This window comes from Saccostrea echinata, unplaced genomic scaffold (assembly GCF_033153115.1).
Source record: "Saccostrea echinata isolate AGI-Se365-2 ecotype Australia unplaced genomic scaffold, CSIRO_AGI_Sech_v1 ptg000002l, whole genome shotgun sequence".
NCBI classification, from domain to species: domain Eukaryota; kingdom Metazoa; phylum Mollusca; class Bivalvia; order Ostreida; family Ostreidae; genus Saccostrea; species Saccostrea echinata.
In genome coordinates this window covers 27,142,501-27,200,000 of record NW_026889751.1, presented here as the reverse complement: position 1 = coordinate 27,200,000, position 57,500 = coordinate 27,142,501, and the positions used below count along the sequence as shown (strand labels likewise).

The following is a 57,500-nucleotide window of genomic DNA, read 5'->3' as shown; positions in this document are numbered from 1 at the left end:
TTTCATCTAGAAAATTGGCTCAATGTCACCGCAAACCCTCTACCTGAGAGGACTCTAAGTATAAAGTATGAGCTCAAAAGAGCCAAGCGGGGAGAAAATATGCTCTGAACAAGGATTTTACACAAGGAGGTTTTCTTTACCTTGACATTTATCTGAACAAAGTTTTCTTATGCAAAGCTATTTTCTGACGTTGATCTTTCATCTAAAAAATTGATACAAGGTCACTGCATACCCTCTACCCAAGGACGATCTATTGTTTGAAAGAGTTAAATATCAGCAATTATCAACCTTGCCTTTGAATAGTGCATTCAACCAAGACTGAGGCAAAATAGGGCTATCGTTTCCCACTGTCACATTTGGGTTGTAGGGGTGCCATTAAGTAGTGTTAAGGTTTGGGACCAAATTGTTAGCAATTTTCTCTTTGTCATCTTTGGACAACATTTAAAATAGCACTGCTATGGGTAAGTATTCTCATTTAGTATATCTTGTCAACTTTTTGAGGGATCTCCGGCTCTCTGGACCTGGAAGGGACCAGTAGACTAAACCAAACTTTTCTTTACATTGCATTGTGAGATGAAGTTAAAGAAAGACTACTACCTCCCTTACCTTTGAAGTGTAAAAACAACAAAGTTCAGGTTAGCTTACTGGCCCTTTTCCTTCAACAGGACACTTCCAAAACCTGGCAAGTGGTTTTCCCTAAGGTCCTTAACCTTTCACTAGTGTTACTTTGTTCTAGTAGCCAAAGATGCTTTCAAAAAGAATGCTTGAAATACGTACCCCACCCATGGCACCACTTGGTGGTACCACTACAGCAACATTCTGATAGCAGGAAATGATAGTCCTAGGGGCCCTCTACATTGCCCCAGTAATGATTTGAAGCACACTTCAAAGATAAAGGGTATATTAACTGACCTTTAACCCGTATATTAAAACACAAAGTGAAAAACAACAAAGTTCAGGTTAGCTAACTGGCCCTTTTTCTTCAACAGGACCCTTCGAAAATCTGGCAAATGGTTCTCCCTAAGGTCTTCAACCTTTCATTAGTGTTACTTTGTTCTAGTAGCCAAAGATGCTTTCAAAATGAATGCTTGAAATACGTACCCCACCCATGGCACCACTTGGTAGTACCACTACAGCAACAATCTGATAGCGGGAAATGATAGTCCTAGGGGCCCTCTACCTTGCCCCAATAATGATTTGAAGCACACTTCAAAGATAAAGGGTATATTAACTGACCTTTAACCCGTATATTAAAACACAAAGTGAAAAACAACAAAGTTCAGGTTAGCTAACTGGCCCCTTCTTTTCCCAGGGACACTTCCAAAACCTGGCAAGTGGTTCTCCCTAAGGTCCTTAACCTTTCATTAGTGTTACTTTGTTCTAGTAACCAAAGATGCTTTCAAAATGAATGCTTGAAATACGTACCCCACCCATGGCACCACTTGGTGGTACCACTACAGCAACATTCTGATAGCAGGAAATGATAGTCCTAGGGGCCCTCTACCTTGCCCCAGTAATGATTTGAAGCACACTTCAAAGATAAAGGGTATATTAACTGACCTTTAACCCGTATATTAAAACACAAAGTGAAAAACAACAAAGTTCAGGTTAGCTAACTGGCCCTTTTTCTTCAACAGGACCCTTCGAAAACCTGGCAAATGGTTCTCCCTAAGGTCCTCAACCTTTCACTCGTGTTACTTTGTTCTAGTAGCCAAAGATGCTTTCAAAATGAATGCTTGAAATACGTACCCCACCCATGGCACCACTTGGTGGTACCACTACAGCAACATTCTGATAGTGGGAAATGATAGTCCTAGGGGCCCTCTACATTGCCCCAGTAATGATTTGAAGCACACTTCAAAGATAAAGGGTATATTAACTGACCTTTAACCAGTATATTAAAACACAAAGTGAAAAACAACAAAGTTCAGGTTAGCTTACTGGCCCTTTTTCTTCAACAGGACCCTTCGAAAACCTGGCAAGTGGTTCTCCCTAAGGTCTTTAACCCTTCACTAGTGTTACTTTGTTCTAGAAGCCAAAGATGCTTTCAAAATGAATGCATGAAATACATGCCCCACCCATGGCACCACTTGGTGGTACCACTACAGCAACATTCTGATAGTGGGAAATGATAGTCGTAGGGGCCTTCTACCTTGCCCTAGTAATGATTTGAAGCACACTTCAAAGATAAGGGGTGTAATTACTGTCCCTTAACCCGTATATCAAAATACAAAGTGAAAAACAACAAAGTTCTGGTTAGCTTACTGGCCCTTTTTCTTCAACAGGACCCTTCGAAAACCTGGCAAGTGGTTCTCCCTAAGGTCCTCAACCTTTCACTAGTGTTACTTTGTTCTAGTAGTCAAAGATGCTTTCAAAATGAATGCTTGAAATACATGCCCCACCCATGGCACCACTTGGTGGTACCACTACAGCAACAATCTGATTGCGGGAAATGATAGTCCTAGGGGCCCTCTACCTTGCCCCAATAATGATTTGAAGCACACTTCAAAGATAAAGGGTATATTAACTGACCTTTAACCCGTATATTAAAACACAAAGTGAAAAACAACAAAGTTCAGGTTAGCTAACTGGCCCCTTCTTTTCCTAGGGACCCTTCCAAAACCTGGCAAGTGGTTCTCCCTAAGGTCCTTCACCTTTCACTAGTGTTACTTTGTTCTAGTAGTCAAAGATGCATTCAAAATGAATACTTGAAATAGGTCCCCCACTCATGGCACCACTTGGTGGTACCACTACAGCAACATTTTAATAGCAAGAAATGATAGTCCTAGGGGCCCTCTACCTTGCCCCAATAATGATTTGAAGCACACTTCAAAGATAAAGGGTATATTAACTGACCTTTAACCCGTATATTAAAACACAAACGAAAAACAACAAATTTCAGGTTAGCTTACTGGCCCTTTTTCTTTGTCGGGACCCTTCAGAAACCTGGGAAGTTGTTCTCTCTAAGGTCCTCAACCTTTCACTCGTGTTACTTTGTTCTAGTAGCCAAAGATGCTTTCAAAATGAATGCTTGAAATACGTGCCCCACCCATGGCACCACATGGTGGTACCACTACAGCAACATTCTGATAGTGGGAAATGATAGTCCTAGGGGCCCTCTACCTTGCCCCAGTAATGATTTGAAGCACACTTCAAAGTTAAGGGGGTATAATAGCTGACCTTTAACCCGTATATTAAAACACAAAGTGAAAAACAACAAAGTTCAGGTTAGCTTACTGGCCCTTTTTCTTCAACACGACCCTTCGAAAACCTGGCAAGTGGTTCTCCCTAAGGTCCTTAACCTTTCACTAGTGTTACTTTGTTCTGGTAGCCAAAGATGCTTTCAATATGAATGCTTGAAATACGTGCCCCACCCATGGCACCACTTGGTGGTACCACTACAGCAACATTCTGATAGCGGGAAATGATAGTCCAAGGGACCCTCTACCTTGCCCCAATAATGATTTGAAGCACACTTCAAAGATAAGAGGTATAATAGCTGACCTTTAACCCGTATATTAAAACACAAAGTGAAAACCAACAAATTTCAGGTTAGCTTACTGGCCCCTTCCTTTCCTAGGGACACTTCCAAAACCTGGCAAGTGGTTCTCCCTAAGGTCCTTAACCTTTCACTAGTGTTACTTTGTTCTAGTAGTCAAAGATGCTTTCAATATGAATGCTTGAAATACGTACCCCACCCATGGCACCACTTGGTGGTACCACTACAGCAACATTCTGATAGCGGGAAATGATAGTCCTAGGGGCCCTCTACCTTGCCCCAGTAATGATTTGAAGCACACTTCAAAGATAAGGGGTATAACATCTGACTTTTAATCTGTATATCAATAGACAATGTGAAAAACAACAAAGTTCAGGTTACCTAACTGGCCTTTTCTAGTCATTGGAACCTGTCAAAAAGTTGACAAAGGATACTCCCTAAGGCCCTTAACTTTTTTCCAGTTTAGTGTTAGTTTGTTCTAGTGGTCATTGATGGTTGAAAAATGAAAGCATGAAAGATGTTCCCCACCGTTGGCACCACTTGGTGGTGCCGTTACAGCCTCAAACCGATTGCGGGAAAGATAGTCCTAGAAATCTTCTATCTTGCACAGTAATGATTTAAAGCACACTTATAAGATAAGAGGTATAATAGCTGCTTGAAATACGTAACCCGCCCTTGGCACCACTTGGTGGTACCACTTCAGCCTTAATTTTATGGCCGTATATAATAGCCCTGTGGACCCTTTTACCTTGAGCCAGTAATTGTTCGAAGCACACTTCAAGGATCATAACTTAAAATAGATTAAATTACCTTCAAACCCTTATCAATGTAAATTTTAGGAGTAAGCAAATTTCATCATGTTCCTGAGACCCGTAAAAGAGCCTAAAAGGGATTCTCCCGGAAGTACTTAACCTATCCAATGCTGTTTTATTCTTAAGCGGTCAAAGATGGTGACATTTTCTTCTTTTTGTTTGTTTGTTTGTTTGTTGTGAAACCGCATAATTTTCCTTATGCAGGTGAGCTTAACTGCCTCCAAGTGTTTGAATTATTAATTAATAATTAAGTGTTGCATTAATTATCTAATTATTAATTATAAATTGTCGAAAATGAGGCATTAAACAGTATTGCGTCAGAGTACTCTCAGTCCTTTGATGAATTTCCTTAGTGGCTGCTAGCTTCTACGGGCTTAATGGCTGCTGTTATTGGCTGCTAGCTTCAGTCTAGTGGAAAACATGCACAAAATTGTAAATGAAAATGAACATTTCTAACCGTTCCAACAATAAGATGAAGGTACAAATAAAGCATAATACCGTGTAAGTTTACCAATCTTTTACAATATTAATGATTAGGTGCCTGAAAAAAGATATCGTTCCCCGTTCCCTCTTTTCACTCGACACTGGCTTATATCCGAAGTATAAATCATAATGAAAATCATGACATATTCCCTGTTTCAATTTTTAAGCAAAAGTTGTTTATAGTACAATGTATCTATTTAAGTTAAGCTTCTATCTGTATCTGATAGATAGGTGACTGCAGTTTGTTGGCAGTCTAAGGCATAGGTAATCCCTTCTATACACTGAAGTTGAACTTTTAGATATTTGAAATTCAAAAATAAGACCAGGAAGCATTGTCAATCTAATAAATCCTATAAAAAATACCAATCGTGAACAGGGCAGAAACATGGATCCCATGACACATCAGAGGTGGGATCGGGTGCCTAGGAGGAGAAGTAATCCTCTGTCGATCTGACGTACCCGACGAACGCCCTCTATATTGGTCAGATCAATGGAGTTATCCGCAGTCAGAATTAGCAGAAAAACAATGATCTAACAATTAAAATAAAAGATATCCGTCAAATTCGACCACACAATAGGTTAATATAAAGACTGAGAATTCTGCAAAAATGGTAAATGCCCTCTAACATTAACTTTTTGTCAGAAGCCTGGCTTGGTTTACTCAGAACATGTCCTTACTTACCTCATCAGTTGTGATAAATAAACACAAAATGCAGGTGATCGTGGAATATTACTGTAGGAATACTACAAGTAGCAGATGATGGAAAGGCTGCTCACTGTTTGCCATGAAGTTTAGCTGTTAGTTTGTTAGCCTTCAATAAACGTCGACAGTCAGTTATCATTATCTCCAGTCACAAAAAGTGGAAATGTCGGTAGACAGAGGATTTTTAATACAATCTTCCAAAAGAAAAAAATAATAATCAAAATTCTTTAACTTTGCATGCTTATGTTGAATGTTTACTTTTACGCGGTTTAAAAATAAATCACGTGACGATATATAACACCGGTAGATAGAACCTTCGTTTTCTGTGTTTTTTGCTTGATCTACCTTGCAGTCATCGTCGCAAACCACGGCCAAAATGTACGATTCTCTCCCATTCTGGAGAGCTACGTGAGGACTCCGAACCGTGGCTTGAGACGATGCCTTGCAGTCGAGTTTTTCAAAACTTTGCTATACTATGCTTTGCTTTGCTATCATTTTTTTTTTTTGTCCCCCGCTTTCGCGAAAGCGAGGGGACATTAAATTTCATTCGTCTGTCTATCAGTCTGTCAGTCACAAAAACTTTAACCTTGGTCATAACTTTTGAATGAGAAGAGATAGGGCTTTCATATTTCATATGTACATTACCTGTGACAATACCTTTCCAAATATACTATGATTTCTGACCCCGTGACCTTAACCTTGAAGTTTGACCTACTTTTCAAAAATGTTAAGATTACTTTAAATTGGTCATGAGAATAGATAGGGCTTTCATATTAAATATTTATTTTACCTGTGACAACAACTTTCCAAATATACTATGATTTTTTACCCCATTACCTTGACCTTGAAGTTTGGCCTACTTTTCAAAAAGTGTATCTTTGCTTATAACTTTTGATTGAGAAGAGATGGGGCTTTCATATTTGACATGTGCAATACCTGTGACAAGACATTTCCAAGTATACTATGGTTTTTGACCCAGTGACCTTGAAGTTTGACCTACTCTTCGAAATTTTTATGTCTGCTTATAACGTTTGATTGCGAATAGATGGGGCTTTCATAATTGACATGTGCATTACCAATGAGAAGGTGTTTCTGAGCATGCTTTTTGACTCCTTGACCTTGACCTTCATGTTTGACCTAATTTTCAAAAATTTTAACTTTTGTGATTACTTTTGAATGACATATGATAGGGCTTTCATATTTGACAAGTGCATTACCTGTGTCAAAGTGTTTCTGAATATGCTATGACATTTGACCCCATGACTTCGACCTTAAAGTTTGACATATTTTTCAAACATTTAATCAGTGTTGTTAACTTCTGAAGAAGTGAAGATAGGGCTATCATATTTGACATGTGCATTACCTGTTTCAAAATGTACTATGATTTTTAATCCCATGGCCTTGACCTTGAAGTTTGACCTACTTTTCAAAAATTTTCATTGCTAATAACTTTTGATTGAGAGAAGATATGGCATTTACATTTGACATGTGCATTACCTGTTTCAAAACCTTTCCGATTGTATACTCTGGTTTTTGATTTTTTTTTTTCACATGTGCTTTTATACTTGTGACAAGACCTTTCGGATTTTATTATGATATTTGACCTCATGACCTTGAAGTTTCATATAGTTTTGAGAAGCTATAATCTTTGCCATAACTGTTATTAATTCAATAATTTATCTTTTTGTATAATGCACAGACAAGAGAGGACACACAAATAAGACAGTTACAATAAGCAATAAATAATGGCATCCCATCCACTAAAACACAGAAAGCGGGGGACCACAATTCTTTGAATTTGCTTGTTTGATTTACATACAAAGGAAATTTATGATGTCTCTTTAAATATCATTTGACTGATTAATTTAAATCCACTAAATCGTTTTTTTTTTCAGTATATAATAAAAAAAAATTATTTGTTATTGATTTGGTGTTTTTATTGATGTTTCACATCCATTAATTTTGTTAACATAATATGACAATAAATTACAAAACATTAGATGCAATACATATAACTTGTTCAACATTAACAAGATCCGATATTAATTATACTCATGTATCCACCCTTACATCAGGTACCACAACATGTGTCTCGCTTTCAGGTCATTTGTGGTATAACAGAAAATATACAAAAGTTTGATTGAACAGTATTTTCTGAAGCAGAATATCGGTGAAAAAAAAAAAGAAACCTGGGGGACAGTGAATACAAATATATCATTTGAGATGTACCTTTACAAGTTCTATACTCACTTTGAATTTAATAACATTACGCCAGTTTTCATTGACACTGTCAAATTATGGTTCAATACACACATATTGTACAAACATGTAGAATAGATTATTGAAGCAGCTCTAGTGAAAAAAAAGCAATGAAAAACCAATTAACGATCAAATATAATTTTTTAGCAAGCAACATAATATAAACTTGACATATCAGACATCAATTTGTCTTTTAAGTGGCATAAAAAAAACCTGACCTTATAGCAAAATCACACAGGCTTTGAAGTGCCGAAATTTTAATCCAATACACACACTACAAAGTTGTTACCCATATACTTATAGCCACAGGAATGGAAATAGGTGGACGGACATTTTGGAAATGTGATTCTCTGACATGGTTTGATGTGACAGAAAAACCAAAAAAAAAAATCTACCTTGAAGCAACAGAAAAACTGTTAAATACAGAAAATTTAACTCTGGGACCAGAAGGAAGGAACACAGAGTGACTGGATTTCATTAAAACTGAGCATTGCCTGAAAATGGCATTCGGTGAACACAGACTTAAAACGTCTAAAAGAAATAATGTCTGATTTACTAAAATTTCTAAAACACCTTGCTGTGATATCAGGCTAGTCTATAAAAATACTCAGCATTGAGAAACAAGTGAAGAAGGCAAAACATGTAGACCAGTACATTTTAAAGTTTGAAAAATGTACAGAGAACATGCTCAATTAGATCATCTAAGTAATTAAACTGAATATATTCAAAATTACCCTTGTCCATGAACATGGTTTAGCATATGGTATTCATATTGACGCAATTTTTTATTAACCAAGCACTGAAGAGAGCTAAAAATGATTACTAAATGCACAAGTAAACATACACTCATTTAGATTTCATCATATATAAACATGGTGGCCAAAATTCTGTAGGATATTCACAAACATAAAAACTCGGTTAATTTTGTATAAAACATCCCTCATTAACTACTGAGCAGGCAATTAAAGATAATTAACTACGATAATGTCTATGTTCTAAATGCTTTGTGTTTATTTTATCACAGTCTGAATTCAACATAAAATACACATATATATATATATACAAATGTATATAGCACCTGACATGATATACAACTGAGAAAACTTTGGTATTTACATTCCTAGAGCCTGCTAACATTTGTCACAGTCGCAGATCTCCATACAACATACAGGTCCAACAGAAACATGTAACTATAAAACTATTTCAATACTTACAACATTCATTTTTCTTTCAAAACAGGAATTGGGTTAAAATGTCTATATTTGATTGAGATATAGTGAAACACAGTCAAATGATATGCACTGAATAAAAAAAATCTGAGAAGATGTGGTTATAGCAGTGTGGTGTAAATATATATTACTATGGAATGATGCGTCGTGAATGTTGACGAAAAAATTGGTCAGTGCAGTACATCCAAGATTTGGTCAGCTCCCATACGAAGTAATCTCATGTAATTAATAAGACATCAAACTTCTGCCCCCAAATCTAGGACTCCCTGTTCTGAGATTGGCACATATTTATCCGAGATCTGTACGAGATATATGACTTTGTCTATGTGGGAACGTTTGAGCGTCTCTCTGTGACATGGCACCCACTTGTGGACCACAGTCCCCTCCATACCTTTTGTCGGCATCCAGCCATTCCAGCCATTTTTACCCCCACTCTGCTTCCACTCCTCATTTGGCCACTGAACATCGATTCTCCTCCCAAGGTTAATGTTCTCAAACACATAATTTGTGTCCATTATCTATAAAAAAAATGTGCATGTACAATATTTGTAATGTATATTTCTTTGAGCTTATAAATTCTATATTAATTGATGCTCTTTATATTTTACAGGAATTTGAAAATATCGCTATTATTTTTTTAAGTAATTTTCTATATAAATCCTTAGTACATGTATCTGTCATATTTTGTAGAACTTCATTAAAAAGAAAAATTTGGAAATTTTGATCTGCCCCCTCTAGAAACCTGATGGGAGTATTTTACATTTCTTAAATACCAGTATAATGCACAATACAGTACATACATGTATTACTCATCACATATTATAATTGGAGCAAAAAGAAAAAAAATGCCTTGAAGTGTGAAAAAAGCATTTCCCAATACATCTATAAGCCTATAGTATATGCAAATGCATTTTGAGATCATCATTAAATATACCCAGATGGTAGATTTTCCTGAAACCTTGCATGTACACTATACACTGAAGTCAGTGTAGGCCCCACACTGGTATTTAAGAATTTCCCTCCTGTAGTTTTTACACAGAAAAAACAGTAAGCTCCCTTTTAGTACATAAAGATTGATGTAGGTTCCATACTCTGACTTTGTGTGTGAGGGTTTCCTTGTTTGTGGTTGTCTCGGTGATGAACCCTGCCAGGGTCACCAAAGCATTTGGTTTGCTGGCAGAGCTGGCTGTGGATACCAAGCTTCCTCGGTTACCCAGAGTCTGGAGTCCAATTTCCTGTTGATTAGTAGGTGTGGACAAAACAGACCTGGTTCCTGAAGGTATAAGAATAAGCACAATAAAATCATATATATTTCAAATCAAATATTTGTCCGGCTACTTTAAGTACACACTAATACATTTATATGATTAAAACTGTCAGTGCTAATTCATGATTTTGCATATCAATCGATAAGGAATGTTTTGCTAAATATTTATGCATGTTTACATTAATTATTATTATTTTTTTTCCAGTTGCTTGCTTTACCTAGAGTCATGGCTGCCCCTGTGTGTGAACAGGCCACTGTGTAAGGAAGATCATCAGGACAGCTAGCACTGCCGCCCGTACAAGTCGCCCCACACCGACGACGCATCCTACAAACAGTGACATACAATTTAATAATTACATGTATTAGTAATAAACCCATCAACAATCTTGAAATTATCTATAAACATTTACCACATTCTATGTCCATACATATTGTAAAGTAATCCTGCAAACAACTTGAAATATCTTGACAGGAAAATTGATAGCTGAATTTTCCAGTTAATAAGTAATGCTCATTTGTAATAAATATTACCCCAATCAGTCTATTTTTTTTAAAAAGCTTGTGTTCAGAAAGTACTCATTTATCAAAATTCTTGCACTGAAAAAAAAAAGATATCAAAGTACAATGTAAATATTTTGAGACAAGTGTACCTGACCCAGGTGTTTTTAAAGAATTTTTTGACATTGGCCAGAATAAATTCCCCGCCGATGATTGAGGAGAGCTGATTGTGTGTGGACGAGTACGACGTTGTCAGGGGTGACACGTAGATCGGATATCCAATAGGCTGATCACAGGATGAGTTGATCATGTTGCGAAGAGCCTGTTTTGCATTTTGGATGCTGCCTCTTTCTGGGTTACGATTGCGTAGATAAATAAGTTCTTGCTGCTGCCCGGCCCATAATCCTCTTACACACTCACGATTTACCTATAATAAATCAATCGGATCTGTTCATAAAAATCTATAACTTTAAATTTATTGCTCTCTTTATACTTATCCATATTTGAAAATTGGTTTAACAAATATCTGAAATAGATGACTCTACCCTCAAGACAATATGTTATTTCAAACTTATTATGAATATAGCATATATTCACTAATTATGACAGTGAAAGACAGTTACCTTGACAACTCTGAAGGAGAGGAATTTTTTGTTGAGCATGATGATTTTGTATTTGTCTGAGATCTCAGTGTCTGCAAACACGTGCCTAAAATAAAAATTATTAAATCCATACTTGTATTGATCTCAGAGTACACTCACACAAAAAGACAACCAGGTACTCTACTCTGTATACTTCAGTGCCAACATTATCATATGCATAAGAATTGCATCAAATGCAAAAGTGATGAAATCAGTAATTTTGTGTTTATTTTCTTTTCTTAAAATTACTTTGCTCATAAATGTATTTTTCCCTCTTATACATGTAGCTGCAAATGTTAAGATCCTGAGAATCATAAAATTTAAAACCTAAAATTTTAAGGGAAAAAAGAAATGTAGTTTGAGTGATAAATTAATTTTGTGTTTAAGAGAATGTGTACCTGAGTGCCAGTAGGGAGGGCGTGTTGGAAAGCACGGCATTCCTCCACTGTGGATCGGCTTCGTGTGAGATGACTAGAGTTTGTTCGTAATTACTGATGGCATTATACAGCGTCTCATGGTCCTCATATTCATCAGTAAACAAATAATAATCCTAGACAAGTAAAGAACAGAATTAATAAAGACTATCATATGTATACAGTAGCTTGGGGAAATTTTCATATTAAATGAAATATAAATGCAGTGTATGACATTCTACCCAGCCTACCGGCCAGAGCCAAATAATATTTCAAAACTTAGTAATGAATTTAAACATCTTCTGTTACCTGATGAAGTTTGAGGGCCATTCTGATAGCAGGGGCAACAACTCTCCTGAGAAGCTCCATATCTGCAAACACCCACTCATCATGAGGGGAGGTAATCCTGAAATCTCCCTTGAACAGGGCATGTAATCCATACAGGAAAAACTCCGCTCTGAAACCCAGAAAGAGACACTATAAATAGAGAACTAGACAAACAATGGCAATGTGATTTCACAGGAGTTCTTTATATCTTGTTTATCTTACCCTGCAGCTGTTGTATTGTTATGGGCCGCCGTTCCTAAAGCTCTCCGACCCAGAAGTCCCAAACACAGGGACAAAGACACCAGAGGAGAGTTCTTACCACTGTCAATCGACTGAAGAAAAAGTTATGTTATTATATTAACACAGTCAATCGACTGAAAGAAAGATCTTAATTACGTTACCACTGTCAATCTACCACAAAAATCTTAAAATTTTAAGCCATATTTAACTTCATTATTTCTAAATCTAAGACCATGATATGTTGAAATCTTCAACAAAATGTGAAATACCGTATAAGCGGAATTTTTAGCAAGATGCAAATTTCGCAATTTGTCCTTAAAAATCATTGTTTAATTTTCGCAAGAAGTAATTTTAGCAATTTTATGGTGCATAGAAAAACAAAGGTAACCTCTTATGAAGATTAAATTGTTAGCGATATATAATTTTAGCGATCTCAACACTCTAGCTAAAAATGCCAGAATCGCATCCTCGCTAAAATTTCTGCTTATACAGTATGTTTAAATGAACTTAAAATTGTTTTTATGATTATAGTAAAATAACCTTATCTCTCCTTGAGGCACAGTACTGGATCCAGTCCAGGAAAACACTACAGAACTTGTTCCGTGACACGCCCTTCAGTTTGGGGTCGTAGTCATCATCTGTGGGTTGGGTAAAAATAGGATCCACGTCTACAAAATCCTCTCCCTCTGTAGCCTGTAGGGTCTCCAGGATAGCCTCGTTTGTGAGCCACGTATCAAGACGGGGGGATCTCACGGTGTAGTATATAATACTCTACAACACAGGTAATGAAAACAGATGTTAGTCACAGCCATCAGGACAAAACAACTAACCATAGGTACACTATATACCAACTATTATTCATAACTGGCGAAACTTTCTATAGAAATAAACAACTAAATAATGGTTTGCAACTGGGAATATTCACAAGTAAAACGAAGTTGCTAAACTAGCAGATATTTATCACATGAAGATACATGTAGAAGTTGGTTTACAATATAATTACAGTACATGTACATATAATTATCTTAACTTCTTAAGGTTGCTCTTTCCTTTCACTTCTCAAAGTAGCAAAAGTGATTACCATGATATAATAATTGAGTAGAATTCTCCGAGCATCAAATCCCTGCACCATGGTAGCAGCACTGTTGTCTGATATACTGTACCCCTCCAGTATGTACTTAGTGACCACCACCTCCCACGCTAGCCACCGCTGATTGAACGCCGCATTGAGGGAGAGAAAATGAGGCAGATGACCAGGCTCACAGCAGCAAAAGCCTAAAAAAGGAAAATTAGTCTCCATTGCAAGATCTTAAAAATATCTCAATCACAAGGCACAAGGAAGGTACAATTTCATATGAGTGAAATATTAAACAGAATTACAGGTATATCATTGCATATGCAACCTGAATTTTTTTTTCCTTATCTAAGTTTAGAACAACTTAAAGATAAAATTTACATTTATCACAAAAACAAATCATCAACATAATCACTAAATCTGACCTTCATTATCTTTGACTCCCTCTGTGATGGCTTCTACTTCTCGTTGTTGACAGTATGTTCCTGTAAGCAATTTATAAAAATAATTCTTAAATTTCAGGTCTTCTTTATTGGTAATTTAATGTTTACTTAACATTTATAAATTTGATTCACAGTGGGAAATTTCAAATTATTGTTTTCAGGAATATGCTTCATACAATTCTGATTCTGCTGATGATTATTGGTATAGTTTTCAACTAGCAATAACCACATCTGCTGTGGTACTGCCACTGCACAAAGATGGTTTTTTTTTTTTGCTTATTAAACAAAATTTGTTTTTGACAGATTGAATTCCCTGGATATCCCTGCTTTACACACCTCTGAACTCTAGCCCCCTGAGCTGGAATGTGACAAGACCGTTCCCCATTTCTGTAATGTGGACCAGAGCGTTGAGGTAGTCTGAGGCCATGATGAAGCAGTCCCCCTGCTCTACGTTCCCCCACCGTCCCAGCATCAAGTCTCCACACAGACTGTGCTGTAAGGACCGTGTCAAGTGCTCATAGAATATAGAGTTCAGGTTGTTATCATCAGCACCTGTAAACAGATAGGAAAAAATTAAAGAATTCCTACTGCAAAAAAAAGTATACTGTAAGATTCATGTAAATTCAATCTTTGGGTCAAGAAACACATGCTAATACATGTACCTGGGTTACAGTCTAGCTGAGATGATAATCTGGTATTGGAATGATCCACTCTCTTTGTACTGCAAGAGTAAAGGGGCAATTTTATATAAAAGACTCTCAACAGTGCTGTTTATTTAAGGTTTAAACTTTGAAACTAATTACTGTAGATTCCTTATTTTTCGTGAGTACTTAATATGGCGAACAACAGAAATATGTCTTGTATACATACTTTATTCAAGAACAATAATTCGCGAGTGGATGGTTGATCAAGAGGTTTTATATGGATTTCAGTACCATAAAAATAAAAGCGAGTAAATTTATTTCACGTGTGGTGCTTCTCCCAAAATTACATATTAATTAATTCCTAGCTTATATTTAGGAATCTACAGTATTTTAATTCAATTGAACCAGAAAATTGTTATTTTTTAACATTCCCTTTACTGTTACTAATTTATGAGCAATCTGCAAGGGTCACACTTACTTGTAATCTTTTTCCCAGAATTTGATTGGACGAACATACGATGTGATGAAGATGGCACTCCCGAGGAATGGATTGAGTGGTGTAGAGAAAAACGACGAGACTGCTGCTTGTACAAATAACATTGCAGAATCTGATGAAAAAGTCAATGGAAATTCTTACAAATGTTTCATGGTTTGATTTACAATAAAATTGTGAGAATCTTGATAAATTCAATTTTTCAGCATTGGTCATAAGACAAAGTAAGCACTAAAAAGATTGTGTTCATCAAAGAAGGATACGAGGAACACTGAATGGTTGAGCAAAGGCATGGAAGGCGGAGCCCCATGTGATCTGCCACGGAGCAATGTACGTGATAATAAACTTCATCTTCAGCATCAAATCACAGAACTGTAACAATAGAATAAATTACAACAATCATATTCATCATGGATCAAGTTCTTTTACTTTCATACTACATGTGTATCTATCCTTTTAAAATCTGTAGCCAGTACTTTTAACACAAAAGTCTGGATATTTTCTACCAAAAGCAAAAAACCTGTGTGGTACATATACATTGACTTTCAATTCTTAAATGTGTGTATTAATTCGTCTTACTATGAAAATTTCTTGAATAATCCACCAGATTTTAAACATTTCCTATATCTTTCCAATTTCTTACCTTTGAGAGAAGAATGGAGACAATGAAGTAATCAATGAGGAATGTTTCTGATGCCTTGCGGTAGTCATATTTGAAGAAGAGAACGGTGAATGTGATGATGAGGTATTGTTTTGATGTGTTACAAAACGCAAATCGCAGCAGCTTCATGGCACATACGACAAGGATCACTGGACCTACACTGTAAAAAAAAAAAAAAGGGACATCAATTATTGACCCACACTGTAAAACAAAAGGGACATCAATTGACCCATGCTGTAAAAAAGGGGACATCAATTATTGACCTCCCCCCTTTTAAAATATTATTGCCCACAATTTAAAACAAAATGCAAATCGATTACCGACCCACACTGTAAAAAAAAGCTCATCAATAATTTTCTTGGCTTATGTTCAGCTTAAAAAATATACATGTATTTAGTCAGGGAAGGTTTAAAAGGATGATTCTAAATCTAAAAAAATTATTTATAAATTACATGTATTTTCAAATCCGACTTACTAGATCCCAAATTTACAGATGATGTTAGCAGTAGATTGTGTCAAGGCACAAAGAATCACTGCGGGGTACATGACATTCCGCTCGAAGAAACGCAACCAGACGTACATCTTCTCAAACCACATGATCTCAGGGGCCACTGAAGGGACAAAAATTTAACATTCTGTAAATCCCTTTTTATTTGCAAAAACTTTAATTTTGCATAATTATGTGAGAATGTTTTGGAAAAAAAATCATTCTCAGATGTACATGTTCATGTATATTTATTTAGTATTATTAAAGAATAACAAACATTTGTGGAAATTTTGTCTTGCTTATGAATATCAAATACAGGCATCTCTCTTGGGAAAATTAGGTGTCATGAAAATTTAATGATCTACAGCATTAGATTTATAATGGTTAAATAATAATGATTATACATGTAGCTCTACACAATCACTATTATTCTATTTCAATTAAAAAAATACTGTCAAAAGATATATTTATTGATCCAAGAGATTTTGGCTAAAAAGAATGGTAGGTATTTAATTTACCTGTGACTTCAAACATGTTTCTTTCCCGATTAGAAAGCAGGGGATGAGAACAGCAGAGCCAGGGCATTTCTTTCCTTAACATTGGGATCAGATAGTGGACTAGAAACCCAAAACCCGCCGCAATGTAGTACAGAATATCACTCAATACTGGCTGTAGAAGAAAACCAATGCAATGTTATGTCATTAATCTATGGCAATGCAGAATTTTTTTCTGGACCATTGCATAGGACTGAACAAAATGTACGATGGTTACAAAATACATACATCTTTTTCTTGTTTATAATACATAGATTTTGAATTCTTTAATCTCATGGAGGACTTTCATGTTGCTAAACAGATAAATATTTCAGTACATGTATGGTTGTCCCTTACCTGTAACACAGGGCTACTGAAGACAGTGCTGACGTGGACAGCAAACACAATAATGAGGATGAATACACTGACCAGTAAATCGGACTGTAGACGCTCACTCTGAAATCACAAAACCTGGGTTATCACAGACCATGAAGCTTGAAAATCACAACTCAGTACAATGTATTAAATATTATAAACCTCACTGTCTGTCCTTTCTTAACACACAATGAATGAACTTCTCCAGAGGTGGATCAAAGTTTTGTTCTTTACTTACCACACACTGTTTGAGTTTCTCCGGGAGTGGATCAATAAGTTCTTCCTCAGCAGACTCTGGGGCCTCCTTGTCCCAGATTGAATCTCTTATCAGCATCCTGTAAAATATTTCACATTTAAACCAGAATATATACTGTATACAGGGAAATTTTTGCACCCCCCCTTTTATTTTCGCCCCTTTCGCCCTACTCACAGGTGGGCGAATTGAAAACGGGGCAAATTCAAAGAACATGGTATAATTCTTAAACAGAACTGTGACTGGTCGAATTTAAAATGGGGCAAAATTGCTTGCAAGTGTGAATGGGCGAAAATAACACAGGGTGAAAATAACCCTGTATACAGTATACTGAATACAAGGAAATTATTGCCCCCATTTTATCCCTGGCCCTTTCCCCCTTATCATCACAGGGCAAATTAAATGGATCCAGTTATCTCTTTTTTCACTCAAATGTGGCTGGGCTAATATCAAACAAAGTGAAATCATTTTTAAATGTGATATGGTGAAAAATAATATGCCATGAAAACAACCATGTTTACATTATTTTGGGGGAAAATTTCAAAATAAATCTTTATGATATACATATGTACATGTATCTCTAAATGACATAAAGTAAACTTTACCACAGAACACTGGGATCACTGGCTGAGCGACTGAGGTGATAGGAGACGGCCACCAAGATGGCAGAGAACACAGAAAACACCACATTCTGAGAGAGGTCTCTGTTATCACATACTGCTGGGCCACCAGCCTGTAAACAAAGAAAACACCACATTCTGAGAGAGAACTCTGTTATCACATACTGCTGGGCCGCCAGCCTGTAAACAAAGAAAACACCACATTCTGAGAGAGATCTCTGTTATCACATACTGCTGGGCCACCAGCCTGTAAACAAAGAAAACATCACATTCTGAGAGAGAGATCTGTTATCACATACTGTGGGCCACCAGCCTGTAAACAAAGAAAACACCACATATTGAGAGATTCCTGTTATCACATACTGCTGGACCACCAGCCTGTAAACAAAGACAAGAGGCCCATGGGCCACATTGCTCACCTGAGCACATTGGCAAGGCAAAAGCACAAATCAGTTCAGTATTGAAAAGATTGGGGGGGGGGGGGGGGGCTTGAATTTTAAACTACCTGATGATGCTTCCATGTCAATATAACAAATGGCTTTGTTGTACTTGAGAAGATTTTTAAAAAAGTTTCCCATATATTCCTTTGTAAAAATTTGATCCCCCATTGTGGCTCCTCCCTATCCCAGGGGTCATCATTTGAACAAACTTGAATCTACACTACCTGAGGATGCTTCCATATCAATATGACTAAACATAGCTTTTCTGTTCTTGAGAAGAAATATTTTTCTATATGTTCTTATGTAAAACTTTCGATCCCCCTATTGGGCCCCACCCTACCCTCGGGGGTCATCATTTGAACAAAATTGAATTTACACTACCTGAGGATGCTTCCATATCAAAATGACTAAACATGATTTTCAGTTCTTGAGAAGAAGATATTTTCCTATATGTTCCTATGTAAAATTTTCGATCCCTTATTATGGCCCATCCCTATCCCCTGGGGTCATCATTTTAACAAACTTAAATCTACACTACCTGAGGATGCTTCCATATAAATATGACTCATCATGACTTTGCAGTTCTTCATCAGAAGATATCTTCCTATATATTTCTATTTCAGACTTAGATCCTCCATTGTGGACCCACCCTATCCCAGGGGGTCATGATTTGAACAAACTTGAATCTACACTACCTGAGGATACTTCCACATAAATATGATCAATCAGGGCTTTGCTGTTCCTGAGAAAAAGATTTTTAAAGATTTTTCCTATATATTTCTATGTAAAACTCTGATCCTCCATTGTGGCCCCGCCCTACCCCCGGGGGGTCAGGATTTGCACAAACTTGAATCTACACTACCTGAGGATGCTTTCATATAAATATGACCAATTAGGGCTTTGCTATTATTGAGAAGAAGATTTTTAAAAAAGTTTCCCATATATTCCTTTGTAAAAATTTGATCCTCCATTGTTGCCCCGCCCTACCCCTGGGGGTCATGATTTGAACAAACTTGAATCTACACTACCTGAGGATGCTTCCATATAAATATGACCAATCATGGCTTTGCTGTTATTGAGAAGAAGATTTTTAAAGATTTTTCCTATATATTTCTATGTAAAACTTTGATCCTCCATTGTGGCCCCGCCCTACCCCTGGAGGTCATGATTTGAACAAACTTGTATCTACACTACCAGAGGATGCTTCCATATAAATATGACTCATCATGGCTTCGCTATTCTTGAGAAGAAGATTTTTAAAGGTTTTTCCTATATATTTCTATGTAAAACTTTGATCCTCCATTGTGGCCCCGCCCTACCCCCCCGGGGTCATGATTTGAACAAACTTGAATCTTCACTACCTGAGGATGCTTCCATATAAATATGACTCATCATGGCTTCGCTGTTCTTGAGAAGAAGATTTTTAAGGTTTTTCCCATATATTTCTATGTAAAACTTTGATCCTCCACTGTGGCCCCGCCCTACCCCCGGGGGTCATGATTTGAACAAACTTGAACCTACACTACCTGAGGATGCTTCCACATGAGTTTCATCTTCCCTGGCTTTGTGGTTCTTGAGAAGAAGATTTTTAAAAGATGCTTTTAATTTTTCACTAATTCTTTATTATGTCCCCTTGAAAGAGGGCGTGGCCCTTCATTTGAACAAACTTGAATCCCCTTCACCCAAGGATACTTTGTGGCAAGATTGGTTGAAATTGGCCCAGTGGTTCTTGAGAAGAAGTCGAAAATGTGAAAAGTTTACAGACGGACGGACGGACAGACAGACAGACGGACAGACGGACTACAGACAAAATGTGATCAGAAAAGCTCACTTGAGCCTTCGGCTCAGGTGAGCTAAAAACACCACATTCTGAGAGAGAGATCTGTTATCACATACTGTGGGCCACCAGCCTGTAAACAAAGAAAACACCACATATTGAGAGATCCCTGTTATCACATACTGCTGGGCCACCAGCCTCTAAACAAAGAAAACACCACATTCTGAGAGAGAGATCTGTTATCACATACTGTGGGCCACCAGCCTGTAAACAAAGAAAACACCACATAATGAGAGATCCCTGTTATCACATACTGCTGGGCCACCAGCCTCTAAACAAAGAAAACACCACATTCTGAGAGAGAGATCTGTTATCACATACTGTGGGCCACCAGCCTGTAAACAAAGAAAACACCACATATTGAGAGATCCCTGTTATCACATACTGCTGGGCCACCAGCCTCTAAACAAAGAAAACACCACATTCTGAGAGAGAGATCTGTTATCACATACTGCTGGGCCACCAGCCTGTAAACAAAGAAAACACCACATTCTGAGGGATATCACTGTTTTCACATACTGCTGGACCACCAGTCTGTAAACAAAGAAAACACCACATTCTGAGAGAGGTCTCTGTTATCACATACTGCTGGACCACTAGCTTATAAACACACACAGTTAATGTATTTTTCATTATTTATAACAGTAATAATACATTTCAGTCATTTCATCTCAATTTTCATTCTCTTACCTCAATAGCTACAAAGCAGAATCCATAGACAAAGGCAACCCCAATGATACTCCTTATGACTGAGTAAACAGAGGAAGTTAGACTGATAGATCCTGTCAAAAACAAAAATGTTCATAAATACCCAGAAAATACAATATCTGTTCTCATTTGATTTATCATCAATCTCTCGGTGAACATTTTGAAATAAAGCATGGGACGCAATTCTGATTAGGTAAAACACCATCTCCTTAAAATGAACAATATTTATTGTCGTTCATATTGTGTAAAAAAATGCATTGAAAATAATTTTCACTTAATTTATTTACCATTTCCACCAAATATATGCATGTCAATCTGTTCCATCAAGTACATGATAAACGTGTTGACTTGAGGAAGGAGACCGATGGTAAAGATAATGGGCAGGCATAGGACTAGAACTATCAACACAAACAGAAAAAAATTCACTTAATTTTATCAAGCATCTAAACCAGGAAGGCATCACTTTGTTTCTAATTGAACAAAAAATACTGATTAGTGATAAAAGTTTTAAAATATTTTATTACCATCTCATAGAAAATATAAATGGATCTCTATCATTCTTACCTTGATGCATCACCTACTTGTGATAAACTTACTTTTTAAGAGATCCTTGGCAAACGTTAGTGAATCTTCTGAGCCGAATGGTAGGCCATACACAGTGGTGGGTTTTGTTGGGGCGTAAGGAATGGTATAATCTAACAGCAACATAAGGCCACAGCACACAGAGAAATAGAAGGGACGGCTAAACACCACTAAACGATTGTATCCCTGCAAGTGTAGCATTCAATTTTAAAGTACAGGTAAACTTCGTTATCTCGACATCGACGGGACCATCCGAAAATGTCGAGATATCCGAGGTGTCGAGATATCAGAGTTGAGACTTGACGTCCAAGATTTCACTGCATAACCAAACACATACACGTGTATAAACTTATTATACGTACATGACTTCAATATAGACTGTAGGTCAACTTATTTCAGCAATCCCTCTATTTTTATTAAAAATCTAAGAAATTATTTTTAAAAATTTTATATATAAAACCTTTTCTTTCTCTTTATCGAAATCGTTCTAAATTTTTGTAGTTTTCCATTCAGCATTCGCGTCTTACTTGCTTTTTTGTCAGAACAGGATACGAAATGCGCTCTATAAACTTCGAACCGAACCGTATAAACATGATAAAGTCGACATCCGAGATACGAAAACATATGAAGTGCGTAATTATTTTTTTTCTTATTTCATTCAGGAAGAATGTGCATTAATATTAATTTTTTAAGAGATTTGTGTATCTAAACTAACGTAGTGATATCACAGATGCATGAATTACGGATGATTCGGTTAATCGTGTCGTAAATCGGATTATTTCCTGTTGAATGCATTTTAACTACGAAATATTATTAGAACATCATTTAATTCTTTAGTTTGAATTTATTCAATATGTTTATTATTCTTTGTAATTTAGTTATCTTTTTCAGTTTTAAAAGTTATGTTAGGTTTCGACATAAATAAACACCTGTAAATTTAAGCAGAATCGTGCAGATTTATCAGTGATATTACCCAAGCTGAACATTAAGCAATTAACGTCTCAAAGACGCCGAGGGGGGCTTTGGATTCACCTACAAACACAGTCTATAGAATTAATTAAGCAGCGTGCAGTCAAAACATGGGTGTGAAAGGTATAAATTTTTGACGACGTCGAGATACCCGGAGCTGTCCGTGCGTGACGAGCGACCCTATCTGACAAACAGTTAGGTTCAGTGGAGCAGAAAATTGCCGATGTCGACATATACCAGGTAAATTTTGCTCTTGGGACTGTGAATATACGTCGAGATAACCAGGGTTGTCGAGATTACCGAGGTCGACATATCAGGGTTTTTGCAAATCATTTATATAGTAAATACTGCCGGGACCGCGGACGGACGTCGACATATCCCTGGTTGTCGACATATCCGATGTCGAGATACCGAAGTTTACCTGTAGTTAATCTAAACACATGAGTTTTTTCCCCACCAGTGATAGACAGCATAGACAAAGAAATTATGAAAGCTTTCCATATAAAAAGTAACACATTAGTGATATATTGATTTAAACAGTTTAAAATTCAATACTTTTAACAGATTTTTGCATTTGAAAGCATATAAATATTTTAAATATCAGTATCACTGACTTGCTCAAAATCACACTTACATGCATGGGTGAAGCTGCATCTGGTTGCACACTCTGAGGAAAAAAAATTACACATTCTTACAGTTATTACAGAAATTAAAAAGCAAAACTTTCAGATACAGCAGAAAAGAACCATGAGTATGTCTCTCTCTGTTTTCTGTGATCTTACCTTTAGAAGAGAATATTGACAGCCTGCAATGATAAAACAGAAGACAAACACCCAGATGTCATGGTAGAAGTTACGGGTGAGCACTAAAGCCCCCAGGGCCCCCACCATGATTGCAATCAGCACAGTTATAAGGTTCTCTATTACTGACAGGTTTCTGCATAGAGAAAATGCTTGGTTTAAGTAACATTAATATAGTCATCATTGGAAAATTCAGTTGTAATTCAATTTCAAATTTTAATCAAATTTTGTTTTTTTTTTAATGATAAAACTTTAATATATGGATAAACCAAATACAATTTTTAAAAAAAACTGTTTGGATAAAATTTGTCATACAATATATATAATCACCTATCTAAAAGAGCCAGTAATGCTAATCGGTCAAATCTGATCTTAAGAAATGTCTTTTTAAATATCTGAAATTTGTAGAAATGTTTGGGTTTTTTCTCTTTGGTCTTTGGGAAGGTTGGAGAATCAGATTCATCCGAGCTATCACAGGGGAGTCGCAGCATCAGGTTTTGCTGAAGGAGCTGCATGTCATGATTACGAATCAGGTTTGGAATGTCAAAAGCCGCCATATTTGGATTCAGTGGATCTAGAGATGCGTCATCTTTTTTGGCTCCTGATGGTGAGTCTAGGATAACCGTGGAGCCAGAATCATCGTTACCAGAACCGTCACTGCTAGTCCAACTGAAAACAAGAGGCCCATGGGCCACAACGCTCACCTGAGTAACTTTGGCCTTGCTGTTTTTCACCTGATTTCCCCCCTTGTAGTACTTATTGTGGCCCCACCCTACCCCCAGGGGTCATGATTTGAACAATTTAGAATCTACACTACCCCAGAATGCTTCCATATAAGTTTCAGCTTTTCTGGCCCAGTGTTCTTGAGAAGAAGATTTTTAAAGATTTTATTACATATTTCAATGTAAAACTTGGATTCCCTATTGTGGCCCTGCCCTACCGCCGGGTGGTCATGATTTGTACAATTTAGAATCTACACTACCCCAGGATGCTTCCACTTAAGTTTCAGCTTTTCTGGCCCAGTGGTTCTTGAGAAGAAGATTTTTAAAGACTTTTTCTACATATTTCAATGTAAAACTTCCCTATTCCCTATTGTGGCCCCGCCCTACCCCCAGGGGTCATGATTTGAACAATTTAGAATCTACACTACCCAAGGATAGTTCGACGAAAGTTTCAGCTTTTCTGGCCCAGTGGTTCTTGAGAAGAAGATTTTTTAATGACCCCACCCTATTTTTGTCTTTTCTTGATTATCTCCTCTTGGAAGGGGGCTTGGCCCTTCATTTTTACAATTTTAACTCCCCTTCACCCAAGGATGCTTTGAACCAAGTTTGGTTAAAATTGGCTCACTGGTTCGTGAGAAGAAATTGAAAATGTGAAAAGTTTACAGACGGACGGACAGACAGACGGACGGACGACAGAAAACGGGTGATCAGAAAAGCTCACATGAGCTTTCAGCTCAGGTGAGCTATTAATAACAAGATAAATTTCAAATTTACCACAGAAAAGAACTAAACTATCAAAGGAACGGAGATCAATCTGATCAAGGCCAGACTTTTACTGTATCTTACTAAGTCATTAAGCATACAAGTATGATAATCTTCAGCCAGTTCAATCTAACTACATTATACATGTGTTAAACTTATCTTCCATCTAAGGCCAAAAAAATTAATCAATAGTTTCTCAGGCACCACCGCATCAGGTCAAACACTGCCGCATTGATCAATTTTATCGACATATTGAAAAGGGAAATAACTCAAATTTTCTATTTTTCAAAGTTGAACAAGAAAATTGAGTTACTCTCCTTTTCATAAATGCTAATAGATAGAGGTGTTTATTAGACAAACAGTACAGTTCTTGCTAATACAGTATTTTATGAATTAACTTTGTTTGGAATAACATTATTTAAAGTTAAATATATATTTTAATTGATGTAAGAGAATAAAAAGAGTAAGAATCAGTTAATATCATCATTTTGTTGAATGACTAACATGAAAAGGTATAACACCTGCTTCAAAAAAAAAAAAAAAAAGAAAACCTGCCTGCCACATTGAATTTTGAAATTTTTGGCCTGAGAAACTATTAATTAATTTTTTATGGCCTAATGCTTAGGTAATATAGAGGTTGAATGTAAATTAATTTACTGAGAGAATGGACAATTCTTATAGAATGGAAATTAATTGTCAGTAAAAGGAACAAATGCCCTAAATAAACCCCTCAGCTTACCTCTTGTCTAACATGTTATCCATGTGAGCTGGGAGGTCCTCAGCCACAAAGGCCACCCCAGCACTGTTCTCCTCAAATGTGTAACCAAACCACTGACCTGAAAACAGGGTCACAAACTTATTGCAGATTACTTTACACAGCAAAAATTTCAGTTTAGGTGTTAAACATGTACATATATATGACTGAACAATACAGTATACATGTAGGAAGAATTTAATTAGTGCGACATTCAGTTTAATGAACATGTATTTACAGTTTCGATAAAGCTGAAAATTCAATAATCAGTGAATAGTATGCTAAAAGAATTTGATTTACACACCAACTTCATACTTAGGTCCACTGTCCCTCTGTTCACTCACATAAAATTTTGCTGTAATGCTTTTAATTTTCCAAAAGAAATCAAAGTCTTAGATAAAATGCACAAAATCTCAACATGCTTTGCATGGCAAAATTTGACATAAATGGCCTTTACCTTTACAACTGATCCCAGTGAGAGCTATCTCTCTTATCAGAGGGTCAACGAACTTTAATATATGCACAAATTATATCCTGTAGAAAAAAAATTAGCACAATTATTGCAATTATATACACAAACCATTTTCATCTTGAAACCAGTGCACAGCCCCTTCACTGGTATCATTGTGGTCTTTGGCTGAGTGGATGGAGCTTCCTGCGGGGGGTTTTATTGTGGGCGTGTCCCTCCGCACTAGACTCCTGTTTCCTCTTCTTCTCCGCCCTCTTTTCCTGTCAATCCAAAAATACGTTTTCATACACATAATAAAGATAAGATATACACTGTATATTGTGAATACAATAACAACATAACTGTGTGTTTTGTGGATGTTTCCATTGCCTATAAATGGGATCTAGTTATACATCATACCAAACATTTACACGTGAAATTCTAGGTACATCACGTATTTATACCTGCTTTCTTGATTGACTTACTGAGTTTAGTGGATTGAGTTTATTACATAATTATACCTGCTCTCTTGACTGACCTGTTGAGTTTAGTGAGTTAATTACATATTTATACCTCTACTGTTGACTGACTGGTTGAGTTTTGTGGATTGAGTTTATTACGTATTTACACTTGTTCTATTGACTGACCTGTTGAGTTTTGTGGATTGAGTTTGAGCTGGTTCAATCTCTTTGGATACGGGAAGGAGAGCACAGCACTCTGTGGGGGTGGTAGATTTGGAGGACTGAGCCTCCTGGTCATCACCAGGGGTGGGCCTTGCTATCTCCCCTTCCTCTGTCTTCTCCTCCTTTTCTAAAATTCACAGTGAGCATGTAAAAATATCAGATTAGGCAGATTTGCAATGTAACCAGTTAGCAAAAAAGTTCTTTTTATAACAGCAGCTGTTGAAAATACATACATGTACAAGTCACATCAAATATACATGTATATAGAATGCTCCTAATAGAAATCACATTATATTCATTTTAGACTACTCTAGATCAACTTATCTTCATGACACCTTATTTTCGCGAGTAAGGTATTGGGTATTTATAAGTGAGACAAAATTTTCATGAATTCTGACTATTGTTGTACATAATTTAAACTAACAAAAAGATACGCGAGAATGAAATTTTCACAAGCAGATCATCTCGCATAATTGCACTAAAATACAGTTCTCACAAATAAAAAGTGATTTACATACATTTAGTTTTTTTCCTTGAAGTAGATATACTTGATACTCAGATTTTAACATGTTTTTTTTTTTTTAAAAAACAAAACAGGAAAGAGTTTAATCTGTAATAGTATTCATGATGTTGAAATATTTGAATGTCTTGCACAAAGTTTCTGACTGTGCTACAAACGGATTCTAAGCTAGTTATGTTGTACGTACTTCTCTGAGACCCTCCTTGCCCAGGTGAGTCATTGCTCCCTCGGCGATCTGTAACAAAACAAAACTACCTATATCAAATATAAAGCATTTCGCAAACATACCTTACTCTTTTCTTTTGTATGAAAATATGCATACACATTTATATACAAGTTATTGTTCTAAATCTAAAAGTTAAATTTGTCTAAGATCACTGGATACTTCATGGAAAATTCCCATCTCTGATTTATTCAACAAGATTTTAAGTTTGTTTTCAGGGGAAACTACCCTTCTTAACATAATCTGAGAGAATCTGCTGGAGTGTCAATATAAATTGTCAGATGCTTAGGTAAAAATGGAATGGTCCATCACCTCTACTTAAGGTCAAGATCTAGTAAATGACTTTAGACTGTCTTTTTGGTGCTAGATCCATTATGACATCATAATCAATTTTAACTTTATTTTTCCCGTACTTTACGGCGGTAATAGAATTATGTAGAAAATAAATTACTTTCATGGAATTCAATTTGAAATCATGTGAAAATTAATCCCGATACCTATATTTAATTTGATTCTATTTTAAAGAAGAGGCTAAGAACACACAAATTACCATTTTCTGAGAGACTGTAGGCAATCTGGATACCTTCCATTTGTCTGATATGGAAAAAAACTCCCATATTCATGACTGGTTTTCTTAATTTTTCATTGAAAATGACAGTTTAAAATATGATTTTTCGTCTCGTTTATCTACAAATTATGCCCCGATACACCTTATTTGACCAAGCTATAGTTATAAAATATCATTAAAGGAATTTATTTCTCAAATTTGAGAAATCTGTAGGCTCCTTTCATTTACTAGATCTTGACCTTAAATAAAATATTACTATCTTATAGCCAAATGTGTGTGTGTGTGTGTGGGGGGGGGGGGGAGGGGGGGGGTTGAAAATTAAAAAGGGGTATATCCAGGGGGGAAGAGCATAGAGCATACTGAATAAGGGTACTTAATACATTACCTTTGGCCTCTATCACTGCTTTAAATAACTTCTTCATTCTGTCTGGGTTGTCTGTGGAGTCACTGAGTATCTCCAAAATCTTACGACGGAAATCTTCTGTGTCTGACAGCTCCCCCGAGGAGGGACTTCCTGCTTGATCTGTAAAAACAAATTCAATCCAGTCACTCTGAGTAATATACATATATTATATGCAACATAAGGGCAAAAAAAAAAACATAAACATTCATGTGTAATGATACATTGTATGATAATTAGATTGATAGACAAATTAGACTGATATTAATTAATCAGATACCCTGACTAGATAGTAGGGATGGAACAACTTCTGTACACTGCCCAGTCTGTGACCGCCGATAGTTTTTTGGAATGGCCCCCTGCTGTTTCAGTATTTGTAGTTCTTTATCTTCCATCGGTGGATCCATGGGTGGTGGAATGTCTTGATGCTCAGCTACCATCAGCACATTTAATCCTGATGAAGCCTGATCTGTTTCACTGGGATTATTTGGGGCAATATCTGACCCCTCATAAGGATTTGACTTCTCCTTGGCAGAAAGTCGAGACTGCATTGGTGGGTGTTCTGGGCTGGTATCAAAAGTGCTCTCCCCTTCATTGGTCATAGAGCTAGATGAGTCGGTTAAATAGTGATCTTTTGGATGGCTACTGTCATCTGTTAATTAATCAAAACTTGTATTAGATTTTTTTTGGAAATACAATTTTTTTGTAAGTACACTTAGGACAATAGGCATTTGCTATGTAATTTTTAAAAAATGTGTAACTTTTTTTTCAGGATAATTCTACATCCTTGTTTTCTACTAGAAAATTAAACATAATAATTCTGCTAGACAACATAAGACCCTACAATTAAATAAGAGTGTATCTCACATGTAACTTTGATATACATGTAGCTTAGTTTAGATTAATATCCAAGTTTCAGGGATTAGAGATATTTAAAATTACAATTCAAATTAATTAATTAAATAGTTGGAACCATGGAAATACTCCCATAAATCTTCGATATTCAGTTTATCTGTGTTTGAGTTGTTCAAAGTTCAAAGGTACCTATACAATCCCTGATGTTTAAAACATGACAGAAATGATTAATGGTTTAAATATTCATTTAGTATGAAGTACATGTAAAAACTTTTTTCTTTTCACCATACCTTCTGTTGAGTCACTGTCAGTACTAAACAGACATTCCAGTCCCACTGTGCTACTCTGCTCAGAAGCAATCTCCTGAGAATTAGAGTGCCCACCATTCTGGAAAAATTTCACTATCTTAGAACCAATCCCACCTGATCTTGTGGATTTGGAAGCACTCTTTGTAGTCAGACTTGGGTCCAATGAGACACCGGTACTAATTCTATTGATATCTCCAGCACTAGATGGACGATCCTTTTTGTTGGGAGTTCTGTCTCTTGTTTTCACCTGCACATTAATTTCCCCGACACTTATATCGGATCTGTCACTGTCGCTGACCTTTGGAGTTCGTGATATTTTATCACCACTACCTCCAGGTAGGTCAGCTAAGATGTCCGGAGCATGGAATTTGACAAGTTCTGGAAAAGGTTCACAACTGTTATTACTTGATTTTTCTTTTGATTCTGTTCTTGATCTGTTTCTCAAACCTGAGTCAAACACTTCTCTGAGCGGTGGTGTGGTGGGTCTCGGTGGTACTCCTTCATCCGCAGAGTAACTTCTTCTATATTTCTGGAGCCGCTGGGATGCTTTGTTACTGGGCACCCTCTGTTTATATGGGGACACTCTACCCTCATCCATACCTTCCAAATCCTCCAATTCTACATCTCCCTGTCCATTTTTTGAGCTCGCTGCCTCTTCACTTTCTTTTTCCATTTCTACCTGTGTGTATAAATTAGCAGGAAGCGATCTGTCTAATTTCTCAAAAGCTCTAGCTGCCCGTGGTACAGGGGAATCCGGACTGTAATCCAGAGCGCTCTTGCTCCGCCTCACAGCCTTTCGACGTTTCCGAATTCGGAGTCCTCCATCTGGAGATAAATCCGAATCTGTGTCCTCCTTTTTGGGTGGAAGTTTGACCTCTCCTATTTCCATCTCTCCATCTGACAATTCTCTGTTGACCTCCACCTCTGCTTTCAATGTGACCTGATGTGGATGACATCCTCTCTCCACATCCAATTTGCCTTCCACAATACTGTCACCTATCAAATAATCAAGTTAATAAGCAAAGGACAAATCACTAAATTGTTAACTGTCAACCAACTCTTTAGATATTAATCAAGTACCCTCCACAGTGCTGTCACACGTAAAACCAAATCAACAATCAACATGATCAAAGTACTTTCCACATTTACTATCACCTATCAACCAAATTAACAGTCAGTAATTTTGGTAATTCACAATATTGTCACCTTCCAATCATATCAATAGGAAATGATCAAAAGTCCCTGCACAATACAGTCATTCATCAATCATATGAAAACATAATTTAATAATCCAAAATTTAAACTTACTAATAAATCTACTTAAACATTTTTTTTTACAAATAACTTACTGCTTGGTGGGGTGGATTCTCTCTGTTTTGTGGGTTTTTGATCTATGTCATCATTCTCCAACTCTGCTAGAGGTGCAGACCCACCTAAATATACATATACAGACATGTATATTTATTATATCTGTTGATAATCATATTTAAAGATAAGATAAGTGCTATTTAAAGTTTGCTAACATAAAATCTGCTGCAATTATATTCCATTGTTCATCATAATATCAAGTGTATGAAAAAAAGAGCATTATTTGAAATGTTGTTTACCATAATTAATTCACAAGTATTTTTCTTTGAATTTGCAATATGGGTCTATTTTAGCTTCTGCTAAGAATTATATTCATTCATAAATTATTTATAAATTTCCCAGTCTAGCAATGATATATGTCTCACTTCTGATCTCCACACTGGAATGGCTGATGATGCGGTCACTATTGTTATTATCACTATCCAGCTGTCGGGAGGACGAGTGATGAAGTTTGACCATCTCAATGTGTTCAGGTTCATTTGCATTGTTACTGAAAAATTAAATGCAGCTATTAACGCAAAGTTGGATACTATTTATAAATTCAACCCACAATAAAATCATTTAAGCATAGACCAAACTCTGAATATGCCTCAATGTTTTATAAGAATATTTTTTTTTTACAATTGCTAAATTAACTGAATAATCAGAAAACTTACCAGAGTTCTATCACATGACTATCCTTGTCCTCTGACTTATCTCCCTTGGGTGTGTCTTCTATAACCTCACTGGTGTCAAATATGTGATGAAGTTTGAAGTTGACGAGCTTTATCACAGTAAAGAACACTCCTATTGTGGCACAGTAGATTGTCCAAACAATTAAAGATGATTCCAATGTCTGCAAAGATGATTCAAGTTAAAAATTATGTCAGTTGTTTACAATGGGGACAGTGAAGAGCCATAAGACTAGATAGTGAGGTAGTATTTTTGTTTTTTTGTTGTTTTTTTTTTTTTTTTTGAGAGAGAGAGTTTCTGTATTTTCAAAATATTACATTTAGCTTGCCTTTCATTAAGTTACTAAAACCTTTAGATGTTATGAAAAGCACTGCATTTTTTTAATATATATCTTTAAATTCTTCTAAAAAAAAAATAAAAACAATAGACATGATAAATCAATTATCTTTTTTCAATGTCATATTTTCTACAAAAATAAAAACCTGCTTAGCACAATTTAAACTTTGCAGAAAGTTGACGGATTACCAGCAGTATGCCTTTAAAATTAATTAAATAAGACATCTACATATAGTAAATGGGCATGTGATAATATCATAAATGACTAGTGCCTATGTCATAAGGATCCTGATCGGCTGATGCTGTCTGCTGCATATTATTAATAAAAGAAAAAAACATAGTTTATAGCTATACGATCTTTGATCATACCAAGTATACACTTTTCATTGCTGTGTCTTTTAAACTTTGTTTTTCCTAAACAATAACAAGTTCATCTGAAGAGGAAGTTTTCTAGATCTAGAACTACGTGTTTACAAACACGATTACACACAAACGTTTATTAAAAATTGAAATCAGACACACCATATAAAAATACAAACCAGGTAAAGAATGAAAGGAAAAACCAGGAGTCCCATCCACACATACAGATGAAATGTATTCGAAAATATATTTTGATATGGGTCGAAGAACCATCCCCCTGTGACGGAAGCCCATATTCCCTGTCTGAGAATATCAAAAATATGGGATCCCATCCTAAAAAGCCCCTAACAAACTGTATAATAATTTCTCCTACTTCTTTCAAGTCATGATTCTTTATATCATAACTAAACAACACAAAACTATGTTATTTTCGATTTTCCATCTCTGTTTAGCAGCCATATTGAAATTCCCGTTCAAATCTCAATGAACGCGAGAATTGATCTAGGGTTACATATGCCCTTGCAAATTTATAGATAAACGTATTTTTAAATTGCAATATTCTTTTCTATTTTCAGAATATCTTTTGATATTCTACAATAACAATGTCATAATATAAAAGTTTGAATGATATTTTAATTGCGTAACGAGAGACATAAATAACACGAATGTACGTACGTGTCCCATGCACCCCTATCCCCCAACGTAATTTGTGGGTGTGCATGTTGGTATGTATATTTATATGTATATATTTGTGTATGATTGTTTATGAGTTTATATATGTATGTGCGTATTTGTGTGTCTTCTAAATTAGTAAAGGACGGCGCAACGTTTTGTAAAAGAAAACTAATTTTGAGAAGCAATTTTAAAAAAGATAAATATTGAGTAAGAATCCCCCCTCCCCCCAATTACCTGATCACCTCTTGATTGTTATTGAATTTATCAATTATTGGGGGGGGGGGTTTGTTTTGTTTTGTTTTTGAGAGTGTGTGTGGTTTTTTTTTTTGGGGGGGGGATGTTTTTTAATTATTATTTTTGGAGGTAATTTGAAAAACTGTAACAATGTGCATGATTGAACAAATTTACTAACTGGTGGCTAGCACAGGTGCTTGTTTCTGTAATGAATTTTTACCCCATCTTACTATCGGGTTAAAAAAATATTACAAAAAAAACAAAAACAAAAACAACTGCCTGTGGAATCACTGGTATACTTGTATCTAGGGGTGATTGATGTGAAAGCCAGTGTACATAGAGAAACTTTGTTTTGGGGCTTGTCGAAAAAAATTCAAGTGTGACAATTGTTAAACGGAGTTGATGAAGCCCCCCCCCCCCTCCCCGGTTTGAACAAAATATGTTTGGGTGTCCAGAAAAAGGAGAGTGACATTGAAATAGTCTAAATTTAATTGTTTAAAGTGAGGATTTCATCATGAAAATTCTACTGGGGGGGGGGGGGGTAGGGGAGTCCCAGGAAGCAGGTCAATTTTCAAAATTTTTACAGCTTAAATTTAGTGTGTCTAGAAAAGTCTAGAAAAGAATGGTAAATTAGTCTGATTTCAACGTTTAAAAATCGGATTTATCATAACATGTTCTAGTTAAGGTCTGACGAACATGCACGCGTTCCTCATTTTTTGTCTCTCTCTCTGATATTTACAAAAATTATCTTCTGATTTCTAAAATGATTCCAAAATATATTGTAAAAGCACTGGTCAGATTATTTTTTTCTTGCCAGTTCAAGTCGAGGTTAATATCTTCAATTCAATTTGTAAACCGATATCTTGTTCTTTTTGCCCCATGAGGGCCCTTAATTGGTAAATAAACAAATTAAATTGAACAAATTAAAATCAAATTAAATTAAATTGTTCATGTGCCCCCCGCCCCTCTTCCTCCAACCCTGTCGCAGCACTTACACATATCAGAGTTGCAGTTTTAGAACCTGATTAAAGTTTTGTTGGGACATATTTCATGTAATTAATTCAAGGACTATATTTTTTTATGTCGTACTCATTACTTAAAAAGAAATCAGTGCGAGTTTTAGAACCAGAACAGGAAAGCGACACTTATTTGCAACCCACCACAGAAAGCCGGAATGTACTTCTCTCATCACAAGAATTTTCACTCTTTACGCGCGATCATTTCAATTAAGTAATTTGTTTAATTGCTTCAAACTTGCAACTTGGATAAAAAGGTACTCATTTCTGAGAGAAGACGTGGCTGTGATGGAGGGCCCACATCTTTTAGAAAGTACCCAAAATAAATACATAAAGTATTTTACAAGTCACTTATCATCATATGTTCAGTTTGTTGTCTTGTACTAGTGCGACTCACTTACTGACCATGCGCATAGACGACAATGACCAGCTAATAACTATTGAAGTGTATGACAAACAGGATGAATTCAGCTTTTCCATCGTCAACATTCCTTATTTATGTAGCAATATTCCAATATCACCTGCATATGGTGTTTATGCCTCCCAAATGATTCGATACACAAGAGCATGCTCCGAGTACGTGCAATTTCTAACCCGAGACAAGCTAATGACAAATAAGTTGAGGTTTTACATGTAAGGATTTCAAAAACATTTAAAATAAGCTTTTCGCAAATTCTGCGGTCCTTAATTAATAATGACTCTGTTTGCAAATACAACCTTTCTTTCGTTGAGGCATATTTTGTTTGACATATTTCATACCAATTGTTAGGTCATTGTTTTTAAAAACTGAATTTGACTACAGATTACCCCATCTACCTGATCAATACATATGACTCACAGCAGTGTGACCCGTCAACAGTGGATGCCTAGGCACCTGATCCCACCTCTGGTATGGTGTTTCCAGGGACCAGTGTTTTTGCCCTATTGTTGATTTATATTCTTTACTGCATTTATGAGATGGTCTTCACCTTTTATATTTCTACTACCTGGGCAGTGGGAGCAGCTCCCTCTAGCTGCCCCAGCTTTTTTTTTTTGTTTGTGATGCCTTCATGTTCTTGTCTAAAGGTGATGAAGCAAGGGGGAATTTGAACCAGTACACCAGAATTCCCATGCACCTTAACTCCGATAAAGCCTGTGCTTACATTATATATAAAAGAGAAGACCAGAGACTTAATCTTGCTAGTATTGTCTATTTATAAAACAAATGTCATTTGCTCAGCTGTTCTTTAAAAACTTCTAGACAATTAACCAATGCAGAAGTTCCTTAGAAACTTTCTGTACTCTCAATTCCTAGTTCCAAAATACATTCTCTCTCCATGTTAAGTGAAATTGCATTTTGAGCAGATCCATTCTTTAACACTTAAACAGCTTTCAATACTTGCACATTCTTCCATGCAATACTTCCAATCTAATTCTGTGATGTCATATTCTTGCATGCAATATAATTTTGGAATAAATGCCCCTTTTGCATTCATAATCTTCGACCTTGAAAAATCAATAAAGAACCACCTCAGGATTTTCTACAAGCAAATTACCAATTTAAATTTGTCAGTTTCTTACCTAGATTCAGAAATACATTTGTGCTGCCCAAGGGCACCGGTTAATAGTTACCTAAGATAAGCCATATGGCTTAAGGAATAAATAAACAAACAAAGAGAGGTAAACTCCCTTAATCCCCCTCCCCATTTCAAATTTCGTGGCATTGTATCTAGAGCATAATCAAATTAATGAATAAAGATTTCTATAATCTACAATTATTTATTCTGATAAAATGGGTGGGAAACATTGCTGTAATTGATATGAGATTTAAAATATTCTGTAAAAATGATTTCATTGCAACATTTCTTTTCATTAATAAAGTACTAATTACATGTAATAAAAGTAGTCAAAAGTTAAGCACATTATCAAAATTTGCCATTTAATATCTGTATAAAAAAGTAAAAGCAAAATAAATTGTACAGCAAATTTTCCAAAACTAAAAAAAATTATAATGAACTAACAAAATCTGATATATTGGTATCCAGACAATACAAAACAACTCACTCATCTACTTTTTAATTCCACATGATCATATTATCTGCTTGGATTTAGCAGTAATATGTTCAGAGACAATTTACATTTTCATTCATTTGTGATTTGCTTTACATTTCATATGAAAGGTACACATGTGAACATGGTTTTGTCGATTTTTGCATGTATTAACAATTAACACAGTTGCTTTTAACACATAAATTATAAAAGCATTTAATTCTTACAACATTTAATATAACACGTCTCATTGCTGCCTTTTCACATATAAACCACAGTACTTTGGATAACTAGTAACACATTGAAACTTTACTTGTTTACCATATACTTAACAAAGCAATGAAATGACAATAAATCAAAGATGAATAGAACTTCATCATTCATTCTATCAACTGTACACCATTTTTCAGGTAAATGTAGTACTAGAAAAAAGAAAAATTGGTTTTACAATCATATCTGACTATTCCATAAAGACAAAATTGTAACACCCCTCTTTTCACCTCTTTTAATAACTGACATGTACACACTGTGCTTCACACATGAACACTTGTCTTAAAGGAATAGCCCGATTAAACAGCAGCATTTGGCCCTGAGGAGGACACAGTCATTCTACAAATTTACAATACACACACACTTCTACACATCTGAAGGAGTGGGAACCTGACACGTATCTCTGTTTGCACTTGCCCATGTATAGTGACCATCAGACCAGTCATTGCCTAAGCGTCATCTTCATCATCGTCGTCCTCATCCTCTGGCTCCTCCTCCTCCTCCCCGAGATCCTCCTCCTCCTCTTCATCATCATCCACCTCGCCATTGTCTTCACCTTCTAAACGTTTATAGTCCTCATCATCATCACCAAACAATTCTCCGAACGACTCGATGACCAGGAAGTTCTGGAAGTGTTCCTCCGTCAACTCTTCGTTTCCGTCACGCGCCACTAATGCACTTCTGAGTCCTGCTTGAGTGGCTGCTGTGGCCTCTGAAGAATAAGATAAACTCATGAATAAGAAGTTTTACAATTTCTTTTTCTAACAAAAAAGTTCACTTTATCCCATCTTTAGAAAGTCTTTCAATATTAAACCAGGTATTGGTATTAGTGGGTTGTGCCACTGTCAGGGGGTTGCAGTTTGTACCATGTTACCTAGTGGCTTATATAAACACATACATGCAGTCAAGTATATATGGTTCTCAGTATATGAAATCAATGCATTGTTATCTACATTTTCTAATTTGATCAGAAAAACTCTCCATACCATCTGGCATGTCTGTTAGGAACAAGATCTCCTCTGGATTTACATCAATTTTCTCTGCTATCTTTTTATAACTGGCCGAGTCCTTTTTACTACCAATTGTTGTGTCAAAAAAATCTGTAAAGAGCTGAAAAGGGAAAAAAATGCTTTCAGAAGAAAAACATCACAGGATCCCACTAGCCACTGATCAACAGCTTAATCAGCTATATCTGAGCAGAATAATACTGTCTTAGACAAATAATGAAGAAAACATGAACTGTTTTTAAAAATCTATCACAAGTAAACAATTTTCATCTGAAATTTATCTACTATAGATAAATATTTTTATGACATACTTTGTCATAATACTGATATGTTTGTCATTCTTACACTCTCCTTAATTCACCATTTGACCACAGAGACAACCTATACAATTGCATTTTTGAGATGCAGAATTGCTGGCCTTTACAGCCTAAATTCCCTGTAATAAAGATCCCCTTGTGGACCCCATAATCTTACCTCTAGTAGGTCCCCCTCCTCTGTGTTCCCAAACAACAGTTTCTGGGCCTCGACACTCCCCGAGGAGTACACATAAACATTGATCCCCTCTTCTACAATCTGTTGTAAGGCTGGACCCACATCTTCAAACAGTCTAAAATGTAAAAAAAAAAAAATAATTCAATCTACAGAAACATATGAATGTCACCAGAAGAAAAAAATTCCTGTACATAATGGAAAAAAACTATATGCATGCACAGGGGTTCAAAATTTTGTCCATCATCTTACCCAGGGACTAACTTTTTACAGGGGAAACCCACAGAAATCTAAGCAATGTTTTTGATCTCTGTTTTTTAAAGCAGCCATTTTCATCCATATGGGAAAAAAAATATACACTGACATTTTACAAACATTTGGGAAATATATCTTTTTCTCATAATACTTGTTGCATTTTCAAATAATTTTTATCATTTCAGATTTTTTTTTTTTTTTTTTATATTAAATTACGTATTCATTCAATAATACATGTATGTAAAGCTATGGAAGTGGGAAGTCACTTTTGAAAGTGAGGAAGTTGTGTATGAAAGTACAAGGTCACATTTAATACTATAAACAAGTGGCGACAGTGGCCCATGGACCACATCACTCACATGTGCCATCTTTCTTTTCTGGTTATATACGAATTTGTCATTTTATAAATGTAATCCTTTATTTTGGTCATGAAATAAATGTCTTTGATTTCAAACATTTTATTTGTATATAAAACAGTATAACACAGCTTGATCACAAGTTGTCAAATTATCTAATTGTTCATGTGGATGTTGATGAATTTCTTTGAAAAATTCAGTTTGCAAGATTTTGGCACACTTTTTTTTAACCTCAGGGACCATTACTGGAACAAAACTGATTCAAATCTACACAGAAAGGCTTGCATATTCATTTGACTAGTTATAGCCGTTCTGTTCCTTATAGTTTAAAAATATTTTTTAAAGATATATTTTCTTTACTTTTGATATATTGTGTAAAAATTTGACAAGTCAATATCTGACCCTTGGGACATGAATTAAAAAATCTTGAATTGCAGTATCTGGTATGCTGCATACTTGAATTCACAATTTGACCAATTGTTCTGCAGTTGTGGTGAAGCTTCCCCCTTTATATTCCAATGACACCTCCTCCCCTGCACCACCATTATGGCTTGCCAAATTCTCTATGCCAGGATTTGAGATTAAATCTACAGTACAGTGTACATGGGGCTGTTTGCATAATGACTAATTGTGGTAATATTGCTCTTGACAGAATGATTCTTAAAGATTTTCTCTTTTCTAGCACACTTTTTCTTGAAGTTAAAAAATTATTAAATGCTATTTACACAGTTTCCTAATTCTCTCCTTGAAAACCCTGAATATATCCCCTTCTCCCATAGACATTTAGTTTCAACATGCAATTTTAGTTTGAACTGGTCAAATTGTTCTGCAGTAATTAAAGTATATATAAAAATGCAAAGTTTACAGACATCATAAAAGAGACATATATCTGACATACAGTCAGAGGTGATGCTGAAATCTGTCATTTTGAAAATGACAATTACTAGTCATAAAATTAATCTTTTATTATGACTAAAACTCATCATTTGTAAGAAAATGATGAAAGAGTCACAAAAATTTTGAGTGTTTCTAGAATACTAAGTTACCTTTCTTTAAAAAATGTTAGATCCACCAACCAAAAAAAGGAAAGAAAACATTGTAAACAAACTTCAATTCTCAAATATAGTTGACTACAATACTTATTATGTTGACAGTGACAAATTCACAAGCAAAAAGAGGAGTGGAAAAGTTATTTGTCAATTTATTTACACAGAATAGTAAAGAATGACTATATTTCATCTTTTGACCAAACAGAGGGTCCGGACGCACTGAAATATCTGCCTTGTTTCACGTGGCACACTAATTTTTTATTGTTTAAATTTATTGTCAAGACATTTCTCTACACGTACGTATATTGCAAGATGGTGTACTATATGTTATTATCGGGTTAAAAGCCATGTGAAAGTAGCGAATTAGTTCTACCTTAAAAATTTGACACTTTAAAATAACAACTTTCACCTTCTTAGTTCTATGTTGATGTTCTAAGGCGGATGGTCAGCAGAAATTAGTGACCCGGATGAAATGAAACTTGTGTAAACACTCTTCTTTCAGAGTTAAATTCGAAACTTGCTTATATAAAACTGGGGTAGAAGAATAAAGTGGAAAATAAAATTATGACGATAGTTAGTCATAATATTGAAAAAAATGACAAAAAACGTAGTTACCATGGTTAGTAAACATGACAATTATCCAATCATTTTCAGAATGACGGATATCAGTTTCACCTCTGACTGTCTACCATTACAAATGCCCACCTGAGCCCTTAGCTCAGACGAGGTTAAAAGGGGGTAAGACAGTAGACATCAGAGAGTGATAAACTTACTCAGCCTTAATTTTCCCCGTCTTGTACCCCTCCCTCCAGATGTGCCCCTGCAGTTGTTTGAGAGCTGTGGTCTTCCTGTCTGAGTCCATCTGCCATTTGACATTTGCTACCACTGCCTTAATGATCTCTTCTTTTGAGCCTTCCTTAGGAATTTCTATCACTCCTTCCTGATCATCAGCCTTTTCTTTTATAGCCTTAAAATTTATAAGCCATATACTTGTTAAAAAGCAGCTATAGTTTTTATCCTTTAAAGGTACATGTACATAATCAAAATACTTGTTTCTTGATTTGTATTTTTTTTTTCATCACAAACACAACAGCGAAATGAAAAAATGAAAAATTCTGACATCAAATCTATTTCAAAACAAGAGATGTTTGTGAAACACTTATGCCTCCCCCCCACCCCCAATAATAATTGGAATTTTTTAAGTCCAAGAGGCATAACTCTGTAAAAATTGCTTGATCGTACCCAAAACAGAACTTGACCAACATATTCTTATGATAAATCTGTATACCAAATTTCACTTAAGTATGTGCAACCTCTGTGAAGAAAATGAACTGAAACTTGTTGGACCGACCGGCCTAATGACAGACAGCAGCAAAGCAATATGCCCTCCCTTCTTCAAAGGGGGGCATAACTAATTAATAAAAATAATTTGATTGGCTTAATGATTTTCTTACCAGCTCTTGAAGTGCAGCAATGTCTGCTTTGGTTTCATCTTCATCATATCTCTTAGTCAGAAAGCTCTCCAGATTTTCTTCTACATACGGGAAAAGTGTTTCCTGTAAGAGAAATTTAAGGAGAATTCATCAGTTATAAGTCATTATCAAATACCATGCATGTACTTATTTTGGCTTACTCAAAACTTGGCTCAGAAATATAGGACAGGAATAATTAATGCAATCAATAATAAGTATGTACTAAGTATGTAATTTAATTATTATAGCGACATATGTGTTATATTTATAAGTACAAGAATGTATAGAAATTAACTTAAACACCCAGCCCACTGTGCCTTAATGTCACTGTTTGACAAAAGGTAATAGTATGCACATGACAAAGAATTCTAGTCAATATTTACAGTTCACAACTTATATATACAAATAATATATGTGTGCTTTTAATATCTGAATTCTTAATCTAAAAATTATGATTTCTCTGATCGATAAATTAGCATACAAACAAACTTGATAAATTAGTACATGGAGGGGGGTGGGGGGGTGGGGGGTGTTAATATTAAAGTTGCTTTAATAGCATTATGCATTACCATCAAGGCCTGTTCAACAGAGCGAACGTTCGCGAGCGCTCGCCAAAATTCCTTATCTTTCCAACAGAAATGTTCGCAAGCGCTCGCGAACGTTCGCTCTGCTGAACAGGCCTCTGTTTTTTATTTTATAATTTATACAGTTAAAATTAGAAAATCCCATAAAAATTTTAGATCAGGAAATTTAAAATTAGGAGAGATCCATTATTTAAGTATTTCTCCCAAATACATGCCCAAATTTCTTAAAGACTACCGTCTTCTAATCTGAACTGTTGCAATGTCGGTGCTGTAAATAATTTTGATCTGTACTGTACTACATAGTCATGCTATAAACGATTTAAGATTTTTAGTATGCGCCATTTAAGATATTCAGCTTCCACTTGACAATGGAATATGCGTGACATCCATACTTAGTTATGATCATTATGAATCCTAAAATTAATAAGAACATGACATTACCATCGGCATGTATTCGTTGCTGATGCACAAGCCGGAAGAAGCATGTCGCATAAGAGTAATACATTTAAGCACGCATACCCAAAGTTCATCGATTTCGTACCTTGACAAATCCTATAGGCGTTGTCGTTCCTTCTATGTCTACAATTAGAGCCTTAACCCCTTCTAATAATGATGGTTCGGCTTCATCTAACGTCCTCTTTTGCTGGCCTTCCATTTTCTTGTCGGAGACCTACCAACGCTATCTCAACAAAGAAATGGCACAGTTAAAACAGGTGCGCGTTTTGTCGCCAGCAGAGGGCGTTTTACACTGCCTCGCTTTCAAATCAACGTTAAGGATTTTATACAGAGGATATTTTATTTGCAACACGATTGCATATAGAAACAAATGACAATTCATATCATTTTATGAACAAATTAGTGTAGCATAGATGTATTGAATGATATTTCTCACAGACAGAGAAATGTTCTCCGTAGCAGACGAATATTTAGAGAATGCATATTAACCAATCAAAAACTTCGACACATCTCTGAAGTTAGTTCGGTGTGCCACCATTGATGGAAGGCTACGGAAGGGAGAACAGTGAAAAAGTGTCTGCTAAAATAATGTCAAAAGGCTTCTGAGAAGAAATATTTCATTTAATATTTGTGTGATTATTAGTACACTTTTAAGGAAGATTTTATTTGGTGAATTTTGATTGATATTATTTTCGAGAAAGGAAAAAACTGGAAACCGGCTAGTCGTGTTCCCGGTCTTGACACTGCAACTTGCCGACGTGGACGATAAGCGTGTAAGGTTTCGATGGATAGACAGAAAACAGACAGTTTTCTCTGAGTTTAACGTCACGGCATAAGTTTTTACTTCATTATTTGTGTAATATTTCGGATAATTTTAAGTTTATTAGTTAATAACTTGTTCTACGTAATTAAAAAGGGGCGTGGTGTTTGTTCATGCACTTGTTCTCAATCAGGTGTTTCATTCTGCATTGCCCCCTTCTACCTCAGAACTGAATATAAACATGGATCCGCATGTGGTTTTAATAGGAGTGACAGTTTTCATAGTGTCAGCAATTTTAATTTATTTGATATCTGTCTTCGGTATAAAAGAGAAGTCATATGAAGAAGCTATAGCTGAGCAGAAGAAGAGGTTTGAAGAGGAGCAGGAGAAGGCACGAAGAGACAAGAAAGCAGGGAAGGAGAAAAAGGAAAAGAAAGGGGGTAAAACAAAGAAAGACAAACCGAAAGAGAAAGTAGATGAAGTCCCAAAGGAGACTAAGGAAGTCCCAAAGGAACATAAGATGGTCAATTTGGAAATTGAGGCAGAGATCATTGAACCTATTGATGTACCACTGGAGACGTCCAAGTCACTCCCAAACCTGAAGCAGAGGAAGCATCCATCAAAATCTATTTTAGCCAATAAGGATGAAAAACCACTGATAGCCAAGGAAACAGTGGAAGTTCCACATTTTAAGCCACCCCCAAAAGATGAACTGGATTTAAAACATAAACATGAAAGAGAGGGCAAGAGGAAAGATAGCAAGACAGAGAAGCCAGAAAGTCCAAAGTCTGGTAAGAAACAGAAGCCAGTAGAAGAGGATTTTGTTGTGGAACATGTGTCAAAGGTCACAGCTGCTGCAACAGAAAGCAAACAAAAGAGATCAAAGCTTGTCCAAGGTAAGCATTGTCTATATTTAGTGGCGAAAATTTATTCAGACCAATAGACAAAAATAAGCCAGATTTATCTTGATCAATTGATCTTCAACCTTAGGGAAATATATGGATTTATTTAAAGTTATTTTATTGTGGTAAAACCACTTGGAAAATAGAAAGATTCATGAAATCTGTCAATCATTAGCTATTTTTATTTTAAAATTATCATTAACTTGTCTGCCTTAGCACCAGTTGCATACATGTATTAAAGTTACTACTTCATCAAAAAGGTAACAATATCAAATAACAAATTTAAATGAAAAAACACTGTATTGGGTTATTTGACCTAAATAATTCAAGAGGTAAATTACGAAATGCATCATTTAACATCCAGTTTTGCACCATGGGTGTTTTACGTGACTTTTATTCATATTTTTAGTTCATTTAAGACCTTTGAAATGAAGTGCTTATATTTCTATTTTAACTAATATTAACTTATTTATAATTGTAGTATGAAATATCATGTTTTTCTTAAATACCAGTTGTCATATTTGATTGTTATAAATTAATGGATATATAAATATGAATAATTTATAAATACTTTCCAGAAATATGAATGCTTTATTTTCCTCCATACTAAGTGGAAACCTTAATTCTTTATAGATTTTTTTGTAATTAAATTATAAATTAAATGCCTAATATTTTCCAAGGTAACATGTGCAGAGATTTTCCACTCAGTTTTGGGAATGGGGCCCAGGCCCTTGGAATTGAGAATTTAACAACATTTATCCCTTTTGGGGAAATTTTATTGAAATAAATGATTTTTTTTCAAGAAATAAACACTTATGATCAATAAAATTGATCTTTTATTTAGTATTCAGAACTATAAATCAGGGAATAGATCAATTGTTATAGCCAGGTTTCTTAAAATTTTGGTCATTTCATTCAGATTTCCAAATTTGGCCATGTTTGTTAACTTTGATGAGTTTTTGTGCATTCAAAGATTGAACATATGCAGTTCATTTTTGGGAAAAGGGGGGGGGGGGTTGCAATTGGGAATGGGGCCTATATTTGGTCCTACATGGGGCAGTGGAAAATCCCTGATGTAGGTTTTTTTTTGTTTTAAATCTTGATGATGTTTTTTATCATGCTGTTAGAATCCATTTATTGACAGAATCATTTTTTCATCTGTGTTACTAGATGATGTTATAAATAATAAATATGCTGACAACAAAGCAGATGGGGCAGCTATAGTTAGCTTTCTGTGTTAAGTCATGAATAGATTTCAGCAAGTCATTAAGTAGATTTACTTTGGTAGTACATGTATTTACTTCATGTGCTGTTATCAAGTCTTAGAGCAGCTTTAGACAAATACCAACGTACTAAATTCCTGTCTGCCCACATGCCTCAGTCTGTTAACTTTTCAGGATGGTCGAAATTTTTGTTTCTTGTCATTTATTTATTCATTTTATTTTTTTGCACATATTTTTAAAGACAGCAAAATTTTTCATCCATTTTAAAAAATTTTTACATTGAAATCTTAAAAGCAATTGGGAAAATATACTTCTGTTAATTTTTTTTTTTTTTTTTGGGGGGGGGGGGGGATGACTCTCTTTCCTTAACGTAAGCCGCCTCTATTCAGCTGAAATTTTGGGTCATGAAGAACTGGTTGTTGAGGAACTAAGTTAGGCTTATTCATTTGAGCTTACTTGTGCTGTTGCAGAACCATTGATTGATGCCTCCGACCTGATAATGTCTGTAAGAACAGCACAGCTAGGGGACCAGGATACCCAGACCCTTATTGATATCCTCCTTAACAAGCAAGGAGGGGGAGGAGGGGGAAGTATCTCCACAGAGTGGAACAAGGTAATTCTACATAATCAGACAATTCTGAACTGATTATATTATTATGAAAGTATGAAAACTCAACAGTGCAATTTTATTATTGTTTGTCCATTGTGTGTAAAACTAAGAGTTATTTCCCTTGATAAAAAAAAAATTGAAATTATGAAAATGATTTTTACGAACAGACCCCTATTCATTCTGAAATTAGATTTAATTATATATAAACATATATATTCACAGAAAAGTCAGAAGGGGGATCCTATTGTTTTGTTGAGGAGGCAGTTGGAGGAGAAAGAGAGGGCTCTTCAGGAAGGTATTGTAAATTGATTAATATTTACATCACCTTTTTATTTGCCATTTTCATCTACGACTACATGAATTAATTTTTGCAAATGAAGAAACCCACATAAATACGCAACTCAGGAAATGGTTCCCAGCAGGAAATATTATTGAGTAGATGAAAATTCTGAGACTCGTTAATATTTCTCTCACACAAATAAAGCAGTTTTGTATGAAATTAAAAATTGTATTTTTCTTGTGCTGAAACTCTATGTGAGAAAATTTAATAAACAAGCTAAATATTACAGAGCAAAACCTTGCCATGTCTAATGCAAACAAAATTAAGGAAATTCGACAAGAGTTGGCCCATGAGAAGACTCGATTCACAAACTTGGAACAGCAGTACCAGGAGAAGATAACGGCCCAGACCCAGGAAATTCAAGCACTTCATGCCCGTATGCAGTCAACACACGAGAGTCACCTGATAGAGAACAGCAGGATGCAGGCTCACATCAACAAACTAGAGCAACAGGCCCAGAACCAGGGCCAACTACAGCAGTTAAAGGAGGTAGGGTCTCAAGTCTCAGGGTAGGGGCCCAAGTCTCAGGGTAAGGTCTCAAGTCTCAGGGTAGGGGCCCAAGCCTCAGGTTAGGATCTCAAGTCTCAGGGTAGGGGGCCAAGTCTCACTGGGCTGTTTTGTCTGAAGTAGGAGGTAGTTTATTGTTGAATGACCATAAACATATTTTCTGCTAATTTTTGTAATCAGTTTATCAAATTGATGTCATTGTAATGTTTATATATATGTATTTGTGTTTTATTGACACATGAAATGCAATTTTTTTTCAGAAGGATTTATTATATTTGAAAGAGTTTAAAGATATTACATTTAATACTTCAGGTGTCCTGAGTATGATAAGGCTGAACTACATAAATTTTTGTAACTGAGGAAACTGAGACTTAGATGATAGCACATTTCACCACTTCAGTTAGTCTTAAATACATTTCTATTAATATTTGTAGGAAAACAGAAAGCTAAAGGAGTCATATGAGAAAATAAAGTGAGTAATAAAATTATATATTCATATGTACATGTATTGTTTCATGATATGCTGTAGAGTTTTCAAATTATACTTTTTTCTGTTCAGCATAATATAAAAGTATAATTGAGTAGATTTATTTTGGGGGAGGAATGGGGATGGGGATTGAACTTTATTTATACATTTTTTTTCCTTTGACACTACAGAGCTGAAGCAATCCCACCTGCAGAATTTAACAGCCTTCGTCAGAAAGTTTCTATCATGGAAAATGAATTGTCTAACAATGTGATCAAGCTTAACTCGGCAGAGAAGGCCAAAAATGCTGCAATGTCTAAATGTTCCAAGCTGGAGGAAGAGATTAAAAAACTCAAAGGAACAGAGGTAGGAAGCTGTACCCTTGTGTAGAGTATTGTACTGTTTTGTACCTGATTTTTTATCCAACAAAAGAAAAGATGATTTTATAAAGTTAAATTAAAAAAAAAAAAATTGCACCAGTGCATTCATGGTAAAAGAATGTGAGGAATTCGACTTCTTTCCCTGTACAAAAGTTGTGATACACATGTATGAACATCTTGTAATTCAGAGTGACTCGGAGGGAATGTGGACCAAGAGGTTGGAGGAGGTCAATCAACAGCTGCGTAAGAGTGAGAATGAGAAGAAGACACTGGCTGATAGACTCAAGACAGCCGAGAAGGACTGTGCCGGGGTCAAGGCCAGACTGCAGGAACTCGAGAAGGCCTTAAATGGAAATGATGCCAGCTCTAAGGAATTGGAAGAAAAACTCAAGGTACCTTGTATTTATGTTTATTTTATAAGTAAGACAGAGTTAGAGATAGTTCATCATTATTGGCTAATGTGAAGCACAGAATCATTCCTTGATCAATTAATACCTATTCTTTTTAAATTTTCCATTGGTTTCTGATAAAATGCTTATGATACAAAAAAAAAATTATTAAAAATGCATGCTTATTATTGTCCTTCAGTAAATACAAAATAGGTTTGTTTTAATCACTTTTTTGGTTTCTCATTATAAATGCAGTGTTTACTATTCTGCAAACTTTGGCTTCCAAAAGATATAAAATCAGGGGTAGACAAATAGAATTTTTCAGTACTTGCCATCGGACAGGTTACCATTGTAAAATTACTTGTCCTACCAAAAATATGCTTGTCCCACTTTTTTCTCAAATGACACAAAATTAAAGCATTATCATAAACATTTAAGACCAACCTAGACCCAAAATCACTTAACTCTCGCACGGAGAAATTTAGCAGGAAATTTCCAATTCTAGGGAAACTTCTTAATGTGTGCAGTGCATATTCTTATTAAACTTAAAATTTTAAATACATGTCAACGTATATACATGTGCATGTACATATATATATTTCTCTGTATCAGTTAAATGAAAACAAAGAAATTATATTATGGAAACCACTCCTGAATGTTGATTGAGTGTATGATTGCTTAAACTCAGTTGTATTATGAAGAGTAATGAATGTCTTGTAGACAACTGAGACAGCCAAGGCTTCTGTTGAGTCCTCGCTAAAGACAACAGAGAAGAAGCTGCAAGAGATAGAGAACCAGAAAAATAACTTTCAACAGGAACTGGAGGTATGTAAAAAATTAAAAAAAAAATTTAGCATTTGAATCTAGAGGGATCTATCATTTTGGAAGAAAATAAAAAAAATTGTCTGCACATTTTTTTGTCCGGTTGATAACCTTTTAATAGAGAAACATTAGAAGTTCATACTTCATACAGAGATTGCTTTTGACCTGAAGATGTATATGTCGTGACCTAGACCCAAGATCATTTGTTAAGGGTAATGCTTTAATAAAATGTATGATTCCTGTCAAGGCCATATACATGTAGTATAATGAAGAAACATTGGAAGCTCATACTTGGCACAAAGATTGCATATGCCCTGACACAAAGATTGCATGTGCCCTGATGGAATGTCAAAACATTGAATCTAGGACATTTGAGTAATTTCAAGGTCATTGCAGACAAAGTGTGTAATTCATATCTGGTACACAACTTTGTAATGGAAAAACACTGGAAGCCCATACTTGGCACAAAGATTGCTTATGACCTCGTGATTTGTCATGACCTTGACTCAAGATCATTCCAACAAATGCAAGTTCACTGGAAAACTCCGATAATTTTGTGTTCAGTCCTTTACTTTCTAATGGAAAAACATAAGAAGTTCGTACTTGACACAAAGATTGCTTGTGATCTCAAGATGTATCCTGACCTTGACCCAAGGTCATTCCAGTAGGTTCAAAGAAATTGGCAGAAGAAGTGTAAAATTCTTGTTTAGTTCATAATTTTCAAATGAATTTATAGAGATATATATATATATAGAGATATATATATATATATATATATATATATATATATATATATATATATATATATATATATATATATATATATATATATATATATATATATATATATATATATATTCAGTTGATACTGCAAGTAAGGATTACTGTTGAACAGAGAGTACCTCATAACCTTGATTGAAGTTAATTTTGGCAAGTTCAAGGTCACTTTTAGTAAAATTATTATGGGCAATTTTTTTAAAACTTGTAAGGTGGGGGGGGGGGGGGGATTATCATTTTTTTGAGCTCACTCAGAGTACTTCTAGTTTTGCCTTGTGTCTATGTTTTAATGTTAAATCAAAATTTGTAGAACTTGAAGATGGAAAATAAGAAGCTGTTAGAGGAAGCTAAGGTTATTCGAGAGCGACCACTGGGTGATGGACAGGAAGCCCCTAAAGCCAAACCAAATGGTGACATTCTCAGTGAGGAGAAGGCTGTACAGGAATATAAAGATGCCATGGAGGAATACAAGAAAACGTAAATAATCATGACACATGGCATGAAATGTATTGGAAATTTTATAAAAAGATTTTTGCAATGCAATAATTCAGTACATTTCTAGATGGTATATTGTAAATACATTATTGTTTAACAAAATCTCAAAAATGAAAAAAAGAAGTTTACATGACATTATAAAGTATGATTATCTGAAGTTTAATGCATCATGTTGTAGGGTTGCAGAAAAAGATAAGACTATTCAAAGTTTACAGAGTGATGTTGATATCCAGAAAAAAGAGGCAGCAAAATTACTGGAACAGGTTGAAGCTCAGAAGAAAAAGAATAATGTAAGTATCAGGTTGTCACACAGTTGGGGCATGTAGCATGGTACCTCAAGCATTAAACAGAATGTTTACGACATACTAATTCTAGGGGAAATAACCCAAACTTGTGAAATCCATGAAAAAAAAATTGATAAGAATTTGAAAAAAATATTGATAAGAATTTGAAAATCTGGCCATCATGCTTATTGCCTGTTTTTAGCTTTGATCCTACATGGATCATGAAAGTAGGTCATTGATTGTTTTAAATAATTAAAATATAAAAAGAAATTCATTTTAAGTCAGTTAAAAATTGTGAAGGATGAAATCTTGGTATTAATGTAGGAATTGAGAGAAAAGAATTGGAAAGCTATGGATGCTTTAGAAAAGGCCGAAAAATCAGCCTCAGATAAAATTACACGTGTTGAAAAAGAAGTTAAGGTAAAGTCCGTTTATCAGCTTTTGAAGAATGCTAACATTAAGAGGCAGATTGATGTTGTCATATTGTCTGATTTACTTCATTATCTTTTAACATGTACCATGCTTTAAATGCTCTTCTTTTCTGCATGTAACAGCAAGTGAGTAAACAAATCTTTTTTTAAGGTGGTTATTAAAAAAAATTGAAGGATTTAAATATTTTCTTGCATGTTGGTTCAGTATGTAGAGGGATGATAAAGTTTTAAGGTCGACAAATGCTGGTGTATACTGTAAAATCACATATTTTTGTGGGGTAAAATTTTCGAGGTTTTAGGAAAGATATCGGTTTGTGGGGATTTGTTTCTGTAGTTAGAGAAGTGAGTAGTAGTTATATATATACATGTATATATGAAATTTTACATTTCGTGGTGGACATGAATTCGTGGATCTCTTCATACCTTGAAAACAACAAAAATTAAACCCTCGTGAAAATTAGTGATTTGACAGTATATAATTCATTAGATTTGATAAATATGCTGCATTTGATTTCCTTGATTTAATCTTCAGTGGCTAAGATATGTGTGCATGATCTGATGTAATTTCAATGAGTTATTTATTTTGTTAACTTGGTAATTACTATAGATGTATTTTTGCTTATTATGCTTTTTTTCTCCAAATTTCTGATTTACTCTTTGGATAACTTTTGTTCCAGAGTCATAATATAAAAATCAGTAGTTTTTATTTAGAACATTTCATTTAGAACAAAAAGTAAACAATATGGATTTTATTCTCAATTGCATGACATGTCTTGCTAAATTGAAGATTTTCATAAAAAAAGAAGAAAAAAATGAGATTTAATTAAAGCAATTTTATTAAGTATAAGTTACAAAATTTGTTAAAAGTATTATGAAGTCCTGTGTATTCTTTCAGGAGCAGAGCACAGTGGCGGTTACAGAGACAGAGAAATATGATAAAAATATACTACAGAGGTTGTTCCCCGAGATTTCTGTCAGTGATAAAATGGTGAGTTACTAGGCAAAACATTATATGGCAAGTATGATTTTAGAAAATGCAATTATTTTGTTCACAAAAGAGTGCAAAAACTGAAATATTAATTGAATGTAATTTAGCAACACAATACAGGCTCTCAGTTTTGCTGTATCTTGTTTTACTGGATTGAGCTAACATGTACAAGTATAAATTCTATGAACATTAAAAATTTTAACATTATGAAAAGGATTTATTAAAGCTTTTAATATTACTGTTTATTTTCAGAGTCACAAAGATTGGATGAACAGCTTTGAAAAGGAAGCTGCAGTTCAAATAAAGGCAGCCTTAGAGAAAAAAGATGATGTAAGGAAAATTTCCTTGAATCTGTCAGAGAAAATTTAAAGATTTTTCAAGTCCATTTTCTTAATTCTTTTACAAACTTTTCCTGAAGAATTAATTCTCAGAAATCTCTTGTATTTCGTTTTTAATGTCATTTAACAGAGTGCCAAATTAAAAGAATTAGAAGACAGCAAGAACTCATTGCAGATGCAAGTTACAGACCTAAAGAAAAAGGTTTCAGAAGTAAGAATTAAGATTAGCATTTAACTTGTTGAAAAATATATCATGGGGAATTGAAATTTTCTGATATTTGATGTGACCATTATTTCAGAGTGCCAAATTGGAAGCTAGAGTGAAAGAATTAGAGAGTCAGAATACACAACTACAGAAGCAATTAGGTGACAGCAAAACAGAGTCTTCTTCACAGGTAAACACTCAACAACCTCTTACTTCTACATATTTGAAATACCACATCTTTTTCCATTTTTGAGACCTGAAATCCTGTCCTACCTCTGTTGGTGGAGTGTTTATATCACCTTTTTGTAATGTCTGTCCACTATTTTCCTGCTAAATGATGCACTCACCTTTTACCTTTGTTTCTCTGTTCATAAGATTACAGCTGCACAGAATCTAGTTAAAGACTTACAAGAACAAGTTAAACAGCTAGAAAAAGAAAATAAGGAGTATAAGTCTAAACTGGACCAGGTTTGTTTCTGTTGTCAACACAAGTTCTGAAAAAATGAGTATCTTTTCTCTGTGTAGATATTGAAAGAATACATAGACATCAATAAATCTGTGAAAATATTGAAAGAATGTATTGACATCAGTGGGGGTGTTATATTCTAAATCTTGTTTCTATTTATAGAGCAGCAGCAATGACTCCCAGGTTCAGGAGCTTGAGGAGGCCAACAGGAAACTCCAGAAACAGGTGGAGGATTACTTAGCTGTTCTACAGACCACTGTAAGTACACAGCAAAGGATATCCCTATATTTTCATGTTGACACTCAAGCATAGTGTTTATAATTTCCAGGATTGAAGTCATTAGTATCACTATCTGCTTTGATTGCATTCCTTCAGTTTCAGAAATGCTGAACTTTTTACTTTTATATAAATGTACATATAAATTTTAAGTGTATTCCACACTGTTTCTCATTTGAATTTACTCAACATTAGAAAATAACTGAAATTTTTACATAAGTTTTGTGACACTGATGTGTTTGTCCACAGGAGACTAAACTGCAGCAGCTGGAGAACAGTGTAGAGGGGGAGGAGAGAAAGTGGCAGGATAAAGCAGAGGCCCTCACTGTAGAGTTAAAACAGGTCAGAGGTCAAATGTAGAGTTAAAACAGGTCAGATCTGTCCTTTTAATCATTATAGAGGTAAACTGGTTAGAGGTTTAATCTGTCTTAAAACAGGTCAGAGGTTAAATCTGTCCTCACTGTAGAATGAGTTAAAGAGGTCAGAGGTCATATTGGTCTTCTCTTTGTAGAGTTGAGGTTCATTGACCCTTTGAAAAGAGAGATAACTCTTGCTGAGATAAATTATTTTCATGTTAAAAGGCCATTTCTGTCAAATTTTGGATTGCAAAGTATGCTGAAATTGAGTGCATTATAAATATGAATTATATATCTTTTGGAAAATCATTAATGTTAAGCAAAATTTTGGTTGTGGGACAAATGATGAATTTTAAAACAGGTTAGAGGTCAAATCTGTCTAAAATCATATGAAAGAATTTGATCAATCAAAAAATAAATGAATAAAGAAATTAGAAATTAAATTTTGCTTTGGCTCATATCACATTTTATTAGCATGCTGAAAACTTTTCACACATACATGTAGATAATACAGAATTAATTACTTTTCAGGCAAAAGATGAAATTGCATCTTTGAAACAAGATGTAGATAAATACAAAAACAGTGAAGAGGTGAGTGATGTGTTTTGTGGATTTGAACAGTAATGCTGTGTTCTCTGTATGTGATTACCTAAAAAAAGTAAGATCCTCTCCTCTGTAAAACTCTTACTTCCTTCCAGATTTCTAGTGTACGTGTACTTATGTGTAACATAACCCTTCTGTTGTCTTGTAAATTGTTTTGTAGCATGTTTGGATATAGCAACCCTATGTAGTAAATGTCATCACTTTAATGTTATAAAACAAAAATGTCGTAAAACAATATACAAGGTTTTTTCAGTAGTTACAGTATATTCATGTGTTTATCTCAGTATGTACAGTAATTTGATCCAGGATGAAAACTATTCAGCAAATAAAGTGAAAGGAGTATTATGAATAATTGGCCAGGTTTATGTAGGACTTACCGAATACATGTAGTCATGTACATGTGAAATAGTCAAAATTAGGTGTACTCTCTGTACATAAGTATTTCATATATTCACATCCAACTCATTTGAGAAATCAAATAAAAGACATAGAAATTTAGATATATATACACTGTTTATGCACACAGCTGGGTTTGGGGGGTATATAACTCTGCACTCTGCTGTTCTAGGCGCTTACTGAGTTGGACTTTGCATATAGATGTCTTGAGAAAAGTCTGACCCAAATTTCTGATGAGGTATGCCCCAGAAATTATTATAAGGGGGAAAGAATTCTCACTTGGTTGAAATCTCATTGAACACCTTCCGGAGTAGCTTTTGTATTACACTGTATACCACAAAACATAAACCTGTGGGAGGCTGTTGCATGTTATGGCTTATATGGAATTTTACCAAGATTTTTCATTAGATTTCTAACATGGGTTGGTGCTGCATAAATTTTACAATTTATGTAACAAATATGTGTAAACATCAGTACGTGTAATACCAATCTAATTACAGTGTATTGTTTTACATTAATATATGTATTTCACAATTAACTAAAATACATGTACATGTAGGTTGAATTTTAACCATTAATATTTTAAGCAAGTTGTGATATGAATATGATATTTGCATATACAACTCTTTTGCATTGTGTTATTGGAATCTATATTCAGTAGCTTTCATTTAGCCTTTAATTGAAATACTATACAGATTACAAAATGTATGATGAGACTTTTGAGAAATAATAATAAAGCATGTTTGATTAATGTTGAGGATTTTACAGTTGAGCATGATATAGCCTTGAATTATTGGGTTTTATTAGTTATCTCCCTTGGCTGCTTAGTCCTTTGGTAAAAAATGAACAAAAACAGCAAACCTTGTTTAATATGAAGTTTGGTCTAGTATGGTAAATGTAGCTGAGAAATGTTTGTGTTAATTTGAAGTTAATTCACCAAAATCTAAATGTTTTCAGATGAAAGCCAAAGTTTTAACCTTAGAGGAACAATTGAAAATTTCAGAAGATAAATGTTCACAGCTTCAAGATGAAGTGAATGAGGTGAAGAGAGATAAATGTTGTACAGGAAAAATGATTCATATCAAGAAATAGAAATTTAAAAAGAAGAGAATTTACCACTTCAGTAAATGCATGTTTTATAGAACTGTCAATTCCCTGTCATATTCACAACCCAACCTTTCAGATATTAAATGCACTATATTTTCTTGGATAAGGGTTTTGTAGTGTTTATTTTTTCTTTATAATTGGCATGTTTTAGTATTTTGGCATGGAAATTATATAAGATAGAATAGTAATGATGAAATTTAATTAAGTGTACATGTATGTTCTCATTGGAACATGTAATTATTGACAGGCTGAAACACGAATCTCATCTCTACAGAGTTCAATACAGCAATCAAACACAGCTGACCTCACAAAGGTTTGTATTAATTATAAGTAGTGAATAGAAGTTTGTTATGATGTACATGTATTTTCAGCAAAAGATGAATAAATGTACAAGATGAACAAATACTGTACATGTAATTTTGAAATATTGCTTTTTATACCCCACGCAACAAGTTGCGTGAGGTATAATGTTTTTGACCCGTCCGTCAGTCAGTCAGTCAGTCAGTGTGTCAGTCAGTCAGTCAGTCCGTCAGTCCTGTTTTTTTGTCAGCGCAACTCCTCATAAACCGCTGCACAGAATTTCGTCAAACTTTGCAGGTATTTAGGACACAATGTGTAGATGTGCATATTACCAGGAAATTCCGATTCCTTTAATTTTTCTCGGAATTTCGGCACTTTTCAACTTAGATTTTTGGCCATATCTTGAATATGGAGATGAACAGTTTGTCAGCGCAACTCCTCATAAACCAATGCACAGAATTTGGTCAAACTTTGCAGATATTTAGCACACAATGTATAGATGTGCATATTACCAGGAAATTCCGATTCCTTTATATTTTCTGGGAATTTCGGCACTTTTCAACTTAGATTTTTGGCCATATCTTCAATATAAAGATGAACAGTTTGTCAGCACAACTCCTCTTAAACCGCTGCACAGAATTTGGTCAAACTTTGCAGATATTTAGCACACAATGTATAGATGTGCATATTACCAGGAAATTCCGATTCCTTTATATTTTCTGGGAATTTCAGCACTTTTCAACTTAGATTTTTGGCCATATCTTCAATATAAAGATGAACAGTTTGTCAGCACAACTCCTCTTAAACCGCTGCACAGAATTTGGTCAAACTTTGCAGATATTTAGTACACAGTGTGTAGATGTGCATATTACCAGGAAATTCTGATTCCATTATTTTTCTGGGAATTTCGGCACTTTTCAACTTAGGTTTTTGGCCATATCTTGAATATAGAGATGAACAGTTTGTCAGCACAACTCCTCTTAAACCGCTGCACAGAATTTGGACAAACTTTGTAGATATTTAGTACACAGTGTGTAGATGTGCATATTACCAGGAAATTCCGATTCCATTATTTTTGCCTTAAGAGTTTTGCCTTTTATTGAAGAAACTTTCCAGCTAGGTAATAAGAAACTCCACTGGAATCAGCTTTTTATAATGAAATTCTATGTGAAATATTTTATGACCTTAAAAGACCCCTATTGATTTTGAGATCAAAATATTAATGGTTTAACACAAACACACACTCACACACACACCATCTTCGATAGTTCTCTCCCCCCCCCCCCCCCCCCCCCCCCCCCTTCAAATTGGTGTGCTTTGCCTTAAATAATTTCATAAGTACAGTATATAAACAGATTCATATGAATGACTACATCATAATTTTGTTTCCATCAATTATTTAAATGTGTAAACTGTCATGTGTTGGACATGGACTTACACTCATTAACAAATCGAAATCACTGAGGAATTTAAATAACAGTTTGTCAGGATAATTCCGGCACTGAATTTCCTGAAACTTTGTAGGTATTTCAGAATAATGTATAGATTTGTATATTACCAAGAAATTTTGATTCCATTATTTATCTAGAAACTTCAGCCCAGTTAAATTTGTAACATACAAAGATTTGAATGTCCTTATATGCAAGAAGTTTTGATGTGATGATTTTTTGCAAGTAATGCCCCTTTTTTGAATTATACTGTGTATTTAAAATGCACTGTGCCATTCATTACGTGTTGCATTGTCGAGTTTTGGGGAAGCGTGGGGTATGTGAGCTTGCTCACTTTTTCTTTCATTTTCCAGGAATTACAGGACTTGAAGAGTCAGTTAGATGCTGAGATGAAGAAAAGTAAGGACCTTGCCTCACAGGTTGTTAGATTGAATGGCATTATCAAAACGGGACAAGACGCCATCCAGCAG

The 57,500-nt window shown here is 35.1% G+C and overlaps 3 protein-coding genes and 1 non-coding gene across 11 annotated transcripts in view; 1 reads left to right on the top strand and 3 right to left on the bottom strand.

The window, feature by feature from the left end:
• Positions 1-7,415: 7,415 nt before the first annotated feature.
• Positions 7,416-32,736, bottom strand: LOC133175951 (pecanex-like protein 1). The gene is made up of 38 exons (XM_061311109.1): positions 32,450-32,736; positions 31,559-31,737; positions 31,268-31,392; positions 30,884-30,967; positions 29,517-30,530; positions 28,652-29,023; positions 28,357-28,494; positions 27,368-27,415; positions 26,625-26,787; positions 26,110-26,258; positions 25,515-25,611; positions 23,622-23,960; positions 23,274-23,427; positions 23,126-23,158; positions 21,537-21,708; positions 21,228-21,338; positions 20,923-21,014; positions 17,941-18,068; positions 17,321-17,417; positions 17,065-17,163; positions 16,693-16,843; positions 16,163-16,298; positions 15,670-15,847; positions 15,290-15,398; positions 15,012-15,141; positions 14,552-14,610; positions 14,226-14,441; positions 13,872-13,931; positions 13,453-13,646; positions 12,912-13,142; positions 12,354-12,463; positions 12,114-12,261; positions 11,790-11,941; positions 11,374-11,458; positions 10,903-11,177; positions 10,471-10,577; positions 10,077-10,258; positions 7,416-9,503 (listed from the first exon to the last, which is right to left on the bottom strand). The coding sequence occupies exons 1-38, from the start codon at positions 32,600-32,602 to the stop codon at positions 9,222-9,224; spliced, it is 6,552 nt and encodes a 2,183-aa protein (XP_061167093.1). The 5' UTR covers positions 32,603-32,736; the 3' UTR covers positions 7,416-9,221.
• LOC133178402 (U4 spliceosomal RNA) lies at positions 14,034-14,149 on the bottom strand. The gene has a single exon (XR_009719978.1). It is a non-coding gene; the product is annotated as a U4 spliceosomal RNA (small nuclear RNA).
• A 3,197-nt stretch (positions 32,737-35,933) lies between the features above and the next one.
• LOC133175940 (enolase-phosphatase E1-like) lies at positions 35,934-42,442 on the bottom strand. Its single transcript, XM_061311098.1, has 6 exons — positions 42,247-42,442; positions 41,104-41,205; positions 40,423-40,616; positions 37,975-38,107; positions 37,480-37,603; positions 35,934-37,205 (listed from the first exon to the last, which is right to left on the bottom strand). The coding sequence occupies exons 1-6, from the start codon at positions 42,358-42,360 to the stop codon at positions 36,943-36,945; spliced, it is 930 nt and encodes a 309-aa protein (XP_061167082.1). The 5' UTR covers positions 42,361-42,442; the 3' UTR covers positions 35,934-36,942.
• A 227-nt stretch (positions 42,443-42,669) lies between these two features.
• The window catches only part of LOC133175894 (ribosome-binding protein 1-like), a 22,290-nt gene continuing 7,459 nt past the window's right edge, over positions 42,670-57,500 (top strand). For 5 of the 8 annotated variants that reach the window (XM_061311087.1, XM_061311054.1, XM_061311034.1 and 2 more), the window contains exons 1-22: positions 42,671-43,817; positions 45,517-45,659; positions 45,879-45,951; positions 46,226-46,485; positions 46,938-46,975; positions 47,161-47,335; positions 47,538-47,741; positions 48,459-48,563; positions 49,648-49,814; positions 50,011-50,122; positions 50,441-50,536; positions 51,443-51,535; positions 51,788-51,865; positions 52,004-52,084; positions 52,173-52,268; positions 52,454-52,546; positions 52,707-52,802; positions 53,070-53,162; positions 53,708-53,767; positions 55,133-55,216; positions 55,530-55,595; positions 57,384-57,500. The exon at positions 57,384-57,500 is cut by the window's right edge and continues 51 nt beyond it. In XM_061311087.1, coding sequence (XP_061167071.1) covers positions 43,163-43,817; positions 45,517-45,659; positions 45,879-45,951; positions 46,226-46,485; positions 46,938-46,975; positions 47,161-47,335; positions 47,538-47,741; positions 48,459-48,563; positions 49,648-49,814; positions 50,011-50,122; positions 50,441-50,536; positions 51,443-51,535; positions 51,788-51,865; positions 52,004-52,084; positions 52,173-52,268; positions 52,454-52,546; positions 52,707-52,802; positions 53,070-53,162; positions 53,708-53,767; positions 55,133-55,216; positions 55,530-55,595; positions 57,384-57,500 — 2,985 coding nt within the window. In that variant the 5' untranslated portion in view covers positions 42,671-43,162. Of the gene's footprint in view, positions 43,818-45,516; positions 45,660-45,878; positions 45,952-46,225; positions 46,486-46,937; positions 46,976-47,160; positions 47,336-47,537; positions 47,742-48,458; positions 48,564-49,647; positions 49,815-50,010; positions 50,123-50,440; positions 50,537-51,442; positions 51,536-51,787; positions 51,866-52,003; positions 52,085-52,172; positions 52,269-52,453; positions 52,547-52,706; positions 52,803-53,069; positions 53,163-53,707; positions 53,768-55,132; positions 55,217-55,529; positions 55,596-57,383 lie in introns of all 8 variants that reach the window. The other 3 variants (XM_061311062.1, XM_061311078.1, XM_061311070.1) reach the window with 3 other exon arrangements.

Excerpts from the sequence above, each read along its gene's own strand:
- LOC133175951 (XM_061311109.1), bottom strand. The coding sequence starts at position 32,602 with ATGGGATCCCATATTTTTGATATTCTCAGACAGGGAATATGGGCTTCC. Across the intron at positions 27,416-28,356 it reads AGCAGTGATAGAGGCCAAAG|ATCGCCGAGGGAGCAATGAC; the intron begins GTAATGTATTAA and ends GTTTTGTTACAG. Across the intron at positions 23,159-23,273 it reads GTCAATATTCTCTTCTAAAG|AGTGTGCAACCAGATGCAGC; the intron begins GTAAGATCACAG and ends TTTTTTCCTCAG.
- LOC133175940 (XM_061311098.1), bottom strand. The coding sequence starts at position 42,360 with ATGGAAGGCCAGCAAAAGAGGACGTTAGATGAAGCCGAACCATCATTA. Across the intron at positions 40,617-41,103 it reads TTGCTGCACTTCAAGAGCTG|GCTATAAAAGAAAAGGCTGA; the intron begins GTAAGAAAATCA and ends ATAAATTTTAAG. Across the intron at positions 37,206-37,479 it reads CCTAACAGACATGCCAGATG|AGGCCACAGCAGCCACTCAA; the intron begins GTATGGAGAGTT and ends CTTATTCTTCAG.